The sequence below is a fragment of the Grampus griseus genome (genome assembly GCF_964374135.1).
Source record: "Grampus griseus genome assembly, chromosome: 7".
NCBI classification, from domain to species: domain Eukaryota; kingdom Metazoa; phylum Chordata; class Mammalia; order Artiodactyla; family Delphinidae; genus Grampus; species Grampus griseus.
The window spans coordinates 97,051,978-97,124,066 of NC_139001.1; the positions used below are offsets into that span (position 1 = coordinate 97,051,978).

The 72,089-nt window shown below is 44.5% G+C and overlaps 1 pseudogene across 1 annotated transcript in view; it reads left to right on the forward strand.

Moving 5' to 3' along the window:
• LOC309825459 (eukaryotic translation initiation factor 4B-like) overlaps positions 1-605 on the forward strand; it is a 1,866-nt pseudogene extending 1,261 nt beyond the window's left edge. Inside the window, exon 2 of the transcript in view lies at positions 1-605. This exon is cut by the window's left edge and continues 773 nt beyond it. The product of the transcript in view is annotated as a eukaryotic translation initiation factor 4B-like (transcript).
• The last annotated feature ends 71,484 nt before the right edge of the window (positions 606-72,089 follow it).

Genomic DNA, 72,089 nt, shown 5'->3' on the forward strand with positions numbered 1-72,089 from the left:
CGAGGGCAGGAAATGAGTCATCACAGACTGGGACCTCAGCCACATCTGGAAGAAGTAAGTCAGACCAGGATGCACGAAGGAGCGAGAGTGAGAAGTCGCTAGAATATGAAACACCCAGTAAAGAGGAAGACTGTCAGTCTCCAGCTTCTAAGCCTCCCAAACCTGAACAGCCTCTAAAGGTAATGCCAACCCCTCCACCAAAGGAGAATGCTTGTGTGAAACGAAGTTCTAAGCCTCCTGATCGATCTCAGAGCTCAGACACAGAGCAGCAGTCCCGTGGAGGGAGTGGTGGAAGGAAAGTAGCTTCAGCTCAACCATCTGAGGAAGGACCAGTAAGGAAAGCAGATGAAAATAAAGTAGATGGGGTGAGTGCCCCAAAAGGCCAAAGTGGAAATTCCAGCCGTGGTCCAGGAGATGGAGGGAACAAAGACCACTGGAAGGAGGCAGACAGGAAAGATGGCAAAAAGCATCAAGACTCCATGTCTGCACCTGAGCCAAAGAAAACTGAAGAAAATCCAGCCTCTAAATTCAGTTCTGCAAGCAAGTATGCTGCTCTTGGCATTGATGGTGAAGGTGAAAATGAGGGAGAAGATTACACTGAATAGACCTCTGCATTCTGTGCTTTCTCCTAGTCTCTCACCACCCTGGAACATTCGAGAGCAAATCAAATCTCTATCCAGGCAAGACAAAATAAAACTCACCATCTCCTGGAAAAAAAAAAAATCATACTGTGCATGATTCCTATCCTCAGGGAGCTTACTGTCAGGAGGATGCGTGGATAAAAATGTGTTAATATTGTATTTGCCACAGTGTAATTAGTGCCATAGATAAGGCCCCTTACAGGGCCTTCAGAAGAAGGAAAGACCACTTGGTAGAACCAAGAAAGGCTTAGAGTATGAAGTGATATTTGTAATAGCTCATTAAGTATAGAAGGGGTTTCATAGAGAGGAGGGAAGGGCACTCCAGGTAGGGAAAAGAGTTTGAACAAAGGCTTATGAAACATGTCTCTTGTTCTAGGGCTAGAGATGAATCTGGTACTTCTAGGGAAGATTGACAGAAAAACCTTGCCTTCTCCTGGCTCAGGGTCTGATCATTCCCTACAGGGACAAGTCCCCATTGAGAATCACTATATTTTCATTGTATTCCCCCAGATCAGGGATATTTCATTGAGATATACTTCATGTAGTTTATATTAAAAATTGACACAAGTATTTATTATTTGAAATACAGTGTAATATTGGACATGCTTTTTATAAAATACAAAGGACCTTTAAGGACCCTCCTTTTAGACTCTGACTCGCTGCCAATATTCCTCCTCATTTGAAAATCATCAGACTTTCCTCGCTTTAAGAAAGATGTATGGGGAGCTATGAGAGTTCGTATTGGGAAGTTTGGGTCAGACTTAGCAGTTAATACTGAGTGGACACAGAAGAAAGAGATAAGATCAGAGGACTCTGGTCAGGGTAGGATGGACTTAATCAAGGAAGACATCTTTGGAAGGGTACCATGAACCAGGCATTGATGAGCAGAAAGAAAAGAATGTGAAGGGATAGTAGGGTAAGGGGAATAAATGTCCACTTAGTTCTATGTTGCAGAATAAGCAGATAATGAATGAATAAATGAATGAATAAATGCAGGTGCTGTGAAATTATTCAAGTGAAAGATCCTATGGATAGAATGAGCCACCAAGAGACGGTTTCTCCAAAGATGAGTCGCAAAAAATTGGAACTCTGTAGGTTGACAGCAGATAAAGAAAAAAAGTTATTATTGCTACTGTCACATGAGAAGAAAAGGTGTCCTTGGGGCTAACTGAAATTGAGTGCCACCACCAGACTGCTTACCTGGAGCCAGCAGGAGCGGTTGTTTGCCTGAGGGGTACCCTGGCAATTTTATCTATTCTCAGTTAAAAATCAGAGAGCTCTTCCTTTCATGTGAAATAACCCCTGAAAATCTCCTGGGATTTCAGCAGATTAACTGTGAGCAAAATTCAGGCAGACAATAGAGGCGATGGGCAGGCTGTGGTATCAGCTGTAGAACCCAGGGTATGGAATTGGATTTAATTCAGCAGAAAATGATTTCAGGTTGAGAAGCCCACCTATTTGGACGCCCAGGCCTGAAGCAGAGTCAGTAGTTTTGGTGGCCTGGCTGCCCGGTGACAGCGGCCTGGATTCCTCTCTCCACAGGCACCCAGCAGCGGGAGGGAGGGAAGAAGACGGGGAGAAGCTCATCAGTCTCCGGAGGGAGGAGAAGCTTGTTTTATCTGAGATGCAGGGCCTGCTGCCTAAAAGCCAAGCACACAAAGGCCAGCTGGGGGGCCTGGCCTCTATAGTGTGGATGCGGCCAGGGAACACTTCGTAGGTGGCTCTTGCACAAGCGTTCTACTGCCATGTTTTAAAGAGAAGGCAAAGCACAGTTATTTTCTAGAAGGTTCGAAACCTGGTCGGCTCCCCTGTTCCCTGCCCAGGTTCTGAATGATTTGAGAAGGAAGATAAAGGGGAGGCAGATAGAAGCCAGGACGCAGGGCACAGCTTTGGTCTGTTAATGCCTCCAGAACTAGGTATGCTCGTACCCTGCCACACACATGCTGGAAAGCCCATGCTCTGGAGTAGTTCCAGAAACCGCCTGATCCCCAAGGGCAGCTCATTCCCTGGAGGAGAGAAGGGGGGCTGAGACAAGCAGGCCCAGTGGTTCTCAAACTCATCAATCTGGTCCTTAATGGGATGAGGTACCAGCTGCATGAGGAAATAATACCCTCCTCTGAACCGAGTGGTTTTCCTGATTCATTTAGGAACTAACTCAGGACTCAGAGGGTAGCAGCTTCTTCTACCCCTCCCTTCCCCATCCCTTTTAGACCTACTGTGGGCTTTGAAATCAACTGGCTTCTCTAGGACTTTATAGTAAGGAAGGTGGCTCCAGTTCCAGTTTCCTTGAAAAGGCATCCAAAAGTGCTTCCGAGGTTGAGTCTATTCAATTCAGTGAATTTCTCTCAGATCTACTAGAGGAATTCTGGATTCTGGATACTGGGAGCTGACAATAAACCTGTACTGAGCATCGGCTACATAATTTGCAGAGCCTAGGCTGAAGGGAAAATGCAGGTCCTTGTTTCAAAAGTTATTAAGAATTGTAAGCCAGTGACAGCATAGCATTGATCCAAGTTTGGGACCCTGTCTATACAAGGCCTGGTGCAACTGCAAAGCTCCCACACCGTGAAGCTAGCCCTTAGTGCTTACAGATATTATTTATGGTCTCTGGGCTATTTCCTTCCCTTCCTGTTCTCCAGTCAGGAGCAGCTCTGTCTGTCTCCCTTTTACACACACACACACACACTTCAAATACAATTTATGTATAACATGTATAAGAGAAATTGCACTTATCAGAAGTGTACAGCTTGATTGATTTCCACAAAATAAACACATCCATGTAACCACATCATTTAACAGAATGTTACCGGAATCTCAGAAAACTCTTTGTGTTCCTTTCTAACCATCACCTTGTTTCTTTTGTGATTGGCGTCTTTCATTCAACTGTCTTTGTGGGATTTATCTGTGTTGTTGTATGTGGCTGAGTTTATTCATTTACCTTGCTGTATTTTGTCATTGTATTTATTCATTGACGTTATTTGTTCCGTCTACGGTTGATGAACAATTGGGTTGTTTCTAGTATTTGGCTATTACAATTAGTGCAGCTGTGCACGTTCCAGTGCATCTCTCCTGGTGCATATGTGCACTTATTTTGTTGGAATTGCTGGCTCATGGATTAAGCTTATGCTAAACTGTAGTGGTTACTAGTATTTCCCCGAAGTGATTGACCAATTTACCCCCCTATTAGTAGTAAATGATGTTCCATTTGCTTAATACTCTTGCCAACGTTAGTTGGTCTTTTTTTTAAACTGTTTTTATTTTGGCCATCCTGGTTGGAAGGGTATAAAAAATTATTTATCCCTTGCCTAATTTCAGAAAGTATGGAAAGATTCTTAGACGTGTGAATAAAACATCCCTTCTATCTCAGCTTCTCTCTGTCCAGTGGCTTCACTTTTTGCATCATTTTTTTTTTTCTCCACCTGGTGGCAAAGAGAGCCACAGCAAATTCTATTGCTATTAGAATTTGGAAAAGGAGAACCCTACAGACTAGAGGAGTCAAGGAAGACTTTATGGAATTGATGGGATTTGAGTTAGATTTCCAAGCACTTGGAAAAGGTGAGCAGGAGGGGAAGGGATCCTTAGGTGGATTAAAGTGGAGAGAGTGGTCCCATCATAGCTGTTCCGGCTGCAGTGGCAGATTTGCCTTGGGAGCAATGGCTGGTGAGGGGCCAGAGTGTGCAGTGACTCCCTGTGGCTGAGAAGCTAGGCTGCTACCACTGGTTTGCTTGTGCCTGGTTTAGAAAAATTAATCTGGCCAAGGTCCATTCAAGGGAACCCAAGAGGAAAGGCTGGAAGCTGGCCAGGAGAGGAGGAAAGGCTGATGGAGGGTCTGCATTAGGGTTCTCATTAGTGTCAGACGACCAAAAAGGAGTTGGATGTATTTGGAAGGAAGAATGGATTGTCCTTCGTACTCCTTGTTCCTGTGTCATCGTCATAGGAACAAGGATCTTCATAGGATGCCTGATTAGATGGCTCCTGGAGAGGCACCGTGCTGTCTCCTTGTTTGGGTCCTTCCCTCCTTGCCTCCAGTACAGAACAAATATATAGATATGCATACGAGGCACCTCTCATGAAATCGTTGTCTAATTGACTAACAAAATTGTGGCAGTGCCTCTTGGGCGCAAATTTAGAAGAATGTTACAGATTAAACTACTTGGGTGCACTTCAGCTGATCTCACAGTTTCTCATGGTGGAAAGGAAGGTTTCTTTTATTTGTTTATTTATTATACTTCTGTAAGGATGTGAAGATTACTTTGGTAGTTGGAAATCTCAAATATATATCGAATATATCTGCATGTTTGTACCTATGATATGATATAGGCTATCTTGTATAGTCCTTTTTCTCCATGGTTGCAAGTGATGACTTCCTGCCAGGTCGGCTGGAAAAGGCACAAGTTACCACTTCAATTTCTTTCACATTTTAATACTTGCATATCATGCTATTTGTGTATGAAGTTGATTGTCTCTCTATAGGGATATATGTAGATCTTTTAAATATTTAAAACAATATTTCCCCTAACAAATCCACCCAAAAACTACTAGATCTGATAAACAAATTCAGCAAGGTAGCGGAATACAAGGTTAACATGCAGAAATCAGTTGTACTTCTTTACACTAACAACGAAATACCAGAAAGGGAATGTAAACTATCCCTTTTAAAATCGCATCAAAACAATAAAATACTTAGGAATAAAACAATATTTCATTCTGCCCCATCCTCAAACGCCTATTTTAGGATGCAGGAGATATGTACCTAACTCTCTCTTTTGTGTCTGGAAAGCATGAGCACATGTATAGAACCAGCTTTCAATGGTTTGTGCTGAAGGGAGGTGGTGGTGGAAGCTGAATGGCCAGGGGTCTCCAATCTCTGCCAGGATGAGCCACTTCCTTTCTCACCTGAAGCCAAATGGTTGTTATTGATGTATGTGTGTGTGTGTGCATGTGGGCATCTTCAAAATAAGCTGAGGTGGGTGAGAGTTTGGGGAGTAGTGTTCCAAAAGAGGGTTCCAATTAGCCAATGAAGAGGAAAGGTTGTAGATTTCTAGAGTGATGGTTTCCTGCCCTTTGCCCCACCATAAATGTCCATAAGCCTCCGGACAAGCCACCTACACTCACCGGGCCTCAGTCTCCAACCATCTAGGCTGAACGTAAGGCCATTTGTCTACTTTTCTCTCAGCTGGATTGTGTCACATATACGTGAAAGGTCTGTATAACATAAAGAATTTTTGTTATTTGCCAAATAAACACTTCAGAAATCCTTCAGAGATTCCCCGTGAGACATTTAGACTTGGACCATTTGACTTGGAAGCATTAGAAAGACAGGAAAAGAGAATATTTATTACCAGTTCTTATTTAGGCAGTTTGCTTATCCTGTCTATCAAAAATAAGAGCCAACAGGCTGGAGTGGTTTTGATTGGATCTCAATATTTCTCCACATTTGAATGGACTCCAAGGGTCTATTCCAGCATTTGGGCCAGAAGATCTGCACGTTCTGGAGGGGAGCAAGTTTGTCTATGTGTGCAATGGCCCTGCGCTGGCTGCAGACAGACGATGGTGTCATGTCCCCGCCACGCTAGCCAACTCCATCGAGCAGGTTGCCTCTTCCTGCTCTGAGCTGGGTGGGTGTCGAGCCCTGGAATTAAATCCTACCAGAAGCAAGCTTCTGCTTTTAGCCACTCAGGCCACTCTGGACATTTTAACTCTGAGAAGCTGGCCTTTTCTCAGGCACTGTTCATACTTTGGGAGAGAAGAATTATCACAGCTAATATTTCTTGAGAATGTATGCACCAGTCATCATTCTAAGCACAGTCCTTCTGTGGACTCATTTAATCCTAACACTTGAGGTAAGTAATGTTACTATTCCTGTGTTACAGATGAGGAAATCGAGGTGTGCAGATGCTTAATAACTTAAATTCAACTCTGCAGAAAGTAACAACATGGGTGATATTCAAAAGACGTAACAACTAGGATGATCAAAACACTGGCCAATCGGAGGCAAGGCTGTGCCCACTCAGAACGGATGCTACCTGTAAACAAAGCTGGTGTGGCTATACAGGTCCCACTGGCCGAGCATCACCCCAAGTGGGGACTCAAACCCGGGCAGTCTGGCTGCAGGGTCCACATTCTCCCCACTCCTCTGTACTGTCTCTTCGCTTTCAGAGTGTCTGGCACAGGGTAGATGGTCCATCAATAGTATGCAAAATTAGGGTGCTATGGTCTAATTGCTCCCTCGTGAGGGCTTCCTGTTTGCTCTGTCTCCTGCCCCTCCTCTTGGCACCTATGACAATGCCCAGGGCGTGGTCGTGCTCTTGTGGCACTATTCATAAGCGTTCTTCTCGTTTCTGCTCCACAGTACCCCTTCTTCCACCCTTTCAAGATCCAGGGCTCACTCACCTCCTTCCAACCTCTCCCCCAAACAAACAACCCTTTACTCTACATGTCAATACTTCCAACAGTCCTGCTTTTGCTCTCTCACATTGTCCTATGCCATGTGATGGTTTCCCTGAAGATATTGAGAATCTGTGGTTCTCAAGAGCTGACTTAGGCTGGTTCTGGAAAAAGTGGGGCAGGGAGAATAGGCACATACAAGGGTTTAATGACCGAACCCAGGAGGCCCTTCACGTTCCCAAGTGTCTTTTAGGGAAAGAAATAGAATTTATAGACTGGAATTTCTCCACAGATTAAAAACTGACATAGAGTTTTCTGATTCAGTAGGTCTGGAGGGGATCCTGAGAATTTGCATTTCTAACAACTTTCCAGGTGATGCTGCTGCTGTTTGTCTGGGTACCACACCTTGGCACCATAGCACCTTATTCCTCTGTCTTTAGAGCCAGCCCTCCTCGACTTGAGGGGAAACTATTTCGGATTGATTTCACCTGGGAGCTCCAGGCTCAAGGCATTTCTAGTCATTTCTCAGTGGTGTTGGCCGCATCCTCTTTATGGACACTTGTGTGAATATTTTATCCTGAACAAACTCCAAACAGCTGGCCTTGCTGGCCTGAAACCAAGGGCTGCTCAGAGTGTGACGTGGTATGGTGGTGGCCATGGACAGCCAGGACTGCATGTGATCAATGTCTGCTAGGACCCCATCAATCTCCACTTCCACATGCCTTGTGTTTTCCCATTGGGATCCTGATGTGAAAAAGCACAAGAGCGGGGCTTCCCTGGTGGCGCAGTGGTTGAGAGTCCACCTGCCGATGCAGGGGACACGGGTTCGTGCCCCGGTCCAGGATGATCCCACATGCCGCGGAGCGGCTGGGCCTGTGAGCCATGGCCGCTGAGCCTGCGCGTCCAGAGCCTGTGCTCCGCAACGGGAGAGGCCACAACAGTGAGATGCCTGGTGGAAAACATCCCTCTTACTGCTCCCCAACCCCCCTCCCAAGTTTTCCTCCTTAGAACAGTCAATCTTACCTCTTCTCTGGAATCTTCTCCAACCTCTCTAGATAGGTTACAGCTTTCGCTTCTGGGCTTCCTGAGCACGTCTTTACCACCACACTTGTGGCATCGATTTAGACTGTGAACAGCTGGAGGGCATGTCTCTCTGCCTCGTGGATCCTTGTCAAAGTGCAGGACACACCGTAGGTACTCTCTGAATGTTTGATAAATGAAAACAAAGGCAACGGTTATGAAGACAACATAGCACAACAGGTGTAATGTAGTCTGGCTTTGGAGTCATCAGACTTGAACGTAGTTCTCAGTTTTGCCACTTGTTAATTGTGTAACCCTGTATAGGAATTACTTAACTCAGCTCATTCTCAGTTTCTGATCTGCAAAATGGGTACAACAGCATCTTCCTCATAGGACTGTTGTGCTATTAAGATAATGCATATAAAGCTCCTATCACTGGGCACAGAACAGGTTCTCAGACAATGATATTTATTAGTGGGAGAACCATGTGCTGAAGAGGTGAAGGCTGGGTGGGCACAGGAAGAGGAGTCCTGGGCCCTTAGCTTTCAGGGTTTTACCCGATATCATCTTTCAACTTGATTTATTGAAGTGGGATAAAGCAAGAGGCTCTAGAGGGTAGATGTGTCCTATCTGAAAGGACAGAGCAAAGAACATGGAAAGAGATAAAACAGACCCAGCAGGCGCTTCACAACCTGTCCGGCCTTTGTTTCCCTTTCTGTGTTTGCTCCTAATGGTGTTAATTCTCTGCCTGCTCTCTTTCAGGGCACCCTCTCTGTCTGTATACATCAGTGGACCTGAGCCCGACAGTAAAACCTGAATCGGCCTGTGCTGGGAACTGTGACACCAGGGATCTGTGTTTAATAGGTGTTTGGGAATGCCATCGCTTATTAGTGTACACGATATGTCAGGGCTATTAAAATACGCTCCTTGTTCAGTCCTCTAAGCTGCACGTGGCTCTTGTATTAGCTAACCTTCCTTTGGTGCTATAGAGAGATACACCATGTAATGTGGCAGACATCCTGAGTCCTGGTATCACACTAGTATCAGTCTGGTTTTCCTCCCCTTCCAGGCATATGGACGACAGGCCCCCTGTAGTTGGGCAGCACCCTGAGCCTACTCCTGGGTGACCTGTGAGCAGAGGCAGTGGAAAACCCTCACAGCTCGCTCTGTCTTTCCGAAGGCACATGATCCTGCAGGAGGCTTTGTTTTAGGGGCAGAGCTGCAAGATTCAAACGACCTGGACCCTGAGCTGGACTGTGAGGCAATCTCCCTTAAAGAGGCACTTGTATCCCCCCAAATCCTTTGTTGCATGAAGCCACCGAAATTTGGAGGCTGTCTGTGACTGTCAGATAACCTGGCTCATTCTAATAAAAAAATCAATGAGAAAACATTACAAGTCTTTTCCCACTTTTCCCACCATCCGTAGGTTATCTGCCTGTGCTTTTCATATAGTAGCCCAGACACATCAGTTTATAATTTTCTTGATAATTGTGTTTCTGGCCTGGAGCCTTTCTGGTATTCGCCACTCCCCCGCCTAATTTTGGAGGAATCATATTCACCAAAACTGTTCAAGATGAGAGCTAGATGCCACCTGGTTGGACCAAACCTACCCCTATCCTGCTGAAAAAAATTTCTCTGTTGCTCATGGTGAAGAAAGCGTACAAGCTGCTTGGTAAACAGACTCTGATCTCCGGATGGATTTTTATTGATAAAGTCTAGAGACATACATGAACCAGTAATTAACTACTTTGTCTACTTTTATTGTTCCTTGTTTGTGTGGCCCCAAATAAGAGGAAGTAGCATAGTGGAGCTATGTACATGACGGACCATGAAACTGGGTTTCTAGAGGAGGCTTGACTGGGGTCAGCAGTGCTGTTAAATGTAATCCTATGTCTAGGTCCCTGTTCACAGATCCCAAAGGCACTGTTCCTATTGTGTGTGTTGGAAATGGGGTCTCTGTGCTCAAGAAACGCAATGTTGACTGCACAGCATGGCAGGGCCTGAATGTGTCCCATCTGCACCTCAGTTCCTCACTGTGAAATGGGGCTACTACATACTTCCCAGACCTCTAGAAAAGACCCAGTGCTTTGTACTTTATAATTTTACTTTTTCTTTTTTACTGTGGGTAAATTTCTAAAAAAATCCACAAACAATAAGGACTTCAAAAGAACCCAGGATCAGAACCATGGATGAAATCAGAATTCTGACTGATAAAGCATCCTATAAAACTCTCAGAGTTGTATCAGGATCAAGTAGGTTGGAGGACTAACCTTGTCTCCCTAACTACCTCCCTGGGGCCAGATCTGGCCTCCTGATTATTTTCTGTAAATAAAGTTTCATTAAAACACAGTCAAGCAGACTTCCCTGGTGGCACAGTGATTAAGAATCTGCCTGCCAATGGAGGGGACACGGGTTCAAGCCCTGGTCCAGGAAGATGCCGCGGAGCAACTAAGCCTGTGCGCCACAACTACTGAGCCTGCGCTCTACAGCTCGCAAGCCACAACTACTGAGTCTGTGTGCCGCAACTACTGAAGGCCGCGCACCTAGAGCCCGTGCTCTGCAACAAGAGAAGCCACCGCAGTGAGAAGCCCGCGTACCGTAACGAAGAGTTGCCGCCTCTCACTGCAATTAGAGAAAGCCCGCATGCAGCAACGAAGACCCAACGCAGCCAAAAATAAATAAAAATTTATGTTAAAAAAAGCATCTCCTTAAATTACTAAAAAAAAAAAAAAGTCAAGCTCCTCCACCTTACACAATGTTCATGGCTGTCTTCACAGTACAATGGCAGAGGTGAATAGTTGTGACAGGAATTTATGGCCCACAAAGCTTGATTACGTAGGATTTGGTCCTTTACAGCCAAGACTACAACAGTGGTTCTCAAACTTGAGCAAGCATGTTAGAATCACATGGTGGACTTATTAAAATCCAGATTTCTGGGCCTTACCTGTAATTCAGTAGGTCTGGGGTGGGACCCATGAATCTGTATTTCTATCAGGTCCCATCCAGGTGATGCTGATGTTGCTTGTCGGGGGACCACGTTTTTGTGAACCGCAAGACTAGGGATTATTGTTGTCAAGCTCTACTGATGAGACAAATTCTAATGGAACAGAATGGGCCTCAGCTGTGCCTAGGGCGCTTCTCCAGTTTCCAGAACAGAGTTGAGGAAAGGGGAGCGTGCCTGTTTCTCTAGGACTCTTTGGCTTGGTTAAACAAACCAAGAAAAAGTGGATATTCCAGGCCTGTACAGAAGATAGTGTGCATGTATCTGGGGAACTCCGTGAATAAGGCTGGCTATAAAACAACTCCTCTACTTGTGGGTATTTGGGAATCCTCTAAAGCTCTAGTGCCTGAGGTCAAATGCTCCTTAAGTACAGTTAGCAGGTACCATCTTGTAGCTGTATAATTACCGAATTCCAGAAGAACATGTTGAAATTCATCCAGTATCACTTCTCTCTGATGGGTGTCAACTGCTGAGCTCTGGGAGCTAGTCTTTGGGAGATGAGGTCAAGCAATCATAATCAGGCTGATTATTTTTTAATACTTACTCATCGTTGCCCCCATATCCCCTTTGGGACGTTAATTAATTGGTGTAGGGATGGAGAGGAAGCCACTTGATGTAAAAAAGAAAGATGGGGGCTTGCCTGGTGGCGCAGTGGTGGAGAGTCCGCCTGCCGATGCAGGGGACACGGGTTCGTGCCCCGGTCCGGGAAGATCCCACGTGCCGCAGAGCGGCTGGGCCCGTGAGCCATGGCCGCTGAGCCTGCGCGTCCGGAGCCTGTGCTCCGCAACGGGAGAGGCCACGGCAGTGAGAGGCCCGCGTACGGCAAAAAAAAAAAAAAAAAAAAAGAAAGATGGTAGGTGACAAAGTCAGACCCGGAAAAGGGAATGTGATGGAGGTTGCCCACGAGAGTTCTTGTTTTGAAAAATCATCTGAAAAGGAAGAAGTCTTCTTACCTGTGAGGATTCAGGAGTGAGACCCTGCTTTTATTGCTTGCTGCTGAAAATTCTCTCCACACAGCCACACAGCTAAGAAGATGTAGGAGAAAGGGGAGGTTTCTGGTCCCTACCGGCCCATACAAATTGGACTTGGTTGTCTTTCAGGCTGGGCTTGGGTTCTTTGGGAGGGAGCTCTTCGGAGACAGCGGAGGGAGAAAGGTTGGCGTCTACAGAGTCGCCTCTGCCCTGCCCCCTCCCCACGCTGCTCTCCTCTTCATCTCTTCAATGAGGGGCCCTCCAGGTGTAGAGAGAACACAGCTGTTCTGATGGCTCCGCAAGGAATCACTGGGGCAGCACCGTTGCAGCTGGTTTGAATTGGCCCAATCACGATGGTCATGCGTGAAGCTGACCAATTATCCAAGGACTGACGAATCAGGAATCAGGTTTTCAAAGTAAAACACCTGAGCACACCTTTTGCAGCCCACCCAAGGGGCAGTTCTTTTTTTTTAACATCTTTATTGGAGTATAATTGCTTTACAATGTTGTGTTTGTTTCTGCCGTATAACAAAGTGAATCAGCTATACATATACATATATCCCCATATCCCTTCCCTCTTGTCTCCCTCCCACCCTCCCTATCCCACCCCTCTAGGTGGTCACAAAGCACCAAGCTGATCTCCCTGTGCTATGCGGCTGCTTCCCACTAGCTATTTTACATTTAGTAGTGTATATATGTCCATGCCACTCTCTCACTTCGTCCCAGCTTACCCTTCCCCCTCCCCGTGTCCTCAAGTCCATTCTCTACATCTGCATCTTTATTCCTGTCCTGCCCCTAGGTTCTTCAGAACCTTTTTTTGTTTGTTTGTTTAGATTCCATATATATGTGTTAGCACACGGTATTTGTTTTTCTCCTTCTGACTTACTTCACTCTGTATGACAGACTCTATACAAAGCCAAGGGGTACTTCTTGCTCTGGGGCTTGTCTCTTCCAGGCGGGCTGGGAAGACACCAGACCAGCTAAGAAGGGCAACTTAGATGTCTGGATGTTACAGAGCCTCTCCTTCCTCCTTTGTCTCCCTGGAGGACTCCTTCTCACCCTGTAGATTCAGCAATAGGACCATCTTCAGTCCCGCAGAGGCAGGCCGGCTTTCCACGTGTGCTAACTAAGCTGTTTGCAAAGGTGCACTCTTGCCTCCGTCAGGTACGCGGCCAGGGTTGGGGTGAGGGTTTTGTGGGTAACGCATGAAGAGTGTTGGGGAGATTCACAGGTGAGGCATCCCCCGTGGCTCATGGGGGCCTCCCAGGGGAGTCTCTGATGTGGTCAGTAGGATCTCTGCCCCTCTGATGAGTTCTGTTCTGAGCCCCGGCTGCTGTTCTCTTAGCTGCTCACCAGCCCCAGGCATGCAGTGCACGATTTGGCCTTCTGAACGGGATGAGAAACAAATGCACCTCTTTGGCAGTGACCTGCTCAGCTGTAGAAGTCGGGAGCTCACTTACACGCTCTCATTTTCCCCATGGGAGCGGTCATGGGCTGAGAAGGTCTCTCTTGACACTGAGCTGTGCCATCTTGGGGGAAGGGGTGACACTGGTAAAGTGAAACAGTTCCTCTTATTCTCTTCAGTGTGTCCAGTCTTAGATTTTGGTTTTTTGTTTGTTTGCTTTTGTTTTTGTTCCAACAGTGTGCTGGAACTTCTCTGCTGGAATCCCAGACTTCTGCAAAGCCCCTCTTGTCCATAGGTGATTGTCAAAATTGGTGTTCGTTGAGGGGAAGATGGTAGAAAGCTTTTATTTTGCCATGTTGATGATATCACTCTCCTCATTTAATCTTCATAACAACACTGTGGAGTAGGTATTATTATTATGCCCATTTTGTCGATGAGAAGACTGAGTCACAGGGAGGTTATATAATTGCTCATGACCACAGATCTCATAAGTGACAGAGCTGGTATTCATAACTAGACAGTCTGGCTCCAGAATCTTAACTACTGTGCTATGCTACTCTCCCTTAAAGTTACCATTTATGTTTTATTCATCTTTTATTTCTAGTTTCTAAGACCGGGCATAGAGTAAGGCAAAATTTTAACAAATGTTTTTGAAAGAAAGAATATACTGTTTATTTGTTAAGAAGACAGAGGACCGAATAATTTTTTGGAGTCAGTACACATATATTCCATTTAATGGAATCTACACAGTGCTAGTTTATTATGTGATTTGTCTCTGAACTTATTTTCCTAGAAAAACATGTGTGTATGTGTGTGTGCATGAAAAATCCTTTGTAGTTTAGCATTGCATATTTTCCCCAATGTGTCTTTGTATATTTTCACTTAAAAAAAAGTGAGAGTGCAGACATAGAGAACAGACTTGTGGTTGACAAGGGGGAGTACTTTGCTGTATAACAGAAATTAACACAACATTGTAAATCAACTCTACTTCAACAAAATAAAATTTTAAAAAGTGAGAATGGCAACTGTTCTGCACACTCTTAACTAATGAACCCTCTACCCTCACTCTTTTTTTTTTTTTTGGCCACTGTGTGGTTTGTGGGATCTCAGTTCCTTGACCAGGGATTGAACCTGGGCCATGGGAGTGAAAGCCTGGAATCCTAACCACTAGGCCACCAGGGAACTCCCATACCCTCAGTCTCTTGAGTTGAGTGTATTCCACAAAGAGGGCTGTTAATGCCTCTGTAGCCTCTCTTTCTGCTATTTATTTTGTGTTCCAGTGAATTATTTTAATCTACAATTACTGACAAAAGAAATGTATAAGTTAAGGGCCTGAACCTGCGTCAGAGAAATAGGTAGAGGATCAAGTTGGATTTTAAAAGACAGGCAAGGGGGCTTCCCTGGTGGCGCAGTGGTTGAGAGTCCGCCTGCCGATGCAGGGCACACGGGTTCGTGCCCCGGTCCGGGAAGATCCCACATGCTGCGGAGCGGCTGGGCCCGTGAGCCATGGCCTCTGAGCCTGCGTGTCCGGAGCCTGTGCTCCGCAATAGGAGAGGCCACAACAGTGAGAGGCCCGCGTACCGCAAAAAAAAAAAAAAAAAAAAAAAAAAAAGACAGGCAAGGTTGTTCTCTAGACCTAGCAATGTCATTCACTAGCACAGCTCTAAAGCGTAATATTCTGTAAGCAGTTCTTTACTTGGAGAAATTAGAGACTTTTCAATCACCTCTAAGCACCAAGAAAAGAACCACGAACAAAAATATCTGGAACCGGGGCTTCCCTGGTGGCGCAGTGGTGTGGAGTCCGCCTGCCGATGCAGGGGACACGGGTTCGTGCCCCGGTCCAGGAAGATCCCACATGCTGCGGAGCGGCTGGGCCCGTGAGCCATGGCCACTGAGCCTGCGCGTCCAGAGCCTGTGCTCCGCAACGGGAGAGGCCACAACAGTGAGAGGCCCGCGTACCGCAAAAACAAAACAAAACAAAAAAAATCTGGAACCAGACCTAGTTGATGCGACAGATTCAAACACTGCAGAAACCTACAAGGGTAAAAGGTTTAAGAAGGGAGCCAGTGTTGACCAGCAAGCTGTGTCTGGATTCCCCAGCACCCCAAGGATCCACAGGCCTGGTATCAACCCTCCCAGCTTGTCGTCATTGTGGATAAACTTTGCCTTTATTGGAAGTATGTGTTACTGAGCCATTTGACTCTTGAGAAAAGAACAGGGCATTCAGGTGTAAAGTCACCAAGGACAACTTCACACTCTTACTGGGGACCATGCTTTGACAGAGTCTAACTTGAGCCCCATGATTACCTATCATTAAATGATAGCCAAAACCTTCTCCCCATGCGACTGCATTTGTCACACTGGGGCTGTGCAGTTCCCAGATACATACATAACTTTCTGAATTTCATTTTATTTTATTAGTATGCATTTTATAATACATAACATTTTTATTAATCTGCTTATTACTTGTACTATAGTTTAAAGAATCGAGTAAACCCATAATTCTTAGTAATATATAAAGAGTTAGGATTTCAGGAACACATCTCCATTGGGACTGTTATATAAGGTCACTTTACTACAGATATAGAGGTCAAGTTTTCAAAAGTATTCACAGTATTAACCGCTGTGTGCCATGTTCTGTCCTAATCTTTTTACGTATTTTATCTCACTCATTTGTCAAGATTCAAACTTAGGAACTGCAAGATTGAAGTTGCAACCAGGTAATAAAATGTAGGTTTTAGCCAAACAGCTCATGAACTCTCTGTGTGGGTTTAGAATTGTTAGGCAAAAACTGAGTGCCTCTTTAGTGCCAGACACTCTTAGTGACTACCTGCAATTGTACTGATTAAGAAAATAAGAAAAAAAAATCTTTCCTTCCTCCATGACTGACTAGGCCGTTGCTAATGATGCCGAAATCTCGGCCTTTATGCACTGGTGACGAATCAAATCTCAGAGACAGAGTTTTGGGTGAAGTAGAAAAGAACAGCTTTATTGCTTTGCCAGACAAGAGGGGACACAGTGGGCCCCTCAAAAACAGTGTGTCCCAACCTGGGAGGATGTGGTGAGGAGTTTTACAGCAATAGTTCAAGGGTGGGGTTATTGATAGGTTAGGGTGTGTGCAGGGCCTGCGCTCCTTTAATCTGGCCTCGGGTGGTCTCCTCCTAATAAGCTTCTCTGGCTCCTTTAATCTGGAATGAAGAATGCTAACATCTTCCATTTTGGGGGGTATCTTAGTTCTGTAAAAGAGCTCAAAGATATTGTTATGTGTATCCCTTGAGGCAGAATCAGGACCCTGCCCCAAGGCTGTACTATTGTTTCTTAACTGTTCCTCCCTTGTCTCTGCATCCCCTCCCTTCCCTGATTAGCAACTGTTTGAAGGGATTCCTTGACCAGGAGCCCCACAGGGTCCTGCTCAGTTTCAATTATTCAATAATAATTGTCCTGTATCACTTAGGACTTACATTCAGCAGCAAATATCAGATGTTAAAAAGATAACGGCTTATTCCAATGAAGGGTTTTATTTTTCTCATATAAGGTGAAGTCTGGATATAGTCAGTCCAGGACCGGAAGGGCAACTCCACAATGTAATCAGAGACCCAGCAGATTCCACAACCTTTCTGCTCCATCATCCTTAGTACATGCTTGTCTCATGGCCACAAGATGACTGCCATCCTCCAGCCATCTTATTTGCATTCCTGGCAGGAAGAAGACAGTGGGCAAGGGGTGGAAGGAACATGCCAGTTGGTTGAGCTCTCCTTTAATGGAGCTTTCCCAGATTGCTCACCCATGAACTTCCTCTTGCTTCTCATTGGCCAGCTTTGTGTTTCATACTCACTCCTAAATGCAAAGGTGGCTGAGAAAATTAGTTATGTTTTTGAAAGGGATATATAAACTTGCTGTGCATCTTTGAGCTTTGGCTTACTGTTTCTGGCTTATATAGTCACTCTAGTAACTCTTGGAGCGGGGACAGGGTGGGTGCAGGCACAAGCAGACTCATAGCTGCCTACATGGTATAGATTAAGGAACACTGGGTAGGCTCAGAGGCCAAGTCATACAGTCAGGTAGTGACAGAAGCTGGAACCAGCGTCTTTGGGCCTCTCAAGACCTTGCCACTCTTATCATACTTCATCTGAGAGCTCAAACTCCTGTAAACTGACAGCTCCCTGAGTATTTAAGTGGATGGCTCCAGGCAATAAAGGTTCTTTCTACACCGTAGGACCTCCAAGTGGCCAGTAAGACATTTACATCCCTAGCGTATCAGTTAAGAATGGAAAATGTCCAGGTGGTGCTTTTTGCTTCCCAGCCTCTGGGCAAATGCAAGATAGGATAGGTCATTCTAGAGACAATTGAACCATTATCTGTCTTTACTACAGTCATAGATTGGGGTTAGAATATGGGTGGAGAGAAAATCCTTTATGCTGTAGAGATACAATTACAGGACAGAAAAAAGAAAGTGAACCACATGTGTAGTTAAAGAACTTAGTCGTTTTTGAGGTGGTACAAGCCTCCTGGTAACCAGATTTTAGACAGAAATTAATAAAATCATGAATGACAGAGTCATGTAATTGATTTTATTCCATCTTTGGGGTCAGTTCCATCCAGGAGCTCTATACTCATTAGCACGTTTAATCCAGGTAACAGCCCTCCAAGGCAGCTGGTCATTGCCCTTGCACAATGGAGGACACTAAGTTTGGCAGCTGGCCCTGGGACACCAGGGCAGCTGGGCTGAGTTCAGCTGCCCCTCATCTTGTGTGCTTCCCACCACACTATGCAAACCTGACAAGGCACTGCTAACCTTTTCCATGCAAAGAGGAATAGGTTTCTTTGTTCAAGTATCACAAATGTTTATTGATGGATACACATCTCTAAAATAATGGGTATGACTTGATACATTAAGCAGACTTAATTTCAATATTACAACAAGAGGAACGAATTCAATTTCTCACCAATTGTTTCATATCTACAAAAACCACTCTAAGGGCATTCACTATCTCTCAGAACTCATCAGTTTTATACAAGTAAACCATGTTTCTTCTAAAAAGACTTGTGTACTTGACCAGCCTCAAGGATATTAAAAATTAGGAGGTTGGGATGAACACATACATACTACTATGTATAAAATAGATAACAAACAAGGACCTACTGTATAGCACAGGGAACTATACTCAATATTTTTAATAACCTATAGGAGAAAAAAATATGTATGTATAACTGAATCACTGTGCTTTACACCTGAAACTAACATGACATTGTAAATCAACTATACTTCAATTAAAAAAAAATCTAGCACCACACAAAAAAATCTAGCATATAAAGCTCATTCCTAGAGGTAGAAATACAGGCACTGTAATATTACAGCAACAATCATCAAATGAACTGAAATAGTCTCTTCTTCACTGGGATTCGTGTGGGAAATCTGCCCTTTGTCCATGTTTGCAGTCTTCCAGGAGATGGCACCAGAGAGCTTAGAATCAGTTGCAGAGAGAGCTAAACTGGATGAAAGTGAACCCGACAAACAGCTTAGGTGCCTGTCGAAGGGGAAGAATCTCAGTACAGACCTAGCACCGCCGGTGTTTAAGTATTCTCCGTCTATTCAGGGACCTCTGGCCTGGTTCTGACGTGTCCGAGACGTGCAGCCTTCTGAGAGTCGATCTCGTGGCCTGAGAAGTGTTTGGCAAGGGGGCAGACGGTTTAAAGGTGAGGCTGGATTCTGAAAATGCAGAGGTTGGCTCCTGGATAGTCAGAAAGAAACAAACCAGCCAACTTCATTCTGTAAGGAGGTGGACCCCTCAGTGAACTCTCCCGGGGGGTCTCATCATGTGTGATCTAAATATTTAGTCTGTCCAAAGAGGAGTGGGATGTCCACGACCTACAAAAGCCACAGGACAGGAAACAAGTATCACCTCCCAGGGGTTTCTTCTTGAGGCAAAACTGGAGGAAAAAAGAGAAGAAAAACAAAACTAAAACCCAACTCTAAACATTTTTTGGGGGGATCAGATTACATTGTTTGCCCACCAAAATGGCTATCTGCAAAACTACAGGTGACCCCTCACCATTAGCTCTCCCTGCCATTAAGTTGAGAGCAGCCAGCCACAGCAGCACAAGGCAGGGCCTGTGCCAGCCCCGAAGTGGGTTTCCCTGAGCTGTTGGGTGATATCAGTCACCTGCCCTTATTTCCGGAGCCCTTTCAGGTTCAATTTCCACATCCACAAATCAATTTTACCTGCAGCCTTGAGTCTCTGGAGATTTCCCCCGGGGGGCCCAAAGTGAGCGCCCCCTCCTTCCAATGTTTTTATTTCTCCCTATTAAATGCATTTTGAATCTGGCATGGGTACAAGAATTTTTTTTTAGAGGATGTGTTTTTTTTGCGGTACGCGGGCCTCTCACCGCTGCGGCCTCTCCCGTTGCGGAGCACAGGCTCCGGACGCGCAGGCTCAGCGGCCATGGCTCACGGGCCCAGCCGCTCCGCGGCATGTGGGATCCTCCAGGACCGGGGCACGAACCCGTGTCCCCTGCATCGGCAGGCAGACTCTCAACCACTGCGCCACCAGGGAAGCCCTAGAGGATGTGTTTATATATGTTATCAAAATGATAGCACCTTGAAGTCATGTGGAAACTTAGAGATCTTGAAAGCGGTCCAATTCAGAAACAAACAGAGCTCTTTTAAAGTGTCTCCCTTTACGCTGTTTGCCTCAGTGAACCCACATGTGGATCCAGGCACTGGAAGCGCAGAGTTCTATGTTCCCTATGCCCTCCCTACTCAAAGTGTGTTCCACAAACCAGCAGCATCGACATCACAGGGGAGCTTGTTAGACATGCACCATTTGGGAACCCAGAACTATTGCATCAGAATCTGCATTTTAACAAGAACCCCAGGGGATGTGTATGTTCTTTAAAGTCTGAGAAATGTAACCCTACGAGACTCTTTTTAAAGCTGGCTCTAAGAGTCCAATAGGCTGGGGAGGACCCCAGAACTGGGCTCTGCCTCCCAGGATGGATATACTGTATTATTATTAATCATCCGGGACTGTGTTTTCTCCCTCGTTGTCCCATTTGAGGAGAAGAGAGGCTGATTGATGGGTATCAGCACATTGCATTAGATAATAATAGACAAGGGCTACATATCTGTGCCATTTAAGGCACGGGGTATGCATAAGTGACATATGGAGAAAGATAACTCTTCTGATAAGCAAGTAATGGGCACAGAGTGCTCTGGAGAGAGAGATGGCAGGAAGGGGCAAGAAAACAGTGGAATCTCAGCACAGACATGTTAAGGCAGGCTGCCAAAGACCACCTGGAATCATAAGGCACCTCCTTAGATGACAGTAGGGAGGGCAGTCTGACCTGGAAACTCCCGGCCTTTTTGGGAAAACCCCAGGAAGATCAAGAGATTTTCCATGGCCAAGTGGCTCCTAGCGTCAGACTGTGCCCAGGGACTGTCCCCAGCAACTCTCTGTGCTGAGGGAGACAATCTGGTGGTCTGTTAGGTGGCAGATGGAGACACCCTCCACATGAGGAGACACAGAGTGCAGCCCTCACAGTTAAGAGATTTCTGTGCTTACTAAATAAGAATATTAGCGGCCCAAAGGGGCCATTCCCATTCTTTTCCTGACCATCACAACTGCCTCTCATTGTAGCAGAGGCAGATCAATAGCGGTGACTATGCAAGTATTACAAGTGCTTTAAAGTAGGATCCAGCTTTTGCCAGGGATGAAAACAAACTCCTTCTATGAAATTCTCAGACTAGTGGATTTAATCCAATCTGATTTTTCTTTTAAAGTAAAAGCAATATTCACTGCCACTGTCAAGGAAATAATTGAAGTGAGGGAGGAGGTGTTACCCACCAGAAAGGTGGGTCCACCTAGATTGTGAGGGAGAGGAGTGCAGGCACGTGGTCCTGGGTGGAAGCAATGACCCACTCCTGTTTCATATGTGCACAGGGCGTTAGAAGTCAGACTGCCCATTCAGAGCATGCTTCATTTCCTGACCTACCCCTGAGTCTCCAAGGCCACCCAAGCACTTGGAATTTCATCTTGGCACAAGAGGAGGAAAGAATCTCTCTCTCACACTGGCTTCCTTTTCCCCCTGGGGGCCTCAGTTACTCATCAGGCTTCAGTTTCTAGCTGCAGAACATTACCCAGAGAGAAATACAGACCTGAGGGAAAGTGGCAGCAAGTCCCATGCGGGGCCTCTGTCTGACATGCAAGGCCTTGAAATTTGGTCAGATTCCCAAATCTAGAGGTTAAGGTTCCTGACACAGTCTGAGTCTCCTCTGTGGACCTCTGAGTTTCCCAGGCATAATCTGATGCTTCAGAAGCCAGCCAACCATCAATTCTGGTTTCCCCTCCCCTTGAGTGTTGGTCTCTGTAGGACGGGGACCTGGCAATGACTCTGACCCTGCAGCCTGATTGGTTGGTTTACCTAGTTCTCTGGATGTAGGTGGGAGAATCTGAACTAGTGATGGCTAGGGCCTGGCCAGCTGTGTTAAGAGTGTCTTTTTATTCTGATGTTTTGACATCTGGCAGCTTGAGGACTCTGTAGAGACTGCCTTCCCAGGATTAACTAATCCCTAGAGACACTAAGGCACCTGCCTAGAAGTTCACCTTTCATATGCAAACCAATCAATCCAGAACCCACACCCCACCACCCCCTCCATCAGGCTTTTATGCTCTGGCCACTATCCTCTTGCCCTAATCACATACCAGCCAAAGACTAGGCAACTAGGGACAGCCTCTACGTCCCACAGCCTGCCTAAAGCATTCAAACCAGCCAATCCTTGGATGTTTACCTGATTTACCAGCTCCTTCCCATGGAAACCACAATGAAAGCTCTTCTCTTGCCCACACCTTCTCTTCACTCTTTCTGCCTTATGACTGGCCCTGGTGCTTCCCTGAGTGGCTCAGCCAATGCTCTATCTCTTGTTTCTAGGGAACTATGAGTATAAAAGCTTCTTTCTCCATGACAGCCGTTTGTCTGCATGTCTCACCATACCTGATTAAAATAGATCTGGGGTACATTTTCAAACACCATCCCTCCTACCCCTAGACTGAGATTGGGTCATGCTCCTTGAGCCCATATTCCACGGTGCTTCCTGTCCTGGATGGGTCTACCTCCTGCCTTCCTGACTTCCAGCTTGAAATTATTTCCTTCCACACACATTTTGTAATTTTTTATTGTCACTTTATTCGATATCCTACGGCCAGCAACATCTGGAATTCAGGAATATGACTATAATGCACTGTACCTGACCCCCTGAGATGAATTTTCCCGAACTGGTGCTGTTATTTCTGTAGGATGGATTCCAGGAGTAAAACTGCTGGGCTGGGGGATACGTTAATGCAGTTAATTTTGATAGATGTTTCCAGATAGCTTTACAAAAAAGCCGTCATAATTCATATATCCATCAGCAAGAGATGAAATGAATCCTTTCCCTGAAAGCTCCTGAAGATCTTGGCATACCTGGAATCTAGCCCCCGAGCATCCCAGGTGGCGAGTACTCTCTGGGGCTCCCAAGGGGGTGGCATAGGGCTGTGGGCAGCTCACGGAGGTTGGAGTCACCTAAGAAGCCAGGCTGACTGGTGAAGGCAGGGGGTGGCTCCCACTGGCCTGCCCATGGTGGGTGCTGCTTCTCTGACCTGAGACCATGCAGGTGACATTGTTTGTGGTCCATCCCCTTCCCTCTCAGCTGGGACACCCTGGCTCAGATCACTCTGCAGGAGGGGAAGTTATTGCTTTAGAATCAATTTAGGGGAGTGAGAGGGGAGATGCTTCCTCTCAAATAATTCCTGCCAAATTGCTTTTATAATTAGTTGAATAGCAAGGATTTTTAGGGTTCCGGGGTTGATTTTTTTATCTTTCTCAAACCATCTTGGCTTCCAGGTCATGACTGGTCTTGGTGGCATTAGTTGCCATGGGTGGTGGGATTTCCTGGTGAGACTCAGGACACAAGGCTTACCCCTCAAGATCACGCCAGTGACCCCCTCTTTCTATGCTCTAGGACTCCCTTTTAAAAATGTATTTTGCTGTTTTAGAAAATTGCACAATTATTATTTTATAGGTGAAAATACAGCTAATCAAGAGAGAAACATTTATTTTAAATCTCACTAATCAGAAGTAACGGTTACTAACATTTTGGGTGGATTGCTTCTGGACTTTTTTCACGAAAAAAATTATTTGGGGGCCATACCTGCATATTTCAACCTAAGAAGATCATGTGTGTCGTTCTTTGTCAGTATATTGGTTTACAGCAGCACTTTCCATGGGTGCATAAGTATTGTGTCATGCCTTACATTGTTTAAGCAATTTCCTATCGTTGGTTGATTTCCCCAGATCTTTGCTATTGTAATAACTTCTATAATAAACAGCTTTGCACATATGTCTGTATAATTGTCCAATTATATTCTTAGGCAAAATGCCTAGAAATGAGATTACGGAATTAAAGCACAGTTACTTTTTAAGAACTTTTGAGTTGAATTGTACTCCAGAAAGTGTGTACCAATTTACTTACTACCAAGAGGTATTTGAGTAACCATTTTACCAAACTCACCCCAATAGCTGAGAATTATTTTCTTTGTCTTGGCCAATTTGATAGGTACATTTAACAAATATACCATAGGGGTAATAACCCCCTTTTCTCAATTTCAATAAAGCCCAATCCTTTACCACCACACCATCTAACATGAAGGGCTAAGAACCTGGGGTCTGCAGTCAAAAAGACCATGTTTATAGGACCCTGGGCAAGTCACTTGATCTCCATAAATCTCAGTTTCCTCAACTCTAAAATGGCACAATGATATCCTGGTTTGTTGAGGGTTTAAATAAAGGAATGTAGAAAAAGTATTTATTTAGCGTATGCTTGGTACAACGAGCAATTTCAATAAATATCTTTTTAGAGAACCCTCAAAATGTCACCTGGTTGGTCTCCTACCTTAAGCAAACCCTTACTCAAGACAGAGAGACCCTTCTTAAAAGAGCAAGACCTCAAGAAGAGATATGGGCACGCACTTGAGCACTGCTTGTCAACGACAAGCTCTGTGCACAACCTAAGTTCTGTGTAGAATAATGAAGGAGCAGTTATGTGCACACCATATCTGAGCGTTCTCTCTCATCTTACACATATACACACACACGCACATGTACATATGTGTAAAATTTCAATTTGGTCGATACTTAATGAGAACAAACAGCATGTAAGGTTTAGTTTCTGGGGAAATTTGGACAAATCACTTTTCCTCTTTGTGCCTCAGTTTCCTCATTTGTAAATTGGGGATAATAATAGCACCTACCTCATAGAGTTATTGTGAGGATTAAATAGGTTCATGTTTGGTACTTAGACCAGAGCCTGGCACGTGGTGAGGGCAGTGTAAGTTGTTTCCTAACTAAATAGGTGAATGCAGACCCAGTATGCTGCTGTACCAGCTATGTTCTCACTGAAGGGTTGGCTTCTGATCCTGAAGGGGGAGAGTGTAATAGCCATGCAGGAAGTAAGATTAGGGGAGAGGGCTCACCGTCAGGGGTCTCTGTACAGTGCAAGTGGAGGATACTGGTGGGGGAGCCCTGGCTTCCCCAGCTGCACACATAGAGGAGGGGTGGGTGAGGATACATGTCCACGTGCTGTCTTTCAATGAAAGAAGAAGAGCAGGAAAGAGGAAGTTTTAATAAAGCTTTTTGAAGGGAGTTCTGCCAGTCTGACGAGGGTCAGATGACTTGATCAAACCTCAACCTCGTCTTATCTCCCTGTCACTTCGACCCCAGAGATGATTCCCCCAAAGAAACTTGAAACCAGAAGTCCAGGTGAGATCGGAGCCTCACAGGTTGGCCTCCTGACTTACCACGTGAGACTGATCGGAGAGCCATGGGAACTTGCAGCTGTCGTCACCCTCCTCATCTAAGGGGACCTGGGTGTCCTTGGGCCCAGGTCAGGCCTCAAGCGAAGGAGTTGTTGGGTCCCTGGAGAACTTTAAGCAGGAATGTCCCCACTAATGTCAGCCTCAGGCTGACCATTTTGATCAGACCCAAAGACGGTGAGCACAGAAGGACCCCAGTGAGGGCTGTGGCTCTCTCCTGTGAGGCCTCCTGTCACCCTGGCCCACCTGGGGTGGGGGACAGGCTGGGTGTGTGTGTGGTGTGCTTGGGGGTTGGAGGATACTGCAACCTGCCTTCCTCAGGCAGTGCTGGCCCCCAGAGGAGCTGTGTTTGTCTGACAGAATGTATTCTAAAAATTCAAATCGGGATGCCCTGGGAGTAATTGGTGGGAGTTGCCCGCACTATCTCAGGCATTCCCTGTCATCTGATCCCTTGCCTGAGTCCCAGGGCACTTGGCTGGGTCCCATGGGCCTTTGGGATTGCCACTTTCATGTGGAAGAGACCCTGAATCTTGTGTGATTCTCACTGAGTGACAGTCGAGCTGGCCCAGACCACAAGATGTGCTTTCTGTCTCTCCTGCTTAGCCTGACACCCTGCAGGGTCCAGCTCTCTGCTCCGACCCCCAGCCTGAGGCACCTTACACTCTCCACCTCGGCCACCAAAGCGATGGGCTGACTCTGGGTTCTTGATCCCTCAGAACGTGCTGCTCCTCCCAGAAATCCCTCAGGAATTCCCTATTGTCTGGATTATCCCACCCCTGACTCCCAGCCCCAGGTAGGAGCTCCTCATAGAAAAACGTCTGCCGGAACTAACACCAACTTCATGATACCCCTTTGGGTGACCACTGCGAACGGACACCTCCTCAGGGTTCAGCCTGAAAGCAAGATCGGCTCTCCTGGCTTCCACTCCAGCATCCCAAACTCTCCCTTCCCACTGACCACCCTGCGAGGTCCAAGCAGGTCTAGAACCCTCATCCTGACCTCGGAACTTTACTCAGAATCTTTTGAGTTGCAGTTTATACTCTCTTCTAGCAGCTTGGGTTATCAGACTCAGCTGATGGCAGATGAAAAACAATGAATTGTGAAGCAGAACAAAAGGTATCCAGAAAGGAAAGGGACAGTTGACAAGGGGGCAGAAGTCAAAACCACAGACAACTTTGGTATAGAGTCATAAGCTGCGTGGACCCAGGTGAGAGGTTGCCTGGAGCCCCTCGGATGGGTTTTCGGTGTGACCCCGTCTTTCATTGAAGGCTCTGTTCTAGAAGGAGCCTCTGAGCTAGGGATGCCTGTTATCCAGGCAGGTGGTGGCATGCATGACTAAGACTTTCATCCCATGTCTGGCACTGATTGATCGGACGAAACTCCAAATTTGTTATGGTGAGCGGAGATCAGCCCCTCTGTGCCTGGTAGAAGCTACTAGGAAAACCCAACACAATGCCAGGCACATAGTAGGCCTTCAGTGGGCACCTAGTAGTCCTTTTAGCTCTCTTTCTGTTCCCGTTGAGCTTGTGTAAGAGGGACTTGGACTTGGGGCAAGAGGAGCTGGACTGTATACTGAAAACTTTTAGTTTCATAGTTACTCATCTCTATTTCTTAAGATCCATTGTAAGATGCACCTGGATTTCAGAGACGTTAAAATGGAGAAAAATATCCAACTTGGAATTGATGACATACATTATTGGTTTGAGAAATCCTTGCCTCTGGGAGATCTATTCTGCTCACCAGCATGGTAACAGCTCCAAGAAGTCCTGGAGTAGAGGCACTTGCTTAACTTCGAGTTCTTTTCTCCCGGACTGATGAGTCCATCAGAGAGCCCTCTCTGTGTGGCTTCTAAGGCATCCTTTGGAACTTGTTTTCTATGGGACCTATTTTAGGTCACCTTAAGTCATTTAGAAAAGTTTAAATTATATTCAGTATACTTTCTTCATTGACCTTAGTTCTGTGATGTGATATATTTTAGAAAGATTTTTATTAAACATGCTTAAGGAAATGTCAGTTTTAGTTACAAATTTGCATAAGTGCTTCAGGGAGCTTGGGACACTCCTGGCTTGCTCCAGGGGCTGATTTGCCTAAAGGGCCTTAGGCTTTGGGGAAATTGCTACCAGGCCTTCCCACATTTAGATTAAGACTGTGCCCCTCCTGAAGGGGTGATGTAGAGCATGTCGCCATCCCAGGACCACCAAGAGCTGGAAGTACCTTCTATCCTACCCTCTTCCCACAGCCAGTGACTGGTGCCTGGCTATGAAAGCCCAGCTCCCTTGCCTGACAGTGGAACAAACTCTATAGCATAATATCCAATTCCAGAGCTCCCTACAGAATCAGGCTGAGACGAGGACTTAGCCTTAAATTGCACCCTTGCCCGACTTCTCTTCCCCTATCTTCCGCCCTGACTCTCTTACCAGGTTTTCCTGGGGACACCTCCTTAGTAAAGCACTGGCCTGTGAATTCTTGTCTCAGAGTTTGCCTCCAGGGATCCTAATCCCAGACAGGCACTAAAAAGTTAATAACAGGGTTTCCCTGGTGGCGCAGTGGTTGGGAGTCCGCCTGCCGATGCAGGGGACACGGGTTTGTGCCCCAGTCCGGGAAGATCCCACATGCCGCGGAGCGGCTGGGCCCGTGGGCCATGGCTGCTGAGCCTGCGTGTCTGGAGCCTGTGCTCCGCAATGAGAGAGGCCACAGCGGTGAGAGGCCAGCATACCGCAAAAAATAATAATAATAAATAAAAAAAATTAATAACAATTCTTAAGTATTTTACACATTCAGTTTGCAACAAAATTTCACCAGTGTTTTTTAACATCAGGATTCATATATGATCCACATATATCAATAAGTTGACTTTTAAAATCCCTTTTAATCTTTAGATTCCCTTTCTTTTCTTTCCCATTGCAGTTTTTGTTTTGTTTTTGAGAAATGAGCCTGCTTTCTTGAGAGATTTCTGCAGTCTGGATTTGAATGCTGGCATTCCGTTGGTCTTATTTAACATGTTCCCCTGTCCTTGTTTTCCCTATAAATTGGTAGTTGCGGGATCTGATTCAGATTCGATTTTTGGCAAGACTCCTTCATAAGAGGTGTTGTGTTCTTCCATCAGAAATTGCTAAATTTCTGCTTGTTTTTCTCTTTGTGATGTTGGCATCTACTGACGCTCAATATTTGGGTATATTAATTCATTGGGGGTTGCCAAATGGTGATATTCGAATTGCATTATCGCTTTTTATGAGCTCAAATATCCTGGGAAACCTTCCTTATCAACTATTTAGTTACTTTGAAGTACAATTTGTATAGAGAATTCGAAGAAGTAATGTTTGATTTTATCCTTTAATTGCCTATTTTCAAAATAATGAGTTGGTTCCCTCGTATCCTTGAACGTTTTCTTATTATATTAGATTTCTTTTTGTATCATGATGAGCTCAGGGATTTAATCCATATATCATGTTTTTCAATCCACTGCAGTTACATGAATTTTCAAAAGTAAACATTATACTATATATTTTACTCTGTAATTTCCTGTTTAAAAAACTCTGAAGTATGTCTTGCAGATCTTTTCATTCTTGCATATAAAGATCTACCTCATTCTTTTTCATTGCTACTGAGTGTGACACTCTATACCTGTCTTAGGGGTTATATTAGAATCTTCTGTATTAGGCTGAGCCTTGTGTGCACGTTATTTCCTATAGTCTTTAAGACACTCTCTGATGGAAGTATGAAATTCTTACTTTTTGGATGCAGAAATGGAGCTCAAGTTTACCCAGCTTCGAAGGGGTAACCTGGGAGTTGAGCACAAGTCTGCTTGGCTTTGGAAGTCTCATACTGGACCACTGAGTCCCTGAGTGGGCCAAGCCAAGCTGCTTTTCTGTTCCAAGAGAGGTATTCACACATCCCCTCCTTTGTCTGAGGTCAGTCCTCCTCTGGGACCTGGGTGGAACCTCCAGCCTCCTTAGGAATCCTGCTTTAATTAATTATCCCTCTGTGTACACACATCTGTCTCTCGTGTGGAATCTTTCCCTCAGTAGAAAAGCATGCTCCATCCTAAGAAGACCACCTGCTCATGCCTTGGCCCATGTGCCCTTGACACAGCCCCTCCCTCTCCCACAGCTGCCGTTTATTTGATCACATGGGATGAGAGTGGGATTGCCTGTGAACTGGCTCTGTGTTTGCTCCCTGAGTGACCTTTGGGTCTTTGTACCTGCCCTGGAGGGACCATCACAGCCCAGTCACTGCGGTTAGCTCAGTCTCTGCGCAATCCCCCTAAGACCACTCCCACCTGCCTGCCCTTGGGTCAATCTTGAGAAGCAGGTCGATTTTGGAAAGTCAAACATGGCCTTTGCACTCCTGGCTTGAGATGTTGGGAAAGTTGCAAGAGAGAAATCTTGATTTAAAGAGCATTGTTCTTTCCCTAGCCAGGGAATATCTCTTTCCACATCCTGGATGTTCATTCTTTCTTGATGAATTCTTCCTTGATGTGCTCAGCCTTCATTAATTTTTCTTTTTCTGTACAACTAGTACCGGTTCTTTGCATATTCTGCTTTGCATTATTAGTTAGGTTTGAATAAACACATTTGTAAAATCTTTGAAGGCTGGTATGTCTTCTGGTCTTTGATTCCCTCACAGTTACCTAGCCCACTAATTACCCTCCATAGGATGGGCACTTAGAGTTGTTGGAGGATGGTTTAATTTATTGTTTTTACCAACCTTTGGGGACAAATGAACTATAATAACAGATAACCCAGACAACCCAGGCTTTAGACGCTATCTACTGATTTAAGAGCTCAGACTGTGGTGATGACCCTGGGCAGTGTCTTGCACGAACTCCCCCTAAAACCTTATTTCTGACACCGCTATTGTCTGAGCCATCTGTCTTAGAATTTTCTGGTGTTTGTGTATTCAGGGAGCATCACTGTTCCCACCATAGCTGAATTATGGGGTTTCCTGGTGTCCAAATTTTAATACTAAGTAATAGGGCTGGGATGGCTTTGCTTTTGCCTGCCAAGAATTGCTTATGCCTTGTAGGAATAAATTTTCCATGAAAGACCACCCCGATACCCATAATCAGTCCATGTCGTTTGGGTAGGCCTGATGTTCCCTCTTGCCCCAGTTCTGGGTATGTGGAGGTCACAGGACCCAAGTCAGGCGAACGAAGCTCAACTTTTTGTGGCAGGACCAGGAAGGATGCCTTTCCCGTCTGCTGGATTTGTGAGAATGGAATTAGCAGGCTGCCATGAAGAGAGAGCCTTTCTGAGAGAGATGCCAACACACAGTGGAGTGAAGCAGAGAAATCGAGACAAAGCCAGGTCTGATGACATTGTGTGAGCCCCTGGATCCACATGTGCCTGAAGCCTGCATACCCCCGGATTAATAGTTACTTGAGACAACTGGTTCCTCATTTTGCTCAAACCCGTCTGTGTACATTTCCATCACTTTAAACCTAAAGAGCTTTAACTCATAACATATCTTTCCCGTTTAAGTTAGATTGTTAGAGGGGTACAGAGTTTGCAGGGGAGGAGCTCTGTTAGCTTTGATTTTTTTCTGTGGGTTCCCTGCTTGCCTCCATACTTTGACAATGTTCCAGTGTGGAAAGGGAGATGAATCGGAGCAACAGACCCATGTTGTATGCGAACCTCCTTCCCCATCCAAGGAAGGCTTTATTACTGGGTATATCGGTGATAAATATGTTTGGCTTTAGGTACTAGAAAAAATCCAACAAGACGGGCTTAAACCAATAGACATGTAATCTTGTCATGTAACAAGGATTCTGTAGGTAGGTGGTTGTTGGTGCAGATGAGGAGAGTAATCATGTCAGTCCAACTTCTCTGCCAACCCCATGGTGTTGCTTATTCTTCTTCCTTCATACTGTTGCCTCATGGTCATAAAGTGGCTGCTGCCTCTCCAGACATCATATCCATATTTAAGACAGAATGAACATGGAAGAGAGAAAGGTGGTATGACCTCCATGGCTCCCTTTTCATTTGAAAAGTGGAAGCTCCCTGAATCTTTGTGTAGATTTCTCTTTGTGTCTTATTTGCCAGAACTCAGGAATGTGATCCCTCCTAACCTTCAGGGAAAGCTGGGGAAACATACGTTCAGCTAGATGTATTGATTCTCCTACCAATATCTGTGTTCCTTTAATTCAAAAGAAGTGAGGAATGGATCTTACCTACTCAGCGCACATGTGTCTGTTCTTCCTCGACTCCCTTAGAGTGACTTCTCTTCCATAAGGCTCCTCAGACTTTTGCAAAAAGACTCCAGCAGGCCTCCCTTGCCAGGTTGTCAGACCTGTCTGAATCCCAGCTAAAAGTCATTCTGAGTCCCCTCTATATTTGACAAAAGTGGACTCTTGACAAGTGCAAAGGTTAAATTATAAATACCAGTGTTTTAACTTGCTGTGTAAAAAAGGGTATAATAAAAATTACTGCAGAAGTTACCGTAAAATAAAAGACGAAAAGTGCCTAATGCCGTGCCTAGCATGTGGTTGGCATCCAATGAACATTAATTCCCTTCTCCCTCTCTCTTCCCTATCAGTGTCCGCCTGCTTCCTTTTACCCCCTTATGTCAGTAGGAAAGGTCATTGCAATGTTCACCGGGCACTTCAGCTCTTTGGTTCGTGACCCTGAATGCTCAGAAAAGGACGTTAAAGAACGCATCCATGTCCAAGACCAAAAGAAGCCACAAATGTCACATATTTTTATTTTAATTCAATTCACAAGTTGTTCAGCCAGAAAACTTGAATCTATAGCAAACCAGGCCCAATTTGTTCAGAGGTTTGCTTCATGGATCTGCGCATTATCCTGTAATAATGTACTCGATACTGTTCGCTTGGCATGGAGCAGAGGTTCCAAATGACGCAGAGACACTAAGAGGGCATCCAGTCTGCAGCGTGACAAAGGGACCTTATCCTAGTGTTTTGCAGCAGCATCCACTCTGCACAGAGGCAGGGAAGATGGCGGCCTATGTGGCGTAGTTTGATAAGATCGATGCAAGGACCTCTCCTTCACCTTTACTTTTTCCTCCTTGAGAGATCATGTGCTGAAGTAGAAGCAGCATCCAACTGACGGTCAAAATAGGGGTTTGAATTTTGGTTCCATCACCGATTAACTATACAATCCTAGGCAAATCGTTCAACCTCTCTAATCCTCCACCCTTCCTAGCAAAATGGGTTGTGAAAATTAAAGGAGAAAACTTCTGTGAGAGGATATGGTACATGGTAGGTTTCAATTACTGCATGTTTTTTCTCCTGCCAAAACAGTAAGAGCACCTACTGTGGACCAGGTATTTTCGATATGTTAGGTCATTAATTCTCACCATAAAATGAAGTGTGAGTAGAATCTCCAGCTACAGATGAGAGAGAGCTCCGAAGCCCTGAAAGTCTAAATAACCTGCCCCAAATCACACATTGGCTGAGTGGTGGAGCCGAAATGTGTACCCAGGTTGGTTTTATTCCATATCTTTCTATCCACGGACATACCGCTTATCAGGGAGAATTTTTACTATTCCTGGCCTAAAATCTTTCGACTCTATCACATTTTCATTTTCATAGGAAGTAAAGTCTTAAACTAAATGGAAAGGCTTTGTAGTGGCATTCCAGGCATCAACAAGTTAGATGAGGAGATTAACCCATCAACCAAAGTCAATTTGACCTATAAGACATCGACGGGCACTTTGGTAAACCCACTCTGCGCAATGGATCATGGGAAGTGAGAGTCCACACAGTTTCCCTTGCCCCTCAGGCCTTTCTGAGGGGTCCACTCCTCTTTTCTCTTGTAGACCCTGGCATGGGGCCCACCCTCCCTCGATGAAATCCCAGCAGAGAAGGGCAACATTTTTCTTTCTCTCCCGTCTGTTGCCTTCCAAACAACACAAAATCCCTTTTGATTTCTTTATGCCACAGAGAAACAGAAAAGGGTTAATCCAAAGGTGAACTACTTGCTAAATGATGTAATGTTAGGAAAACCCCCAAGGCTATGGTGGGCATCATCCCTGCTGACATGTAAAGGTTGCTGGTCTCATTTCTCCAGTCCCCTTGCCAGGCATACTCTCAGAGCCTCCTTGGGAACATCCAGCGTGGTTTACATTCCATTTATTCTTTTCCCCTTCCTATTCCCTGGGAGAATATCTCCCAGCTTCACTGACGTCAGGCCAGGCGTGGCATCCAGTAGACCTGGTTTGAGTCGTAGCTCTGCCCTTTGTATGACTTTTGATATTTCATCCCTCTGAGCCTCAGTTTCCTCCTTCCCCAAATGGCATCTCCTCCTGGCTTTCTTATGAAGATCAAATAAGAACACACGGGAATGTCCTCAGCCCAGTGCCAGCACGTGGTAAACAATTAATAAGTGTGAGCTACTAATAATAACTACCACCCTGTAGGAAAATCCAGATGAATGTCTCCATTCCCTCCCCCCCGCCCCGGGGAACTACAACAACAACAACAAAAAAGAACTGGCCAACCCGGACCCCACCCCAGAGTTTGGAATCAATCACTATTCCATATCTTCATGACAAAGGGAAAGAATCATATTCAAAAAGATAAATCATTTCATTCATGGAAGAAACACATACGAGTCAGAGATGGAATGATTGAAGGACTAGAGGAGAGTCTGTAAAGAGACTGAGGACATAATATATTGCCACAATGACATTGGGTAAATTATTGTGTGTGTTTTTTTTTTTAAAGGAAGTCAGCAGACAATCGAGTGAAAGATTTGTCTGGATTTTTTCCTCTGCTTTTTCTTCTTTGATCTGAGATCAAGGGGGCTGTTCTATGAAGAGCTGATTTCTGAGGCTGCTGATGAGCTGCAGGTGGCTTTCAGAACCATCACGGGATCATTTATCATTCTCCATGACATATTTGGCCAACTCTCAGGTGGAAGTTTTGAAACCTTTTTGGCTGATTTATGAATGCAAAATGTGACAGGTACATCCTAGGTCTTTATTTGCGGCTAAAGGACGGCCCTGCCTGCTTTAAGCATGAACCCACTCAGATACTTATCAAAACGTTTAGGGCTGCTAATGGGGACGGTGTCTGCAGACCACCCCCGAGGTCACCCAAACACTACAAATCATTTACAAATGAACAGCTGTGGTCTTTACACAACATGACTGTGTGGGCAGAGACCAAGAAAAGCATATATTTTCAAAATGTCCCTGGTGAGTGGGATGTTATTTTTGTGATTCCTGTAAACCATTCAGAGCATGATTATTTCCCCATATGCGTCATATATATTAGTAGGAAAGAATCAAGGAAAATCAATGAAATCCTTTTTACTTTTTGTGGGAATCTTAAGTCCTACCTGAATTTGCTAATACATGAGTTCTGGCCTTGAAATGTCTTGAGATAATCCTTTAGGTGAATTACTCAGTAATTTAAAATATTTACTTTAAGAGTTTTCAGATTAAAATGACCTTTATATTTTCCCAACCCCAAATTCCCATATTCTTTGAGCCCAAACTGATAGTTACAGGGTCGCCATCGCCTGCTAAGTATTTTTTTGGATCAGTCCGTCCAATAGAACTTCAGGAATGTTCACTCTCTGTGCTGTCCAATAGTTAGCAACTAGCCACGTGTAGAACTTAATTTTTAGTTTAATTTTAATTATTAAAATTTCAATTTCAGCAGCACATGTGGCTGGTAGCTACGTTATTGGGCAGAGCAGATTCGGAGCGTTCATGGGAGGGATGTCAGAGGACCTGGGTGTTCTGAGCTTGGCTGAGGTCAAGGAGAAGAGCCTCACGGCCTCTCTGGGTCAGGAACGAGAAGCAGCGTTGCAGTGTGCCTACTGGCTCCCACCTCTCCAGCCTTCCCCAAGGCCCAAGCCTTGTCTCACAGCCCTGACGCCTTCCCTGCGACCCCTAATGCGATGTTCCTCCCTTCTGGGTACCTGTAAATCATTGTCCCTGCCCCTTTCCTGGTACTCTTGCGAGGCTGCCTTGCATAGCAAGCTTTTATTTATTTATTTATTTACTTACTTATTGGACGCACCATGTGGCATGCAGGATCTTTGTTCCCCGACCAGGGATCGAACCCGTGTCCCCTGCACTGGAAGCGTGGAGTCCACTGGATGGCCAGGGAAGTCCCCATAGCAAGCTTTCATCCTGTAGGTCAACACTCTGTGTGCCCTAGACTGGAAGGTCACTGGAAGGTCGTGTCCCGGTACAGGGAGAAGAACCAACCCAGGCAAAAACAAAGCAGAAAGACCACATGCCAGGGCTTTTGAAACTCACCCGGAACTCATCCTGACCCACTTTGTACCCTCTTCCCTCCCTACACCACATTTATTTCCCCTTGCTTTTTAGGAGGTCATTTTTTTTTTTTAATCCCATCGTCCTTTCTCCTGTTACTGTCTGCCGGCTTTGACCCTCCCCCTCAGTTCCCACGCTAGGACCTCTCTAGTTTCTGGTACCTTGTGAATTTCCCACTGTGCTTAGTGGGACCTGACCCCTTCAGAGAACACAGGTGTCCTCCTGAGGTCTGAGCCGGGGCCAGACCCTGCCGAGGTGCCTGGGACTCTGGGGTTGTCTGCCTCCCCCCTTTGATATAGGGGCCCATAAATACTTGTTGAGAACTTAAAAGACAACAACCTTTTTTTAAAAAGACCTTTCTATTTTGTTTTGTTTTGGATTGCGTGTTTTACCACACGCAGTTGCTTTGAAAAAGCAAAACCAAAAGAAATGGTAACATGGGGGGATCTAAACACCCAATCTGTTTTCTCCGCTTTGACCTGCATTGAGGTTCCTGAGCCATCATGTTCTTTGTGTCCAGCAATAGTGTAGCGTGTTGTGGGAAAGGTAAACCCTTACGTAAGATAAGGAAGCCCATTCATTTGTCTTCAGTGTATGGGCAGGGTAGTCCCAAGGGAATGAGATTTTCCACTGTTAAGGGTCAGGAAAGGTGTTCATGGAGATGAGAGGGGTAGTGTTGCCAGGTTGGAAGGGTGAGCATATCCTCGAGCTGTATTTTATCAGACATGTGACCAGAGGGTCAATGCTTTCGACATAACATGGAAAAGTGCTACCAGAGGCTTCCCAGGGCAATTCTTAATCAGGGAGAAATTTTTTTCTGAAATTTAGGTAGCATTTAATCCTTCCTTTGAATGGAGTGCCCACTTGTAAGGCACTAGATGGTCTTATATAAAATACGTACATGCACACACACACATAGATGTATGTGCTCATAAAGATATTTACTGGAGTAATGGATGACTCTTGGCACACTCGGGGGTGCAGAAAAATGTGTTCTCCTTATTCTGCCTGTTACTGATAGGATTTCCCTATGAGGTCCCTTCCTATGGGAGGCGGGGAGCCCAGAAGGGACTCAGTTTAGTCTAATCTGGAAGTCTTATTCTGAGCTGATAGTTTGAACAGTCTCTCCAGGTAATTTTGTTCCTTTGGGGTAAATGCTGCCTTTCCTTTTCTGCCCCTCCCCACCTTGAACCACATGGCCTTTGGGTATATGGAGAGAGGGGTGTGGCTTAGGTGACCGGAGGGCAGTGGAGGGAAGATGGGTACTTCTGCATCCACAGAGCATCCTCTGGGGGCTCCCTGGCCTCTGGTACGGTGAGGCAGGACTGGCACGTCTGGGACTGGTACCACCGACAAGGAACTGATGAGGTTGTCCAGATAGGTTGATGGGCTGGTGTTCATGCTGCAGTCATTGGCTCCCACCTTTTGCATCTGTTTTCAAAGTTCCAACACATCGTTAGAGACCCCAGCCTTCTGCTGGGCCATCTGGGCTTGCAACATCTCCAAGACCCCCACTAGGGCCTCAGAAAGTCACAGGAAGCCAACTCCTGCTGTTAGAGCCGGGCAGCCCATCCAACAGTGGTCTCAGGGGCTATTGGGGGTGTCTTAGTCAGCTCAGGCTGCCATAACAAAATTCCTCAGACTGAGTGGCTTAAATGGCAGAAATTTATTTCTTCAGAGTTCTGGAGGCTGGAAGTCCAAGGTCAAGGTGCTGGTAGGGTTGGTTCCTGGTGAGACCTCTCTCCTTGGCTTGCAGATGGCCACCTTCTCACTGTGTCTTCATATGAACTCTTCTCTGTGTGTGTACAGCCCTGAGGTCTCTTCCTCTTCTTTTGAGGACTCTGGGAGTGACCTTAATTACCCCCTTAAAGGTCCTCATTCCAAATACTGACACATTGGCGGTTAGGGCTTCAGTATCTGAATTTATGGGGGGAACACAATTCAGACCATAACAGGGGACTTCTTCCACTGCACCTGTAGGAGCTGCCACTGGCTCTCATGTCTTTCTCCCTGTGTCCTCCACACCCATCTGGAGGTTTCTAGGCTGCCTGCGACTTCCAGAGAAGTATCAAAAATGAAGATACTTTGCCATCTTTGTCTCTCTCTCTTCCTTGCCACAATCACTGAAGAAATTCTATCATCTGGGTCTTCCAGTCTTCATTCCTGATAGGCTGAAAACATCTAGATATGTCTTTCTTTTTGAATAATGCTGGCTTTCCAGTTTCTTGCCAAACTAAAATCCATCATGACTTTTCTCTGTTGGTAGCCCACCCGGAAGCACCGAGACCCATGGTCCGGAAGTCCCAGGGACAAGGAGGGTCACAAGGCGAGAAATGTCTTTGAAATGATCTTTTAAAAAGTCACATATCGACATTATATTTATGCACAAACACGATACTTTCAATGCTACATCTTTTGCTTCCCTCAAATTCAATGGAATTATTTGTGTAACTATTCCAAGTCCTGAGGGACAGGGGTGTCCTAAAGGAATTTGTTACATTTGTTTCTGGGCTCTCCCCTGTCCCTCGGGCTCCTCGAAGTGAACTGGGCTGTGTGTTAGGTGGCACCTTTTGCGGTTCTTACGTGTGAAAACATGAGGTCTCAGGAGAACACGGCATCCCGTACTGTCAGCCTTCAGGGCTCCCCACTTCTACCCATGTTGTTCTCACCCCCAGGCCCACGGATGCCTCCGCCTCCTGACTTGACATTTAAAAAGAAATGATTGTTTTAAATGGTACCATGTCCACTTGGCTCAAAATGCAGAACAATAAATGTGACTGTGAAAAGGGTTTCTTCCACCCTGTCTTTATCCCCCATCTGCCTCATCCTCCCACACTGTCCCAAATAGGTAACCATTTGTATCATCTTTTAGTGTGTGTGTGGGGGGGGAGGGGGAGTTTGAAAAGCACATGGAGCAAATATGAATACAGGTTTTTATCTTCCCTGCTTTCACACAGGAAAGGTAACATACTCCACAGACTGATTGGTACATCGCTTTTTTTTGTTTCAGTTTTTGGAAAATTTTCCGTATTAGTACATAGAAAGCACCGTATTTTTCTTCTTTTTTAATAAAATGGTTGCCCAGTATTTCATTCTTTGGCTGTTTTAGCTATTTCACTAGTCGTTAGCTATTCAAATGATTTAACCATAAACTATTCAACTAGTCTTCGCTTAAGAAACGTTGGATTATTTCCAATCTTTGGTATAAACAAAACTGCAGTGGATAACCTCATGTCATCTTGTACCTGTGCAGTTATGTCTATAAGGTAAATTCCAAGAAGTGGGATCGATGGGGCAGGTCTATATTTTTCAGTGGTTTTGCTAGCTACGGCCAGTTGCTCTCTCCAGAAGTTGTACCAAGGTGCACTCCTACCAGTAACCTCTGAGATGCAGACTTGATCCAGTCACGCATTTCTCAAATAACTTACATTTCGGGTCTTCAGTGTGACAGGCACGGAGTTGAGTCTGATGGAGGCAGCAGGCCGGGGAGGAGGGTTCCCCTCCCTCCCCTGCCTCAGCACTGGACTTAGAGACCTCCAGTTTTGGTCTTATGCGTGGAAACACCCCCATGCTGGAGGACTGTGAATCACCCAGGTTGAGGGACTTACCCTAAACCTCCCGCTCTGAGCCCTCACAGCTGCTTCTTGTGGCTTCTTTTTTATTTTTAATTAATTAATTTTATTTATTTATTTTTGGCTGCGTTGGGTCTTCGTCGCTGCACACGGGCTTTCTCTAGTTGTGGCTAGTGGAAGCTACTCTGTTGCGGAGCCTGGGCTTCTCATGGTGGTGGCTTCTCTTGTTGCGGAGCACGGGCTCTAGGCATGTGGGCTTCAGTAGTTGTGGCATGTGGGCTCAGTAGTTGTGGCTCTCGGGCTCTAGAGCACAGGCTCAGTAGTTGTGACGCATGGACTTAGTTGCTCCACAACATGTGGGATCTTCCCGGACCAGGGCTCGAATCCGTGTCCCCTGCGTTGGCAGGCGGATTATTTTTGCGGTACGTGGGCCTCTCACTGTTGTAGCCTCTCCCGTTGCAGAGCACAGGCTCTGGACGCGCAGGCTCAGCGGCCTTGGCTCACGGGCCCAGCCGCTCCGCGGCATGTGGGATCTTCCTGGACCAGGGCATGAACCCATGTCCCCTGCATCGGCAGGTGGACTCTCAACCACTGCACCACCAGGGAAGCCCTGGAAGGCGGATTCTTAACCACTGCGCCACCAGGGAAACCCTCTTGTGTCTTCTTGATGGCTTCTGACCCTGACTGCCCATCCGTTCTGCCAGGGTTCTCTTGGTCACCGCTCCAACCGCACTCCTGTGTCATTGTTCAGCCTTGGCCTCTGCTTCTCCTCAGGGTGGGAGATGGTCAACCGTTCTGTCTGGGTGTCTCTGGCAGGAGGGCCGGCGAGGACCCAAGAAAACAGAGTCTGAGCAACACACACCAGAGCAAGTGTCCTGGCTGTCTCCACCTTAGGCTGTTGGAGCTGCCTCAGGCCTGTCTGGGCTCGCCCTCCAGGTCTGTGCTTCAGCACTAGAGGAGGGGTCTCAAACTTAACTGCATACGGGGCCAACCAGACAAAGGCCCTGGGCTGGGTGTGCCTGGGGAGAAGCAGAGAGCACTAGTCGAAGGCTCTGGCAAACTGCCCTCTTATAAGCATCCTGGGCCCAGGAAGCCAGAACATTCGGTATTTGCAAGAGAAGCTAGAAACCTAGATTTTTGCATTAAATTCTACGATCTGCAAATGTTGGCAACTAATTCCTGTTGAAATAATACCACCACTCCTAACAACTGGAGGGACTCCATATAGCACATCCGAGAGTCGGGTTTGGTCTGTGGCTACAGTTGGCACCTCTGGCTTAGCTCAGTGTCTGGCTTCTCAGTAACGTCCCAGACTTTTCGTGTCCTCAGGCCAGGACCCACTACCAGCCTGGACACAGCGCTCAGCTGCTGCCATGTGGACCTGCTGTCCCCAAGGAGCTGTTTGTTAAGATTATTGGCTGGAAATAACTTTTTCAGGGTGATAGTCTCTTCTATAAAACCTTGACTGCTTTTAAGGTCATCAGACAAAACGTGGACCTGCTCGCCCGTGCACGGTAAAGCCAATCTACTGGCACTTGGTTGTGGTGAAGGACAGTGCAGCGTTTATTGCAGGGCACTTGGCAAGGAGTCCAGGTAGCTAGTGCTTAAAAGACCCCAATTCCCCAAAAGCTTTCAGGGAAAGGTTTATAAAGACGGGGTGAGGAAGGGGGTTTGTGGGGTGTGTGAGCAGCTCGTGGACATTCTTCTGATTGGTTGGTGGTGAGGTAATTGGGAGTCAGCGTCATCAACCTTCTGCTTCCAGCCGGTCTGGGGTCTGCGTGCTTGTGGGGAGCATACAGTTAACTTCTCCCACCTGGTGGGAGTTTCAGTATCTGCAAAACAGCTCGAAGGACATGACTCGGAATATCATCTATAGCCCTTGAGGAGGAACTAAAGGTCCCTGACTTTGTGTAATGGCTAAACTATTATCATTTTGTCTTGCTTGACCGTTTTCCTTTCTTTCTGCATTTCTCACTTCTCTGATTAAATTTGTTCTTTGCAGCTCGGGAAAGGCCTAGGAGGCTAAAGTTTTTCACAGACAGGAGGCAGGCAGAGGACATGGGTGGAGGGGGTCTGTTCTGGAAAGGCCCCGTAGAGTCCTGCATGGTTACAAAATTACAATAAAAAGTCTTGTGACTTCCAGGAATGTTTACCTGGGAAATCCCAGTGCCCCACCCACCCCTACCATGTCTGTTTGCGCTGAGGCTTGGTTTCTCCTCTTGAGGGCGTACAAAGTGTCTCTCTCTTTTGCATTCACGAATAGACAAAGACTGCTTCTCAAAGGCAAGATCAACATCATCTTACATGTCTCTGGCCACCTTCACCACTGCTTTCAGAGCCCGAAGCCATCTTGTCTTGAGCCACAGCCTCACCTTGGTTCTTTCTAGAATAGTCTTCTGACGAACTCTTTGCTTGATCCTGCCTCTCCTCTTACCTCCTCCCTGGAGCAGCGTTTTCTTTCTTCTGGGAGGTAGAGCCCAGTAATGGAAAGAGTATATTGATTCTGCAGACTGTGTTCTCTCTCCAAGCCTCAGTTTCCTCAGCTGTAAAATGCTGTCATTAACAGCACCCTCTTGGCTTCTCAGAGTGGTAGTGAGAATTGAATTGCTATATGTGGAAATGCTCTGGAGACTGAAAAGGGTTACAAAGAGTATATATTTTTCTTCCTTATTTGTATATGTGGCCCAAGACTGTTACAGCTGCAAAAAGGAAACATTGAAGACATAAAAAAGGGACTCACCATCTCATTATGCTAACCCACGCAGTTACTGTTTTCTGGTATTTTGTATTCTCTTCCTGTTCTTATCCACATAAAAGCAATCAGAGGTGATCCTGAGCTGAATCACTTCTCCCTCTAGGCTGCTCTCTGCCCTTCTGTTTTCCAGCATATGGGGGGATCCTGAGCTGAATCACTTCTCCCTCTAGGCTGCTCTCTGCCCTTCTGTTTTCCAGCATATGGGAGGGAGCAGAACCAACCCCTTCGGAGGATGCTGGGTGAATGATTTATCTCTGAGTGTTTTTAAAGAGATCAGACATTTTATGCAGAACGACCAGCCTAATGCAGAGTTTGCCTAACACCAAACAGGTATACAAGCGACAAAGAGATAAACACTCAAAAAAGACTTCACAGCGATGACTAATTTTTCCAAGTATCTCATAGTTTTTAAAGCGTTTTCATATGTATTAACTCTTTCTAACCTTTTAACAGTGCAGGCAGGTAGATAGGACAGAGCCCATATATTTATTTATATTTTCCAGTCGAGGACGAGAAGCCCAAAGAGGCTAGGTGATGTGTTCAAGGTTATGGTTAGTTTGTGCTAGGGTTGGCCTGGGAACCCAGATGTGATAGATTCTTTTCTTGATCTTTAAGTTTCTGTTGATTTAATTCTTCATTATAATCTCTGTGCTCAGGGACTATATACTAGTACTCCTTTTGTATCCATCCCTCCATGGTATCTCTCAATAAATACTTACTGATCATTTGTTTAATAAAGTATACTTGGAAGCTACCTGTATGGTTATCTGAATCTCATAACAATTGTCAGATAAAACTTACTATAACCCTTTCTAATGAACCCCAGTGGCTTTGCATTTGCTTGGAAGAAAAGGGTCACCGACTTGAGATCTAATAATTCAGATCTAACAGTACCCTACTTTGTATGTTATTGTAAAATTTGCCAACTGCTTTCACATCTTTTATTTCGTGGTCCTCACTGCATCTCTGTGCGGTAGTTATGACAGCCCTGAAGCCCAGATGCATCTGGGTCTGCCACCCTTCTGGGCTCCCATTTCACTTGAACTTCCAAATAAGAGGACTCGAGTCTCCTTTCTGTGTGGTGCTGAAGGGGCCACCCAATGGTTTCATGAATTTCCAGGGGAGACAAGCTTGGGACAGAGGAGTTTAAGAGATGAGTTCTGCCTCAGAAGGGGCCCTTGTGAGGGAGGTTTACAGCCCCCTGCTCAGCCTACCCTGCTGCTATCTGCTTGCAGGATGCTGTATGACCCACAAGAGTGCTGTGGGCCAGCCCGTCATCCTGTCAACAGCCTTTCTTCATCCTGACAATTTACCACTCATACCAGACTGATGTGTATTGCCGACTTTATTGAAGTTTTGGGGGAAATGGAAGGTAATTACATTGCAGGTAGGAAACCACTTCAACTTGCATTCAGATCTTCTTGTTCATAGAAAGCTACTAAGCACTTTTCACTGTAAGGGATTTCTCACTCACTTGCTGCCATATTGTCAGAGCCTTCTCGCTACCTACAAGGTGTCCATCTTTCCTTTCTGATGACGCTCCACCCCTTTATTCTGGGCTTAAATTTTCTCTTACTTTGATTTGCAGAACAATTCCTTTTTCCACTTTTTTTAACCTTCTCTCTTCAGACAATGCTCTGGAAGTTCTCACCTTTGATTCTCAAGGAAGCTTATTAAGTAATTTTCCTAAATAGAGAACTATCACCCCAGATTTGAATTCCTGATTATACAAAAGTGGCTGCAGCTGATTTTTATGGTAAGTACTGGTTTTCTTTTTCCTTTTCATGAATAACTATTTCCATTTAGCAGATGAGGAAACTGAGGTTCCGAGACTATAAAAGATTTATACAAGCACCAGAGCTAGCAGTGGTGGTGTTGAGACTTTGTTTTTCTACTCTACCCTTCTGTTTTACAAGAGACTTCAATGTTAACTGTTTGTTGTCATGATATCAAGCTGTATCTTAATTTACTTTTCTCCATTAAAAGTGATTACCTCAAAGAACACTTTGCATTGACTTTCCATTGCTCAGAATTCAAGGAGCAACATCTCGACCCTAAGGAGCAATGGATGTCATGGCTGTTGTTCACACAGCTGAGTCAGGCTGTTTATACTCCTTGTAAAAGTAATTGTCTCATTAATCTTCACCTCAACCACCTAGCCCTGTTGCCAAGGTCAAAGATGCAGGTGAATTGCAAATATGTCCTTGTGCACACAAAACACAGTGCCCACACCAGTTTTGTTTGAAGTGGCAATGAATGTTGAGGGCTCAGAAGCTGGAGATGAGAGAGATGGGAGGCCCACCTTCTGAAAATATGCAAGGTGGCCCGCTTTTCGTAATACTGGAAACATATGAGCGTTACCCAGGCACGGAAAGTCCTGTCCATCTAGGGAGGGCTGCTTTCCCATGGAATTTAATTCTACCAGATCTACTCAGTGTTGAATTAAATGGTAAACTTTTACTCCATTAGTAAGCCAACATTTATTTTTTAGTGGTCATCCTGCTGTCACAGAGGCAGTGACTTCAATGCAAAAGCATCCACACAGACAAGAGTTTTTGCTTCAGTGCGTAAATTACATCACCAGGTAATAACCGGAAAAGAAAGTATCACGGCAGGTCACTGATTTCAGGGCTAAGCTTAGGAGAAAGAAATGAGGAAAACGATCCTTAGAGGTAGAGTATACATTTTTTAGGAGAGAGACACAAGTATCTGCCTTTAATTTGGTTTTCTCATTCCACAATTATCCATTGGGCCAGGTACAGTGTTAAATACAGGAGAAGCGATGGTGACAAGATGCTGAGCTTGATTTATGGAGCTGAGGGTAAACAGGTGAATACATTATGACTGCTCAGATGTGCTGACAGGTGGTGGAAGAGAGGTAGAAATCCAGGGTGCTGTGACAGCCCAGAGCAGCACAGCTTTGGTGGGCAGAGAGAGCTTCTTTGAGGAAATGTAACCAAGTAGGGCCCTATGGTGCCTTCCTGGAACAGACCGCCATCCTCCATGTCCTCTGCTTGCCTCTCATTCATAGAAAAACTTTAGCCTCCTAGGCCTTCCCCGCGTTCCAAAGAGTAAATTTTATCAGAGAAGTGAGAAAATGCAGAAAGAAAGGAAAACAGTCAAGCAAGACAATATAATAATAGTGTAGCCATTAAACAAAGTCAAGGACCTTTCATTCCTCCTCAGGGGCTATAGATAATATTCTGAGCCATATTCTTTGATCTGTTCTGCAGATACTGAAACTCCTACCAGGTGGAAGAAGTTAAGTGTATGTGCCCCACAGACCACTGGAACCAGAAGGCTGATGATGCTGTCTTCCAATTACCTCACTATCAACCAATCAGAAGAATGTCCATGAGTTGATCATATACCCCAGAAACCATCCCTTCCCTCACCCTGTCTTTATAAACCCTTCCCTGAAAGCCATTGGGGAGTTCAGGCCTTTTGAGCCCTAGCTACCTGGACTCCTTGCTGGGTGCCCTGCAATAAATGCTGCACTTTCCTTCACCGCAACCTGGTGTCAGTAGATTGACTTTACTGTGCATGGGTGAGAAGACTCAAGTTTGGCTCAGTAACAAATGCAAGCTGGTATTTGAAGGATGAGTAGGAGTTTGAAAGTGGGTATCCCAAGCAAATGGGACAGCAAAGTTCAGAGGTTGGAAGAGGAGTGGTGAGTGAGAGAAACTAGGTGTGGAGCTGGTCGAGAGCAAGGAGAGAAAATGTGGGTTAGTTTTGGACATGAGATTGAGATACTTTTGGAGCATCTAAATAAAGATGCTCAGAAAAAAAATTGAGCAGACTAAGGGTAAAATGTGGGCTGAAGAGTCATGACCACTCAGCCCTGGAAACATTGGGAGTTGAAGCAAGCACCCAGGTTGTGTTAGGTAGACTGGGATGAGGAACCCCGACATATAAGAGATGAACAGAAGTGAAGGCCCCAAAGGAGACTGGGGAAAGCAGGTCACAGAGGTGGGAAGTGGAATGGCATGATGCTGCCCTGCTTGTTTTTCACTTGGGGGAATGAGCACTGCATGATCTCAGTAAGAACCTTCAGATGGGCCGGCCCAGGAGATGTCACAAGCCAGGCAGAGCTGGTGGGATGCAGCACACGTGGCATGCAGAAAACATGGCAAATCTGCTGGCCAGATTCAGCTTCATTTTGAGACCCCAAATGAAATCAGTTCATTGATTTCACTGATGAAGAAACTGACAACCATCATTCGGTGACTTGCCTGGTCACTGACCTTGGGTTATTGTCAAAGCAGAGGGAAAACACACGCCAGTCCTGAGTGCTTTCCCATGCCCCACACTGCTTCAGTTTAGAGCAGACATCTGCAGCCCCCAATTCTGTGCCAGGTTTCAGGTGTGTTGGGGAGGATGCAATGCTCATTTATCTGTGGGGATAAAGTCATTAAAACTCTCCATGCTACACTGAAGAAATAAGGTTTTTCATGCACCCCTTTCTGTTTCTTTTATGAGCAGAGGATAGTGTGTTTGCTTTTCCTCCACTTGGTAGAGATGGTATCCTCATACCCGAGACTCAGAAAGCAGTGAGGCAGAACATTCCAGAGGCTACCAGAAACCACAGCTGGAATCCTTCCGTAACACAGACCTTCACATTAGAAAGAGAGTAATACTCCCACCCAACTCCACTAGAACTTTGGGGGCTAGCACTGTGTAAAAAGTGTTTTTAGTTTCTTTTCATGGAAATGCAAGAGGTTGAGGGTGACCAGGTGCTTCATAGTAGGGCAAAAATAATACCACACTTATCTTTTACATCTTGAGGAACATCTTCAAACTCTTCATAAGCCACCGCAGCTTTGGAGTAAACAACAAATGATTTTCTCTCGAAGTCTGCCAAGCATAGCTGGGCCCCTTTTCGTCCTCTGAGGTTGGGGGGAAGGGGCAGAGCTTTGATGGCCTGGAGAAACATGAATGGACACAGTAAATTCCTTCATTCTTTCATGCTGTGAGTAACAAAGATTCCACTGTATGGAGTTGCTAGATCTGGCTCTCCTTACAAAAATCTTTCTCTAAACTGGATTTCTCTCTGGCCTCAGGCCGGACAAGCCCATTCTATACACTGCCCTGGGCACGGAAACAGCGCACTTTTGTCTTTCCTTGTGCTCTCTCTTCCTCTCTGATTTCTATCTAATTCTTGTGCCGTTGAGTTTGGGCCCCAGGAACTTGTGAAGCTGAGGAGGACTCTCGTTTAGAAGTGAGCATGCAAATGGCAGTGGAAATATCCTCCCTTCCTCCCTCTTTCCTTCATCCTTCTCTCCTCTTACCAGGCAAGGGCTCCCTGCCCTAGGCCCAGAGAGTCCAATATTATGGCACTGGGTTTTGAGAAGAGTTTTATTGTGAGATCAGCCAGGAAGAAGATACAAAGCAAAGCTCTCAAATCTGTCTCCTGGAGCCAGGGTTCAGTGTGAAATGTAAGGAGTGGCAGGGGGTAGGAGGTGGGGTGGAGATTTCAAACTTGGAAGCTGATTACCTTGCTTCCCTTTCTATCTTCCTTTCTTCCCCTACTTGCTTCTCTCTCATGCTTTCCTTTCTAACTTCCTTTTTTATCCCCTTTCCTTGCATCTCTAGTCTTCCTTCCCAATTTTGTCCTCTTTTCTTGCTTCCATTTTTAACTTCCTTTTCTCCTTTTCCTTTTCTTTTCCCCTTCCTTTCTTCTCTTTTCCTGGCTTCCTTTCTTACATCCCTGTCATGATCTCCTTTATGCTCCTGTTTTCTCCCTTCCCTTTTCTCATGTCCCTTTTCTTACTTTAATTTTCTTGTTTTTATGTTTTTGCCTCTGTGCTTTTGCTTCCCTTTTCTTGCTTTCTTTTCTTTCTTTCTTACATTTCTTCCCTTTCTTGCTTCCAGTTTTTGCTGTCTTCTTTAGTTCCCTTTTCTCATTTCTGTTTTCTTTATAATTACTCGCTTTTCTTTCTTTGTTGTTGATTCCTCTTTCTTGCTTCCACTTCTTGCTCCCCTTTTCTTACATCTTTTATCTTGCTTATCTTTCTTGCTTCCATTTCTTACTTCCTTCTTCTTGCTTCTCTTTTCTTCCTTCCCCTTCCTAGCTTGTCTCTGTTACTTCCATTTGCCTCTTCTTTGTACTCACCTCTCTAGTTTCATGTCTTTTTTTCCCCTTATTTTTTCCTTCTTTTATCTTTCTTCCTTCCTTTTCTCTTTCCCTCTTCTTGGTTCTTTTTTCTCCTTTCCTTTTCATTTCAATTTTCTTCTTTTCTTTTTTTTTTTTTTGATTCTCTTTTCTTTCTCCTCTTTTCTGATTTCCCTTTCTAGTTTCCCTTTTCTTGCATCTCGTTTAAAATTTCCTTTTTTCTTGCTTTTCTTCCTTCCCTTTTTTGCTTCCCTTTCTTGATTCCAATTTTTGTTCTCTTTTCTTGCTTCCCTTTCTGATTTACTATTTTCCTTAACTTTTTCTTGTTTCTGTTTTATTTATTTTTGTTTGTTTGTTTCTGTTTTATAACTTGCCCTTCTCACTTCCATTGTCTGCTTCCTTGGCTTCCTTCCTCTTTCTAGTTTTTCCTTCCTTCCTTCCTTCCTTTTTTTGCTTCCTCTCACTTCCTTTTTCACTTCCCTTTCATCCTTTTCTTTTTCTTATTTCTCTTTTTATTCTTGCCCATTCTGGCTAAGCTTTCATGTTTCCCTTTCCTGGTTTTCTTTTTTCTTCCCTTTTCCTCTGCCCTTTCTTTTTTCTTTCTTCCCCTACGTTCCCTCTCTTCCCACTTTTCATCCATTTTTCTTCCTTTTTCTTTCACTTTCTTCTTCTCTTTTTCTTTCTTTTTTCATCTTTTTGTTCCTCTTACTTTCTTCCTTCCTCTTCTCACTTTCTGCCTTCTGTTCTGTCCACATCCTTTTCATCTTCTTTTTCTCCTCCTCCTCCTCCTTCTGCTTTTGTTTCATTTTTGTCTTCCTCAGTCTCTGAGCTCTGATAACTATGGGACTCGTAGTGCTCTTATTGAAAGAGCATCTACCTCCCAATAAGCTAGAGCAGCATCAACTCCTGCTTCCACCCCTGTTAACTGTGTGAAGCCAGCAGATGACTCCATCTCTCTGAGCACAGTGTCCTCATCTTTAGGTAATCTAGTCACTTGAGTCACCCTGTCTGTGTTAGAATCAAATTAGCCTGAAGCTCATTTACTGTGCACTGGGGGGAACCACACCTCTTTGGATTTTAGATGCAAGGGTTGCTTTGGCTTTCCCAGTGGACTCTGAGTTTTGCGTCTGCTGTGTTGTTCAAAGGATGGCTCTTTTTACAGTCCTACGCTTTTTCTGTTCTAAACTGCAACCCCTCACATCCCAGGCTTCCTTCGGCAAACACCTCTTGCACGGTGTTTTTATATGTGCTGGTGGATTGGGGGCAAAGAAGGGTTTTACATCTCCATGCAACAGTGTGGGTTTTGTCTCTCTTTAAAGAAGAGGTGGCAAACTTTTGGTAAACAAGCTACATCTGGCTAGAAAACAAAGGCAGTCCAGAGACAGATTAACTGGCCCAGTGTTGAACACAAAATTTTTAATTAGGTCGAGCATTTGAAAATTACTTGATTTCATATGAAGACTCTGTTTTCTGGCAGCTCTGGTTTCTGCATGATTGGGTGCATCTGAGGGTCATTTGCTCCCTCAGAGGGCCTAGCTGTCCAGTTCACCACACCCTCCCCACCCTCTTTCTTCACTCCTTCTCTCCCTTGCCCAGTGCCTGGAAGCATTGGGGGGAACACTTCTCCACAGCATCCTGTTTGTGATCCAAATCCTCTAAGATCCATTAAACACTTCCTTCCTGGCACGTTACTACCCTTGAAGACACGAACCCAGGACAGACTGTATCTTCTCAAATGGAGAGGAGGGAAAGAGCTCATCAGGAGAAAAATATTATTAGGGAAAAAAAAAAACAAAACATTTTGCCCTGAGTTATCACTTGAAATAACAGCATCAAACCTCACCCTCTTGAAATAATATTTTCCTGTTATCCAGATATCTTATTGGGGTAAAATGCTGTTCTGGGTGGGATACAAATGCAGGGAAGTAAAATTCTTAAAATACTTTAAGTTTTTAATTAAATATTTATCCTCAATAATTTTAATATTCTTTTATCTTGGTTCTGGTTAAATTCATGCCTTGCTAAATCCTGGCTTGTTGCCTTCAACCAGTTAGCCAAAATTTTCTCATAAAAAGTTTTCTCACGTTGTTGAAGTTGGGATTTCCCTTGTTCTTGTGTAGCCTGATAGCCATGCCCTACACAAATGCACCAGTCCTTCCTTGGGTACGGTGTATCCAACTGGACCCCTAGTGCTCTCCGTCCTCCTTTCCTTTGCCTTTGGTCCCCCTCTCCATAGCATGCACCACCATCTAACATGTTGTATCTTTTACTCTGGAGGGAGTGTTGGTCTCCCTCTGTTAGATGTGAAACCCATGAATGCAGGACATTTGAGGGTTCTGTTCACTACCAGATCCCAGTGCAGTCCTCACTAGGCTCTCAGTAAGGATTTGTGGAGTAAGAGAATCCTGGGCAGAAAGGGAGACCATCTTTCCATGTCTCTACCACAGAAGAGCCACTCAGCTCTGTCAGTCAGGTCCCAGTTGGAGACACCTCGCCCTCCAATCTAGGTGATAAATGGAGAGTTAAAACATAGGGGCACTGTTTTCAAAGGTGCAGGTGGGGCTGAAAGACATTAACAAGGTATAACCTGGGACTACTGTTGACTAAAAAAAAATGTACAACCTAAAAGTTGAGAATTATGTATATTTTATTTGGTGGAATTCCTGAGGACTTAAGCCTGGGAGACAGCTTCTGAGATCGCTCTGAGAAACTGTTCCAAAGAGGTCAGGGAGGAGCAGGATACATAGGAGGTTGAACAAAAAAGATTGAACATGGTAGTTGAACATCAAAAGATTATTGCTGGGCTTCCCTGGTGGCGCAGTGGTTGGGGGTCCGCCTGCCGATGCAGGGGGTGCGGGTTTGTGCCCCGGTCCGGGAAGATCCCACATGACGCAGAGCAGCTGGGCCCGTGAGCCATGGCCACTGAGCCTGTGCGTCCAGAGCCTGTGCTCCGCAACGGGAGAGGCCACGGCAGTGAGAGGCCCAGTACCACAGAGAGAAAAGAAAAAACATAAAAAGATTATTGCTAGTGAAAGAAAAGCAGATGTCTCAAGTTAATGAATTTATTGCTCTTCTGTGTATGAGAAGATGCAAGAGTCTAGACTCATCGAAATCATTCCTTTGTTATGCATTTTAACTATCCAGGGCAAATATCCTGTTTTTCTCCATCTTGAATCCCCTCAGAGTACACAGTTGGTGGTGGCTGCAGTGGCTGATGACTTGATGGTTGCAACATCCTTGTTTACTGATATGGCAGGAAACATTTTTCATCCACACTAGCAACAGGCTTACCACTCCTACCTGGAAGGAACAAAGGGAGAGAGCTTCTCCCAGATCCTAAAGCACAGCTACTTGCAGAGGAATGCGTAACAGCAGTGTGGCCTTGGAAGAGAGACTCGGGCAACCTGAGGAAAGGCTCTGATTTCCAGCCCTCACCTCCAAGCTGATCAAACCCAGTGGAATCAGAAGACAAAATAACCCATTAATGTGGTCAGTAAAGTCAGCCCCTGGGGTACAGAGTCTGGTGCAGATTCTGGAGGATTAGTGGAAAGCAACTGGCATAAAACCTCTCCTATTAATAAAGATGCAGACGTAGAGAATGGACTTGAGGACACGGGGAGGGGGAAGGTGGGACAAAGTGAGAGAGTGGCATGGACATATATACATATATACACTCCCAAATGTAAAATAGATAGCTAGTGGGAAGCAGCCGCATAGCACAGGGAGATCAACTCGGTGCTTCAGGACCACCTAGAGAGGTGGGATAGGGAGGGTGGGAGGGAGACGCAAGAGGGAAGCGATATGGGGATATATGTATATGTATAGCTCATTCACTTTGTTATACAGCAGAAATGAACACAACATTGTAAAGCAATTATACTCCACTAAAGATGTTAAAAAAAATTAAAAAAATAAAACCTCTCCTATTGTGTTCCCAGAAGACTCATCTTCTTTATCAAGCATAGCTGTGTTTAGCCACCAGCAAAGGGAACTATTGGGATGCTGGAAGGGAGCCTCTTGGTTCTAGGTAATAGTGAGTCAGGAGACGAGTAAGTAAGCAAAAGTCAGAGTGCATTAGCTAGGTGGCTGTTCAAAGTCTGTGTAAACAGCAAATTGGAGAGCGGTCCATAGAGGCTGAGGAACAGGGTGAAAACAGAGACCAAGAGCCTGGAAGCCACCAGCAGCATGGGGCTCCCAGAACAGGGGACTCCACGGCCTGTCCAGCCACCGGCCTGCCCGCAGACTGATGGCTGGGCCACTTCGGTGGCCATTGCGCTGCTTTCCCTGGTGCTTCTCCATCCTCCAGCAGCCTGAGGTTTTCTACCGTGTTACACCTGGAAGGCAGAGCTCTGAACATGAAGGTGGGGCTGGCACATGTGTTTCTGGTTGAAAATCTGTCAAGAAAAAAGGCTCTTTCTGTGGGGGTAGGAGGCTGAGGATGCACATCAAGGGACTGTCCCATGATTGCCAAGTGAGTTTGGTCTTCTCAGTCCAGTGTCCCTAACTTCACAGCATTGAAGTCACTTTTTTTCTCAACAACATTCAGGCTGGTGGCTCTTTCCTCTTCTCAAGGCAGAATTCATTGTTTCTTCATCTTTGAGGCCTTTGCTCTCATGTCGGGGCACCTTCTCCTTGTAATAGAATCGGTTGTCCATGGGTCTATAGTGTCAAGCATGTGCACATTCACACACACACACACACACACACACACACACACACACACACACACACACCCCCCCATACCTCCTTTGAGGGCTTTGTTCATCTCCATTTTCCGATGCGTGATTCCTGGAACATAATAAGATATTGGTAAATGTTTGTTGCATGAATAAGTGACCTAATGAGAGCTGACCCACCTCGGATTACCTCCGTCTCTGTCCACTGTGCTCTAGTTCCAGTTCTTACCTGTCTGCTCCCTGTCATGAAAGCTTACATATATGTTTCACTGCTTCTTCAAGGTCCTCCTGTGTGACTGGCTATGTAATTTGATATTCCAAACCATGGCAATGAAATAGTGGATACAATGCCTTATGAGTTTCCCTGTACTGGTTTTGTAGACAAGTGTTTTCATTTCTTAATCCACATGAAATGATTTCCCCATGTGCCCTCCTCAGCCATCCAGTTGTTCTGCAGTGTTTCTGGTCAAGGGCACTTGTAATTGTCTCCTAAGTGACATGCCTCCGTGGGCCACCTGTGTTTCCTACTTATGGTCATTCTTGAGTTGACTCTTCACTCTGATTGCCCATCTTCCCTCTTCCCCCACCTTTCTTATCCCTGCAACATTTCCCAAACCATAGCAGCTACCTGGGACATGGTAGTTTTGTACAGAGCTTCCCTTCTTGTGGCTTGGTGAATGGAGGCTGCTGTTTCCTACCTTCCTAAAGATACTGAACGAGGTCTTCTGGAATCTCGGAAGGTGGGGGTGGGGGGAGAGATCCTTGTGTATTTGTGCGTGTGTGTTAAGCCTAAGCTACTCATGTTCTAAAAATCTGATTGAGACCCAGGAGTAAAGCTCAGCACATGGAGATCAAAATAAACAAAATGAGTGCTTTCCTTTCTAACGTGTTATCAACGTTGGTGTCTACCCAGATCGGAGTCATTTTTGCAGATGTCTATGCTCCCCCAGTTCACCAGCGTTCCGCCACCTGACAGCTGATCATTCAGAATTTGCTGATTCAGAGGCTGCTTATAGCTACTGAAATTTTTGAAATTTATTTTTTAATTTTTTTAACATCTTTATTGGAGGGTACAGAAATTTTAATCCACTCGCTGTGCATAACTGGTAGCTCCTCTGCTTGTATATAATCCCCCGCAGCAGCTCTCAGCCCTACACGCGCTAGGTTTTTGACAAGTCATTTTTGCACGTGTAGGATTAAATTATTTCACAGGGGAAAGAACAGAACTAGAAATGGGAACACTGAGGGCTCCAGAAAAAGGGAGAGCAAGGTGACAGCAGCCGTTTTATCTCTTCAGACGCTGCAGGAATCTCTATAAGTTTGCTAGCTTAGAGAAATACTTTAATGTATCAGAATATTTTCCTAAAACTGCCTTGTTCAAAGACCACAAACCTAAAGGTCTGAACCAAAAAAAAGAGCAATATAGAGTCAAGCCTCCGGAAAATTCTTCAGCGGTAGAAATCCTAGTAGATATCCTTCCCCTGATTCTTAGAACCCCTTATTTGCGGAAGCACCTGGCATGTTCATCTGTCATTTTGATTGTCAGTGGTGTCCTCTAACTCTGGTTTCTTGATGATAGGGATTAGACTTTATTCATTGCAGTGATAAAGTGTGTCGGTCAGAGTACTGATATACTAGCATTTTTTAGACCCTCTTCTAATACAAAGGAGAGAAAGGTAAAAGACACAAAGCACAGCACAGAGAAACACCACAAGAGAAGGGGAGTCTGGGCCCCCTAAGGGTGTACATGTGAGAGAACCAGAGTGTAGCTGAGGCCAGTAGACCTTGGCAGGCCATGCTGGGATGGTGTCCTGCTTTAGAAACTTGGTGAGCAGGGGAGGGTACAGCAAAGCAAGCTGTAACCCTAACCTAAGCCAGGAACATCACCTTGGTGCATAGAACATGGTCTAGGTGTCCAAGAGCATCACTCAAAGTCACCACTGACCTGTAGGGGACCAGCATTCATTCTGTGACTGTATTTGAGGTGGTGGTATCAGTGGGCAAATTGCACCTTACAGTTGTCTCTCTATTTGGCTTTTGGAAGTCACATGGACCCCTCGCGCCTGAAAAAGGGTCTAGGATATCAAAGAATCATAGTAAATGTGGGTCTTAAGAAGGAACGTCTGGATTTCCTATTGGTAAGAACAGGTTAGTGTACTGGTGGTTAACCGGAAAAACAAAAAGCTTTTTTTGTATGTAAAATCTGAAGGGTCTATGGAACATCAAGGTGGGGGCTCCAGAAGACATATGGGCCTAAAAACAAGGAAAGTTTGGGGATAGAAATTCAAGTCTGGAAAGCATATCGATAAGACTCTTATATTTAGCTTAATAATCCAGTACCTATGTAGCAGGGGTGAACATCAGTATTTGTTGAATGCACAACTTGATGAGTAAGTGAACGAGTCAAGTATTAACTACGAAGTAGGATAATTAATTTTTTAAAGCAAATATACTAGGACCTTGAGTCCAGGTTTTTCTCCACTTCAGAGTAATCATCTTGGATTTATTCCTGCAATGTCTTTATTGCCCAGGGAAGTTTCAAGCTCCCGTAGGAATTAACTGCATTCAGAGCACATGTTTTTACTTATCTTCAGTGCTGATGACTTTTTATCTTGTGAGGGCGACTGTGATTTTTGGAAACAACTGAAAGCAATTCGTAGACACGTTTGGTGAATGATTTGGGGGAATAGGAGAGAGAACACAATTTTGGTCATTAAGAGTTCTAAACTTTAACATTACAGAACTTAACTTCTAGTTCTGAAGTCAGTTTTAAGGTACAAGCGCTAAAATGTTTGACCCTAAAAACCACAGCCTACCATGGTGAGTACTTTGAAGCCCAATATTGTATTTATTGTAGTATAAAAACCTAAGACAAAAAAATTTTATTTAAAATATATCTATTTATTTATTTATTTTAAAATTATTTTAAATATAAAGTGTAGGTCTTCAGTGTTGGCCAAAAGTATGCTTTCATTGGAATTCACCTTCTCTCTCTTTTTTGTCCCAATCCATTTGTCATTCCTTGGGTCATAACAGCTGTAGTGTTTAAAATGCCCTGTGAGTAGAGATAATTACTGCTAACAATAGAACAGACTCTGAGAACCAACAAATTGCAGGAGATGGGGTTGATACCTCGCTACACTTTGATTCCTATAACTTTTGTTACATTATCTAAGCCCTGACTGGGTCTGACTGGGAGGAAACAAAGTCTTTGGTTGGATGTATTCTGTGCGGTTAAATCTTCATTAAGAGGATCTGACTCCAGTGTGGGTGGGACGGTAGAAAAAACCCAATGGTGTACTCGGGAGACCTGGCTTCTAGTTCTGTCAGTATTTAAAATGATATTACTTTTCCTTCTACTGTAACTACTGTTGCTGCTACTATTACTACTACTTCTGCGTTTTAGATGGGCACAAAAAGTTTTATATACTTTGTCTCAATCTTCACAACAGCCCTGTGAAATAGGAAGACATCAGTGGACCCATTTTCAGGTAAGTAGAGTGACTACAAAGTAAACTTTCAAGTAGTCAATCAAGAATGACATTGGGTGAATCACTTTAGGTCCTGGAGCTGGACTCTCTAAGATGCACTTACATTATACATTTTATACTCTTTTCTTTTCATAGGGTGCAATATGTCATTATGTATCAGAGTGTAGTTCTGCATTTCATGAGTTCCTCAGAAACGGGATCCTGAGGAAACACTCTCTGCTGGTAAGAGTTATAATATGTGCAACAAGCAAGTTACATAAAATTAAATATTTAAGGGAAAAAATGAAGTCATGAAAGTGTTTGTTTTGAGCATATTTTAGTCTTACTACTTCCCCCTCTCGGCTGGGTAGAACCGTTACTCTCATTGGAGAAGTTGCTATGGAAACAAATTTGCACAGTCTCCCTTTGTCATAGTATTTTTCTCAGGCATTCTCTATGTCTCAAAAATCTTAACAACAGTGAAACATACATTCAACCCCAGAGGATTAAAAAATAGGATTTATATTTCTTCTCTCCACCCTCACCCTCCCCCCTTCAAAGGCGTGCCTATGGGCAAATTGGTGGCTCACAAATTCTACCAACAATGGTCTATTTTCCGCTCAGACAGACGCTGACAGAGGGGTTGCTGTGTTGATGGAGGAAGGGCCGTGACTGCCAGTCTGTGACTCTCCTGCTGACTACAGTCCCACCTGCAGTGGACACCGGTGCTCTGTCCAGCTTTGCAGGATGAGAGCCATTCATCTCACTGGGAGAAACGTAAGGAACACAGAATTACTGTTCATTAACATCACACTGATCAAGCAGGTAGCAGAAATAGGGAGAGAATGATGCTTGTTTTAATTTTAGGGTTCTGATGGCACTGACAAAATAGGCATTAGGGAAACTTGGGAAGAATCTGGAAACACTGCGTTTGTGGGATTCTTAATCTTGTTGGTGAATTTTCATTATGGTCTGATGAGATTACTGTCACATCAAGTCTATCCATCACAGGCTAATGGGGTGTTCCATACAAGGGTTCCTGCTGCTATTGCTTGTCTAAAAATTATCTCAAAACTTAGTGATGTAAACTGGCAACAATTTTACTTTGCTCACCAAATTATGAGTCCGAAATTCAAGGCATTTCTGGCTTAGAAGCTCTCACTTGGGACCTCTCATGTGGTTGTCAACAGAGTTTGGCTGAAGTTGCTGTCATCTGAAGGTTCAGCTGGGCTGGGTGTCCAAGATGACTCAATCACAGGGTGGCTTTTAATGCTGTCTGTGGGCTGGTCATTCAGCCATGGCTGTTGATTGATAGCCTACAATGTGACCTCTCAGAATGGGGGTTTCAGAACAGCTAGATTTCCAGATTTTTCTGGCACTGACTTCCCCCAGAGAGAGCGTCCCAAGAGAAGTAGGTGTAAACTTCACAGGTTTTGATGACCCAATCCAAGTCTTAGAGCATGACTTCTGTCATACTCTATTTGTGGAAGCAGTTATAATCCTGAGAAGACACTGGAGAGAGGGATGGAGACCCTAATTCTTGATGAGAAGGCTGTCAAAGAGCTCATGGTCATTTAAAAAACCTTCTAAATAGATGAATTTTCTGGAAAACTGCTGAAGACTTCAAGTGCCAGACTTTTAAAGCTTAACTCTTTCTTGATATCTCAGATCTTCATTAAGAGCATCTGTTAATGCACTGTCTGGAAGTAAGTGTCATCGCTAGGGCATATTGAATAGAATAACAAAATTTTTTTAAATTACCTTTTACTGAATGCTTACTCTGTTCCAAGTATTTTACATGTTTTATCTCAGTTAATTTCTGCAATACTCCAACGGTAGGTAGACACAGTGTTTGCTGCATTTTAAAGGTGAGGAAACTGAGGATCAAAGACAAACTGTCCAAAGACATATAGCTAATAAGCCTCAGAGGTAGGTGGCTAAATCTGGAGTGCCAGATTGTAAAACCCAGATTTTTTTGTGGGGAGTGAAATTGTTCTTTTTTTTTTTTTTTTAATTGAAGTATAGTTGATTTACAATGTTGTGCTAGTTTCAGGTGTACAATACAGTGATTCAGTTATATATATATATATATTTCAGATTCTTTTCCCTTATAGGTTATTATAAAATATTAGGTATAGTTCCCTGTGCTTGGAGGGACAAGGAGGTCCTTGTTGTTTATCTATTTTATATACAGTAGTGTGTATATGTTAATCCCAAACTCTTAATTTATCCCTCCCCACACTTTCCCCTTTGGTAACCATAAGTTTGTTTTCTATGTCTATGGGTCTATTTCTGTTTTGTAAATAAGTTCATATTTTAGATTCCAATTATAAGTGATATCATATGGTATATGTCTTTGTCTGTCTGGCTTACTTCACTTGGTACGATAATCTCTAGGTCAATCCATGTTGCTGCAAATGGCATTATTTCATTCTTTTTATGTTTGAGTAATATTCCATTGTATATATGTACCACATCTTCTTTATCCATTCATCTTTGCATGGACATTTAGGTTGCTTCCATGTCTTGGCTATTGTAAATAGTGCTTCAATGAACATTAAGGTGCATGTATATTTTCAAATTTTGGTTTTCTCTGGATATATGTCCAGGACTGGGATTGCTGGATCATATAGTTGTTTTATTTTTAGTTTTTAAAGGAACCTCCATACTTTTCTCCACAGTGGTTGTACAAATTTACGTTCCTACCAAAAGTGTAGGAGGTTTCCATTTTCTCCACACTGAGGGTGTTTTAAAAAAAAATCATTCTTGAAGGAGATAGGGGACTTCTCAGGTCCAGACCCCTCTTCTTGTTCTCTTTTCTATCTTAAGGACAGCCACTTTCCCCTCTTCTGTGATGAAGCCACTACCCTCCCTATACCTTGGAATCCTTTTCCCTGAAAGACTGATTGACAGAGATGTCTGTCTCCTTAGTTCTCCTTCCAGCTTGTTTTGCTGCCCCAAAGACAAACTCAGAAACCCTTTTTGCTTTAAGAGTTTACTGCTGATCATCATAGAGAAGACAGCCAGAAGACAACAGCCATTTCACTTTTGCAAGCTTAATAGAGGCCACAGAGCTTTGGTCTCTGGCCTAAAGTTCTTGATTGCTTTGTTGCTATAACTGGTAGGTCTGAGACTCCCTGCACCCATTTCTTTCTTTTTTTTTTTTCCTGCACTCATTTCTAAACAAGGTTACAATTCTACTCATTGTACCCAGATGGAGACTGGCCTCCAGCCTGCATCTCCCCAGCCTATGACTGAAAGCCCTTCCTGGTGTTGTCTCAAGGGAACTTGTTACTAGGTCACTGCCAGCTTGTGTCTTTCACTCCCGCCTCCCCATCCTGCTGTCCGGCCATGTCTCTGCTGCCAGTGACGCTCACTGGTGCCCTCTGCTGCCACCACCGATCCTGCCCCAGACGGAGGCAGTGGGCAGAGAGAGGTCATTGCTCTCCCTGTTACTGCTCCTTTCCAAGTGAGGGACAGGCCTTTGGATTTCTCACTGCACAGCCAACGCCAGGCTCCTTTTGATAACAAGTTAGAGGTTTAGGTATACGAGAAGGGTCATTCACCTCAGGAAGAGCTAGGAGCTCTTATCAGATGAGTGCCGCTCTGAGGGTCCCTAAACACAGACTACCTTTCCCACAAAGGAGCAGGGCCCTCCTTGGCCTGGGTGCCACCCTGCATCCTACACTAGGGCCCAGCTCGCCCCCTCCCTGGGAGCGCTCTGTGGTGTCTGCACTTCAAAGTTCTGGTCCCAACAGCCCTGAAGACCAGAGAACACAGAAAAGATTTCCTCTCCCCTGAGTCTTTATTTTCTGCCATAAGGCTTGATTTCTTTCTAGGAAGCTTGATGGTAAGAATATTCAGTTCTTTAGGGGAAAACCACGCCTCCACTTTGGTGTCTTTTTTGGCTTCTCCTCACCTTTTCTTCTTGTCTGACTTCTGAAGTTTGGAGAGTGGCTGTTTGGGGATGAGAGAAACCCATGTCACTGAGATCATGAAAGGAGTTTCATCACCCACCTCCAGGCTCTGCAAGGGGAGCAAGGACCTCACGAGGAGGGAGCAGGCCATGTGCCTTCTATGTTGTCTTCATCTTGACTGGGGAGGGGAGGAGGTTAGTCAGGGATGGATGTGGAGATTTCCCTCACCTTAGGTCAAACTTTAAGAAAACTAGTTAGAGAGCTTTCTATACATCCCTTGGAAGTAGGGGATATGAGGACACCTAACTTATATAACATATGAGGCATCTAATTCATACCCAGGAAAACTTAGAGTTGTACCACATGAACTCAAAGTCAGGGTGGTCTTGGAAACATCCTGCAGTCTTGAGGGGTGTGGGCAAGGCTGTGTGCATATGTATTTCCTGTGGGTCTACTGTGGATTCTTTGAAAAAGAAGCAGGCATCTGTCTTTTTATCTTACTCAAGAGAACCATTTGGAAGGGTATGGTAACTCCCACTAGCAAGAAGAACCCTAGAAAACCAAGAGCTGAGGGTGCATCAGAAGTGGACAGTTGGAAGAGACATCATTTGTGGCAGCGGAACTGCAGGTAGGAGGACCCCACCCCCAGCATGGAACTGGTTCTCTGAAGACCCTTCCCAGTATCTCATGGGAGATTTGGCACTTTTGCAATGGGACACATCCAGAAGGCTCAATGTCCATCACAACTGTGCTGGCCACGGAATACTGTGTTCCTTCCTTTTCTCCCAAGCCCAGGCCAACCCAAGAGTGGCCAAATATCTCACTTAGTGCGTAAGGAAGGAGGTTACGGGGAAAATAGTAAACTTCTTATCCAGTCTCTCCTCTCTACTGTTGGCTTCCAAGTCTGGAGCAGGGGACAAGACAAACCAGGAAGGCAAGAAGTGCTTATTTTAAGGTGTCGAAACGTTCTGTAGGATACTGTAATACTGCATTTGTCAAAACCCAAAGAAATTTACAGCACAAGAGTGACCCGTAATGTACACAAATTTAAAACTAATTCAGGATGTTAGAGGATTCCAGGAAAGAATGTATCCCATAAAAGAGAATCTAATTATATTATAATGAAACAACTCACTGAAGGGGATGGGGGGAAGATGCTGAACTAAGTAACTTTGGAAATTAATGGAGTCTGTAAGACTAAAGGCAAAAGGAACTGCACATAAGAGATGTATTCTAGTTGACAAAGCTGTTTTCCACAAGGGTACGGGTTAACAATTCTGATACTGCTATACATGTATAGTGGAGTGAAACAATTAAGCAAAATGGATGGTGGATGGTGGGATCAAGGTTTCTTACTGTTGGAATGGAAATTTACAGCTAAACAAGGGTGGGGGCGGTTAGAATAATCCATGTGGGGTGATCTAAAGGTACAAAATTCTGGTTATAAAGTAAACAAATCCTGGGGATATAATGTACAGCAAGGTGACCATAGTTAACAATACTGTATTGTGTATTTGAAAGTTACTAATAGAGTGGATCTTAAAAGTTCTCATCACAAGAGAAAAATTGTAACTGTGTGGTGATGGGTGTTACCTGGATTTATTGTGATGATCATTTCACGATATATAGAAATATCAAATCATTATGTTGTACGCTTGAAAATAAGGTCATGTTATATGTCAATTATATCTTTTTTTTTTTGGCTGTGTTGGGTCTTTGTTGCTGCTTGCAGACTTTCTCTAGTTGTGGTGAGCTGGGGCTACTCTTCGTTGTGGTGTGCGGGCTTCTCGTTGCAGTGGCTTCTCTTTTTGTGGAGCATGGGCTCTAGGCATGCAGGCTTCAGTAGTTGCAGCATGTGGGCTCAGTAGTTGCGGTATGTGGGCTCTAGGGCATGCAGGCTTCAGTAGTTGTGGCTTGTGGGCTCTAGAGCACAGGCTCCGTAGTTGTGGTGCACGAGTTTAGCTGCTCCACAGCATGTGGGATTTTCCCAGACCAGGGCTCAAACCCGTGTCGCCCACATTGGCAGGCAGATTTCCAACCACTGTGCCACCAGGGAAGTTCTGTCAATTATATCTTATTAAAAATTTAAAAGAAGAATAATTCATGTGGATTAGAGTTGGAGATATCAGTTAGAACTAATGTTTAACTAATGTTTAGCTTGATGTAGCTATAGATATTTACATATAGAAATGTTTGTACATAGTAGTAAATACACATATATTTCTTTGCTCTGTCCTCTAAGAAGGCCAGTAGCCATGAGCACACCAAGTGCCCAGATTTTGGTTTCTAATATCATTCTCCAGTAAGAGGAACCAGGGCTCCTTGGAGAAATGGCTGATTCTAGGACTGGGACAGGAAATATCCAAATGAACTGGAAGCATCTTGTAGTGCCAGAAAGTGAGGACGTGCACAAGTAAAAGCAAAACAAAATGTTAACTCATTGTTGGGGTACCATTGGTGGAGTATGTTAAAGGGACCCAGGAGTGAACTGAAAGAGCTCCCAATGGCCAAAGCTGGAACAATTTGAGTGACAAAATAAAGTAACATTGGATCAAAAACCAAAGTATGGGCTTCCCTGGTGGCACAGTGGTTGAGAGTCCACCTGCCGATGCAGGGGGCACGGGTTCGTGCCCCGGTCCGGGAAGATCCCACATGCCACGGAGCGGCTGGGCCTGTGAGCCGTGGCTGCTGAGCCTGCGCGTCCGGAGCCTGTGCTCCGCAATGGGAGAGGCCACAACAGTGAGAGGCCAGCCTAATGCAAAACAAACAAACAAACAAACAAAAAATAAACAACCAAAGTACAATATATATACTATATATTATAATGTATTTATAATGTATATATATCCATGCACCCCCAAATCACTGATGCATTAATAAATGGGGAGAAGAGACCACTCTCCTGAGCATAAGAATTCCAAATAAATTATGTAGATATTCCACCCTACAGGAGCATAACTCCCCACTCCTTAATTGTGCATAGCGACTTCCTTCCAAAGAATACAGTATGGGAAGAGGGGGAAAAAAAGGGGTTACTTCACAGTGTAGAAACCTGACCAGTACTACCTCAGCCAGGTGATCAAGGTTAACATCAACAGTATAGACCATGTTGATCGTATGCACACTTGATACGATGTGCTGAAAGTGGCACTTTACCTCTGTGATCTTCCTCCCCCAAACCCATTACCTCAGTCTAATCATGAGAAAACACCAGACGGGTGAGGGGAGCATCCTACAAAATCCCTGACCAGTACTTCTGAAATTGTCCAAGTCATCTAAAACAAGGATAGTCTGAGAAACTGTCAGTCTAAAGGAGCCTAAGGAGATAGGACAGTGACTAAATGTGTTGTGGTGTCCTAGATGGGATCCAAGAACAGAAAAAACGCAGTAGGTAAAACTAAGGAATTGGAATAAAGTACGGATTTCAGGTAATAATAACAACAAATTACTATTACTTCATTAGTTGTAGCACATGTAACATACTAACGTAAGATGTTAATAATGGGGGAAACTGGGTGTGAGAGGTAGATGGGAACTCTCAGTACTATCTGATCAATTCCACTGTAAATCTAAAACTGTTTCAAAAAGTAAAGTCTATTGATTAATAAATAAAGCTATGGATTCTATATTTAACCATGATCTTATCCCAGGTGCAGGGAAGAACAAGTTGACAGAGCTTCAAGTTAGAAGACCAGAGTTCAAGCTCTTCTTTGCTGTTAACTCTCCTGTGACCTTGTGATGGTCATTAAATCTCTCTAGAGCCCAGTTTATTTATTTATAAAACGGTGGTAATATTATTGTATTCACCAGGGCTCTTCAGAGAAAGAGAGCCAATATGATGTATTATATATTCATATCTATAGTACATATATATACATACACATACACATATATATAGTACATCCTATTGGTTGTATAATATATCATAGTATAAGGAATTGGCTCATACGGTTATAGAGGATGTCAAGTCCCAAGGTCTTCAGAGTGAGACAGCAAACTGGAAACCCAGGGGAACTGATGGTATAGTTTCATTCTGAAGCCCGGCAGGCTCAAGACCCAGGAAGGATCCACGTCTCAGTCCAAATCTAGAGGCAGGAAAAAGCCAATGTCTCAGTTTGAAAGCAGGCAGGCAGGAGGTATTCTCTCTTATTCAAGGTAGGATTTTTGTTCTCTTCAGACCTTCAACAGACTGGTTGAGGCCCACCCATGCTAGGGAGAGCAATCTGCTTTACTCAGTCTACCAATGTAAATGTTAATCGCAGACAAAAACACTCTGAAAGAAACACCCAGAATAACGTTTGACCAAATATCTGGGCACCCTGTGGCCCAGTCAAGTTGATACATGAAATTAACCGTCACAACTGTCTTCTCACATAGGCCTTTGTTATGAGAATCAAATAGGATAACTAATGTCGTAGCACTTTGTAAAACCATAAAGTACCCAGCTATCGGTCTGGAACCACTGTGTAGAATAATGCATGATTACTTTATACTTCCAAACCTTTTCCATTAACATGTTTTAGGAGTTTTGATATTTTAATATAATGACCCCTTTGTTTTTTTGATGTTTTTATTTCCCGTGAGCGCATCTCTGACCAGTACCCTCCTAGCCAGTATTTTGGCAGGCTCCTCACTCCTTGAAGATCCACACTTGCCCTTTTTTATTTTGTCAGGGGTCTATTCTGCCCTTTTCCCACTGGAGGGCAGACAGGAGAAAAAGGAAGAAAAGGCAGCATCGAATCACTTGGACTCACTGTAGTGATGCAGCTGTGATGCTGGGTGTCTTGGGTCCCTCATGCCCTCAGGCTCTCTCGGGACATTCTGCACCTGAGTACACAGGACTCACTCTGACGTCCTGGCTGGACACACAAGTGAGAGAGCTACTCTGTTTTCAAGTCTGAAGTCTACACATAGCTGATGTCATTACAAAATAATTCCCTTTCCACTGGCTGCTCTGGTTTTCAAGTAGGAAAAAGTTGTCCCCCTAAACGGCTGACATGTGTGACTCTCCCTCTCAGATGGCATGCTTAACAATGTTCCCAGTCTAGCTTCATTTGGGTCTCAGCAGGATCCTGGGACTAGTGGAGATTGACAGCATAACTAATGCTGGCGTCTCATCAGTGGCCAGCTTCCCCAGTGACGGCACCTCCAAGTCTTGCCTTTACGCTTGCGAGTCCAGCTCACGTTAGACCACAGCCAGCTGCTCATGTCTCTCCTAGCAGCTGCTAAGCATGCAAATGAGAACTCTTTCAGGAAAACAGTTCTATGGCTATTATGGGCCTCCACTCTTATCGCAGAGAGGAAATGCTTATCTCTGAGTCATAATTCAAATGAGAGAGCTGCATAATGTGTCTCTCTCCTTTAAATTACAGGGAATCCGTGGTCTGTTCTTCTGAAAGGCCCTCTCCCTCTGCCTGAATGAAAATGATTCGAAGTGTACAGGGAATGTCTAATGATGCTTGCCGCTAACAGGACTCTCAGCATCCTTACCAGGCAGGGTGGCCAGCAGGAGCCTCAGATATTCCAGATACTGTTGTCCCTTGAGATCTCCTTGAGGTTCCTACATTAATTAATCTATTCCTGACATTCACATCAGATAAATATCAGGAAGAAAGACTTTGGTAAAGAAGGGTTTTGAAACTGTCTCCCATGAATGAGAAAATTAGAGTGAAAGTGCCCACCTGTTATCTTTTGTGCGTGAACTGAACTCTTTATGCAAAGAAGATTATAAGAACGGCTGCTCTTCTGCAGAATATTTCTCAGCCTGAGGGCTAGATATCAATTTGCAGGGATGTGAAAAATCTATGATTGTGGCTACATTGCTGATTTGTTTTTTTCTGCTGTACCTTCCAGAAGGATCATGACTTGACTCTACGTGGAAAACAATAGTTCTCAGGAAGCTCCACACTACTCCAATTGTTTTATGTATGAGGGTTGGTTTAAAAGCGAAGTTATTACTCATGTTTGGGGGAAACCAAATTTTATTGTTTCAAGTCACTACTGCAAGTCTTTATATGGCGTGTCATTATTGGTGAAACCCATTTCCAGAAGCTCCGTCATGGAGGGGGCTCTGATATGGGTTAAGAACAAATTGCAAGCTCAGGGATGTGTGTGAGGCTATCTCTTTAGGGGAATAACTTCTAGGAGGAGGAGAAAGAAAGGAAATCTACATGAAATGATGAGGGACAAATGCTTTTTTTTAGAAATTGACATATAATTGACATATGAAATTGTATTAGTTTCCGGTGTATAATATAATGATTTGAAATTTGTATATATCGTGAAATGATCATCACAGTAAGTCTAGTTAATATCTGTCTCCACACACAGTTACAATTGTTTTTTCTTGTGATGAGAACTTTCAAGACTGACTCTCTTAAGCAGATGCTTTCTTGGAATTCTCTTCCTGGGGTGCATTCTGATGTCGCTGGAACAATGATCCACCTTTGGAAAGCTGAAAACGAACTGGGGTGGAGCCTAGAGGTAAGCAGCCATGGAGTAAACTGTGGAGGCTGGCCCCTGCCTCTAGCTTAGGTAGAACAGCCCCTTCTCGCGCCCCACTTGCCTCGGCAGCTTACCAGGTAGATATCACGCTGATGCTCTGGCCCCAAAGCCTTAGCAAGTGTTTACAAAGCAGGGATTTCCCTGGATGCCTTAGACCTTTAGAGAGAGGTTGCCTCCGGCCATGGTAGGTGATTAATGAAATCTTAGAAACCAGGGGAGGCTCACTGTTTAACATCTCTTAATAAAGTGCCACAGATTTACCAAGTTATGGGATACGGTTTTGGTGCTGAGAGATGCAGTGTGGATTGAAACTCACATTTGCTGGTTTTCCACTTAACCAAGCATCCCTCACACTTGTTCTCCTTCTTGAATCTTTGCATGATCTCTCGATACTCATAGTGGATGAACATGTTTAGTCTATATACCTCAACAGGTTGACAGAAACAGTTTTCCTACTTAAAACTCGTGACATACTACACACTTTGTCTAAGTGTCATGCTTAGGAGCTCAGCTATTTTAAATGAAGGGTATACTTAGATGTAAGCTAAGACACACAGTCTACCCTGTGGAGTGACTGCAAGTCACCTAATGTTATATTGGGTTCACTAGTGTATTAAGTACTATGTTGTATTAATTAATCCAATCCCAAGTTTCACAGGATTAAGGAAACAAGAGACAGGGAAACAAATTTGTGGAACTAATTATTCAAAAGGTACACATATTGAAAACAATTTACTGAAAATTAAAAATTTTTTTTTTAAGTTTTGGGGATGGTAAATAAAGATCTTACATCTAAGACTCATGGCATGATGGAGTTGTGAGGAGAGTTTGGGAGGAGAAATTATCAGTAAGGCATCTGCCATATTCCTTCATAATGTACGACGGATCCTTTCTTGTGCAGCATGGACCACAGGTCTGGCCATTTCATTTTGTATTTTGAGTCTTAATGCTGTACCTAGATGGTTAAGAAGACATCTTAGTAACTAGGAGAAGACGTGCATTCTCAAGTGCTATTTTGGACAAAGTCCCCAGCCCTTTCCCCATGGTTGTTACACATAACCTAGTGATTAATTTGGGTTTTGTTCCTTTCCTTGGCCTCTGAGGAGGTGCTGGTAACAAGGATGACTCTCTAGAAAAGTAGCAGAACAAGGGAGAAGGAGAAAGACACAGATATTAGATGATTCACTCCCGGATCCTTTGAAATATTGACAGTATGTTGCATTCACGTCCTTTCCTAAAATAGAACTGAGAGTGACTTCATTGAGGCTGGCTCAATAAGTCTTCCTCAGGCTCTGGCAACCATCCTTAAGCACTTGTGCTCTGCCACACACCTTTGAAAACCCACTCCCAGCCAGGGCAAGGAGACACCGTGTTCTTAACGTACTCCTAACATCCACGAACAATTTGATCTTGGTTGTTTCTCCTACTTCCTGAGCTCACATCTTATTCAGATGCTATCCAGCTGTCTGCCAGGACTCTTCTTGGTGTCACTTATCCTGACATCTGGAATGATGGAATTCTTCATCAGCTTAGCTATGTGTGTTCACAGATGTGGACTGCTTGTGTTGGCTGCTCTAGGGACCAGTCACAGGCTGGTCCTCATTTCAGGGTTTCTTGGCTTTATTGGAGGCCATTTTCCACTGCTCTATTTTCAGAGATTGGCATGAAGACATGGTAGATTTGGAAGACTTGGTCGCTCTAGAATTTCAGTTTCCACTTTTTAATGATGTGTCACAGCTATGGGGTTAGATTAGCTGTTGGAATTTTATGGCGTGTGAGATTTGAGACATCAAGGGAAAGGAGGAGGAAACACAAAATAATTAGTTACAAGTTCATCCTCTTAACTTTGACCTCATTGGGTCCATAAAGTTGAGATTGGCAACTACCTTCACTGCTGTGGGAACTAGGTTCCATCCAGCTGTTGTCCTTGTCTTGGCTGTGTCTCCAGCAGGCCACTCGCCCACTCTGGGTCTCCATTTCATTTTCTACTAATGGGGACTTTGAACTGGATGTTAAGATTTTAGCTAGGGAACCCTTGTCTAGGAGCTTGTTGAACCCGCTCAGATTGGACTCATAAGTATGGATGTTGGATGTATTTTTTGGAGGGAGAGTGTCCAAAACTTTCACCCAATTCTAAAGGGCCTGTGACCAGAATAATATTATGAACCACTGTATTGGATGTTATCCATGGCCCATTCCAGCCTGGATATTCCAGGATTCTGGAATACTTTAGAACAAAGAGAAGTGGATGTCAGGCCATGTTCCTACCCACTACCTGTTACAGAGCATCATCTAGCTACTTCCATCCATGCTGACCTCTGCCTTTGCTAATCTCCTATAGGCTTTAGTTAAATTTCAATTATTCATTCACTCACTCATCAAATATTTACTAGAAAGCCAGTGAACACATATGATTGAGCACCTACTACGTATCAGGCAGTGTCAAAATGAAGCCGACTGCTCAAATCAGCCACACTCAGTGAGACAAAAAGCATTTTTGGAATCCCCACTATACTTTCAGTACCACTGAAACCAGTGGGTTTTAATTGTGGCTGCGCATCGAGGATCATTAAAGCACTCATGTCCCAGCCTCAGCCTAGACCCATTAAATCAGAATTCCTGGGGGTTGGGGCCTAGACAGCAGGGTTTTTAAAAAGTTGTCCCCCTGGCCCAGCTGATTTCAAAGTGTAGCCAAGGTTGAGAACTGGTGATTGGGCTGGTGATCCCTGGCCTGGAAATGACATGATTAGGCTAAGAAAGCCCAGTTAGGGAACTCATACATGATGGTTTATAATTTAATTGGTTGGCATAAACTCCAAACCGTGGCTGCAAGTCCTTAGAAGATCTGGCCCCTGTCCACATTTATTAATTCATTCCACAATAATTACTGCATGCCCAATTTTGTGTCAGTAGATGATCTAGGCCAGGGTCCCCTACCGATCTGCAGCCCATTAGGAACCGGACCGCACAGCATGAGGTGAGAGCCGGCGAGCGAGCAAAGCTTCATCTGCCGCCCCCCACTGCTCCCCATCGCTCACATTACTGCCTGAGCCACACCCCCGCCAAGTCTGTGGAAAATTGTCTTCCACGAAACCGGTCCCTGGTGCCAAAATGGTTGGGAACCGCCGATCTAGGCAGTCAGGATAGAATGAGGACAAGTCAGACAAATTCTTTGCTCTTTGGAGCTTACATTCCAATGAAAGAAGCAAACCATTAACATGTGAACACATTTATTGATAAGAGAGTCTCAAACGGTGATAAGGCTTGTGTATCAAACAAATCAGGTTAGTGGACCCCAGAGTGATAGGGTGGTGGAGGGCTAGTTTAGGTTGACTGGTCAGGGAAGAGATCTCTGAAGAATTCGACTTGCAGCTGAGGCTTCAATGCTTAAAAGGAGTCAGCTTTGTGAAGATCGGAGGAGAAAGGACTCTAGGCAGAGAGAATAGCATGTGCAAAGGTCCTGGGGCTAGCTGAGTAAAAAAGGGAAGGGACAGAGATGAGGTCTGAAGGTGGGCAAAAGCCAGGTGATTTAGGGCCTTGTAGGCATGGTTTGGGATTCCTTTGAAATTCCCTGAGGAGAACTTGCACTAAGGCCCCGTTTCAGAATTGAGCATTTATTTTTAAATATTATTAAGTACAGGCAGTCATGATCAAATCTCAATTCCCATAGAATCCTGCAAAGCAAGGACAAGGTTCCTAGGTGCACAAGCTCCACATGACATGGTGGCATGAAAAAATGCAGATGACTGTATCATGCATGATTCTCTAATTATTGTTACGCTAGTCTTGTTTTCTTAATTTAATTGTGAGATCACTTGGGCAGGCTGTTGAGCCCTTGAGCTGGTTGATTATTGCCCCCAGCCATTCACTGGGATGAGCTGGTGGATTACTGCTTCCAGCCATTCTCTGTGTGACTAGCCTATGCCACCCATGGGAGAAGTAGACAGCCTTGCCTAATTGACTTTGGGCTTGGCCACGTGACTTGCCTTGGCCAGTGGGATGAGCAGACCGGACATTTGCTACTTTCAAGCAGAGTCAGTGAATGTGTGTTTTGCTAACTTCCCTCTACTGTTCTGAAACTCCTGCCCATTTAATGCCCACAGAGGAGTTCCTCCTTCATCCTGGTCCTACAAGGAGGAGACACACATTGATGAGCAGAGTGGAGCCAATCCACACCCAGCAGAGCCGATCAGAGCTGTGGTCAACCCATAGCCCTCAAGTAATGTGAGCAAGAAATAAGCATTCGTCCTAGTAAGCCACTAGGAAGTGGGGTTGCCTGTTACTGCAGAAAAAACTCACTAATACAGTCCAGGTGGTACTGAAAACACAGCACTCATGAGATAGTCCTGAAATATTCACTGGCTGATGAAATGCCACCAGGAGCATGGATGCTGGAGTCAGACTGCTTGGGTTTAAATCTCAGCTCTGACACTCATGAGCTGTGAGAACATGGGTGAGTTACTCAATCTTGCTGTGCCTCAGCTTCTCCATTTGTAAAACTGGGATAATAGTAGTACCAACCTCAAAAGGTTTTTGTAAGGATTAAATTAGTTTATATATATATATATATATATATATATATATATATAACTTTATATATACTTATATAGCACCTTTTTAAATACAAGTAGTGCTTAGACAAAAACACTAATTCAAAAAGATACATGCACCCCAACGTTCATAGCAGCATTAGTTATAATTGCCAAGATATGGAAGCAACCTAAGTGTCCATCAATGTATGACTGCATTAAGAAGATGTGATACACACCCACACCCACATCCACACCCACCCCCCCCCACACGAAATATTATTCAGCCACAAAAAATAATGAAATTTTGTCATTTGCAGCAACACGGATGGACGTGGAGGGCATTATGCTAAGTGAGATGAGTCAGACACAGAAAGACAAATACTGTCTGATATCACTTATATGTGGAATCTAAAAACTACAACAAACTAGTGAACAAAACAAAGAACAAAGATGCAGACTCACAGCTGCAGAGAACAAACTAGTGGTTACCAGTGGAGAGAGGGAAGTGGGGAGGGGCAATATAGAGGTAGGGGAATAAGAGGTACAAACTATTAGGTATAAAATGAGACACAAGGATATATTGTATAACATGGGGAATACAGCCACTATTTTATGATAACTATAATTGGAGTATAACCTTTAAAAATCGTGTATCACTATGTTGTGCACCTATGACTCATAGAACATTGTACTGCAACTATACTTCAATAAAACTTAAAAGAATGGAAAAATATGTATATATACAGCTTAGAATTGTGCCATGGTACACAGTGTTTGCTGCTATTATTATTATTCAATACACATCCTAGTTTCACTTTGACAGTATAGTGATCTTTATTATACATTTAAAATTTTTCCTTCATTTTATGCATTATTTAAATTGACCTCTTACCAACCACAGTTCACTTTATTAAATTGATTTTGTGTTGCATATCTAAGAGCTTCCCCATGCATGTAATATTCCCCTGCATTCAGTGGACCTGCTTTTATTCTCATCTCCCAGGTCGAAGATGAAAATATTCAACAGACCCA